At 35.8% G+C, this 72089-nt stretch overlaps 7 protein-coding genes across 7 annotated transcripts; 3 read left to right on the top strand and 4 right to left on the bottom strand.

Annotated features, from left to right (window-relative positions):
* The first annotated feature begins 5401 nt into the window (after positions 1–5401).
* On the top strand, positions 5402–6872 carry LOC111367018. The gene is made up of 5 exons (XM_022987695.1): positions 5402–5593; positions 5676–5714; positions 5953–6156; positions 6385–6627; positions 6711–6872. The coding sequence occupies exons 1-5, from the start codon at positions 5402–5404 to the stop codon at positions 6870–6872; spliced, it is 840 nt and encodes a 279-aa protein (XP_022843463.1).
* Positions 6873–25337: 18465 nt separating this feature from the next.
* LOC111367017 (B3 domain-containing protein Os03g0212300-like) lies at positions 25338–26068 on the bottom strand. Its single transcript, XM_022987694.1, has 4 exons — positions 26006–26068; positions 25609–25920; positions 25477–25515; positions 25338–25358 (listed from the first exon to the last, which is right to left on the bottom strand). The coding sequence occupies exons 1-4, from the start codon at positions 26066–26068 to the stop codon at positions 25338–25340; spliced, it is 435 nt and encodes a 144-aa protein (XP_022843462.1).
* A 5733-nt stretch (positions 26069–31801) lies between these two features.
* On the top strand, positions 31802–32512 carry LOC111367016. Its single transcript, XM_022987693.1, has 2 exons — positions 31802–32087; positions 32157–32512. The coding sequence occupies exons 1-2, from the start codon at positions 31802–31804 to the stop codon at positions 32510–32512; spliced, it is 642 nt and encodes a 213-aa protein (XP_022843461.1).
* A 10643-nt stretch (positions 32513–43155) lies between these two features.
* On the top strand, positions 43156–44316 carry LOC111366574. Its single transcript, XM_022987302.1, has 2 exons — positions 43156–43300; positions 43380–44316. The coding sequence occupies exons 1-2, from the start codon at positions 43232–43234 to the stop codon at positions 44289–44291; spliced, it is 981 nt and encodes a 326-aa protein (XP_022843070.1). The 5' UTR covers positions 43156–43231; the 3' UTR covers positions 44292–44316.
* Positions 44317–50811: 6495 nt separating this feature from the next.
* LOC111367015 lies at positions 50812–52512 on the bottom strand. The gene is made up of 3 exons (XM_022987692.1): positions 52504–52512; positions 51383–52461; positions 50812–50851 (listed from the first exon to the last, which is right to left on the bottom strand). The coding sequence occupies exons 1-3, from the start codon at positions 52510–52512 to the stop codon at positions 50812–50814; spliced, it is 1128 nt and encodes a 375-aa protein (XP_022843460.1).
* Positions 52513–56260: 3748 nt separating this feature from the next.
* LOC111368162 (subtilisin-like protease SBT1.9) lies at positions 56261–58910 on the bottom strand. Its single transcript, XM_022989402.1, has one exon. It carries the CDS (start codon positions 58768–58770, stop codon positions 56473–56475), a length of 2298 nt encoding a protein of 765 aa, XP_022845170.1. The 5' UTR covers positions 58771–58910; the 3' UTR covers positions 56261–56472.
* A 9080-nt stretch (positions 58911–67990) lies between these two features.
* LOC111368161 (transcription factor ALC-like) lies at positions 67991–71796 on the bottom strand. The gene is made up of 6 exons (XM_022989401.1): positions 71085–71796; positions 70510–70593; positions 70361–70426; positions 70180–70245; positions 68414–68719; positions 67991–68313 (listed from the first exon to the last, which is right to left on the bottom strand). The coding sequence occupies exons 1-6, from the start codon at positions 71334–71336 to the stop codon at positions 68227–68229; spliced, it is 861 nt and encodes a 286-aa protein (XP_022845169.1). The 5' UTR covers positions 71337–71796; the 3' UTR covers positions 67991–68226.
* Between the last annotated feature and the right edge of the window lie 293 nt (positions 71797–72089).

Genomic DNA, 72089 nt, shown 5'->3' with positions numbered 1-72089 from the left:
TGTCTTTCAAAACCTTCAAATTGAGTCAAACGGGGGCCAAAATACGAAGAGATCGAAAATTGCTGACAGTCAACCAGCCAGACTGACGATCGATCAAAATAATTTACGGTCTAAAATTTGACCATTTTGAGTAGGGCTGGACAAAACTCTCGAACCGAACCGACCGACCGAACCGAACAGAACCGAACCCGACGGTTCTTCTCAAGTTAAATACCCGAACGGATATTTGAATCAAGAACCGACAGGTATGGTTCGGTTCTCGGTTCTAGGCCAAGACCTGAAGAACCGAATCTCCGTAATTTTTTTAATTAATTTATTTTAAATAAGTAAAATTATTTTAATTTTTCTAAATAAATTTCTTAACTAGTTAATTTAGTTCAAACCACAAAATATGATTTTCCTATTTCTAATATTCAGTTCAAAATCGATTTAATCAAATTGACCTCAATTTTATCCAAATCTGTTATTCTACTGTAGTGTCGTTTCTACCAGAGAAAATCGAATTAAAGCTCTACATCTCTCTTAATTATTTTGAGCTCGCTGTCTTTCTCTTTCTGTGATTTTAATAATCAAATTTATGAAGAATTCAACAAAGAGAAACGTGAAATACATAAGATTGAACTACTTTATTTTGTAAGAGCTAATATTAAATATATCATTAATTAAATTAACGTAACTTTGTATATATAAAAAAATTTAATTATGATACGGAACCGAATGGAACCGAACCGGACCGAACCGAACCGAATGGAACCGAACCCGAACAGTTCCGTAATTAAATTTGGACCCGACGGTTCCACTTACTAAATACCCGAAAATTTTGGGTCGGTTCGATTCTCTTTAGAACCGAACAAAACCGGACCATGTCCAGCCCTAATTTTGAGTTCTGATATTATTGTACAAATGACTATATTGATCATCCCGACAAGAGGCGATCGACCTGATGAATCTTCCTCAAATACAAATTTTTTTGACGTTTTGAAACTCTATAAATACTCCCCAACTTCTTGCATTCATTTTAACACTTCCAAGAGCATCAAAGTGAGATATTGTTTGGTTTGGAAATTCTTTAAGTTTTGCTTTGCATTCATTTCATTTGTTTCTTCATATCAAAAATTTTAATTGATTCAAACTCCTTTTTCTATAACACTCATTTTTAACCATGCATTCTGCTGCATTCTACCACATTATTTTTTGTCTACCATTCTACTGCATTCCACCACATTATTTTTTTTATAATACTCATTTTCAATCATACATTCCTTATTAAAATAATATTACACGTAAATCAAAAACTTTTCTTCCTTTTTTAACCACACATTTTAATATCAATCACTATTCAATAATATATTACTCAAAAATAATGGAGCACCAACAAGCACTTAATCATCATCATCATCATCATCATCAAAGTTTTTCATCTTTTTTTATTTACCTTATTTCAATCATTCACAAAAGAGAGATATAATTAGAAGAAAAGTTTGGAACTTACATTGTATTATTTCTTCCACTACTATATATCAAAACTTTGATTTATTAAATCAAATTTGTAACTCATAATATTTACTAAAGTTCTACATCTCGCTTTTGATACTTAATTTATTATCATTATTCATTAAAAGAGGGATATTTTGATAAGATTTTGAACTAAAATTGCACTTATTTCTTCTTCATCTTCTCATTAAAAAATTTTGATTGATTGAATTAAACTTTGAAATCATCATATTCATCAATGTTTTTTTCATATAACAATTGAGCTATCATTTATTGCTATTCATTGAAGCTTTAGTCTCTCTTAATACGTAATTCATTTGTATCATTTATTAAGAGAGAAATTTCATTATAAAACCATTTCTCTAAATTGTGGATCATATTGAGGTCTCATAAAGTTCAATAGTGTGAGTCATGTTGAGGTCCCGTTATGTTCAATATTATATTAGGATCGGTGCTCATTGTTTGTAAGTCACCGAAAGATTGTAAAGGATTTGATTATACCATAAGTCAATCAACATAGTGAAAAGGCTTTGCTCATATCGGAGAGTTTGGTAACGGAGAACGTAGATCATTGCTTTGGATAGAATATCCACAATTATGTCGTTTGCGTCCTCTCTACCCTTTTACTTATCTTTATCTCATTTATGTTTATCATTTGATTGATCTACTTGCTTATATTTGCTTATGAATATTATTAATCAACATATCCTTTGCTTACTTGATTTAAGTTTTTTTTTTTTTTTGAAAAATTTTGAAAAAATCAATTCACTCCCTCTTGGTTAGTTATTATTGAGCTATCAAAGGGGTATCCAGCTAAATTAGAATATGTGATAGGAGCATCAAAACTTTAAGAATTTGTGATTTTTCTTATAAAATATTTTGTACCTTTTAAATTATACCTATGGTCCATCACGCACCTTAAAGGAAATAACATAGATAAATTTTCCCAATCTTTTCTAATGGAAATAATATTTCAATAAAATCGGGATCATTTCTATATTTATTGGAAGTTCTTGCAATAACAAAAAAGTCATTCAAGAACTTTAGCACTAGTGGGTAGTATACACTAGATAATATATTTGTAGAATTATAGAAACTTGTCAAAAATCTTTTAATTTTAAAAGCCAATTTCCGAACATTATATATCAAAATAGAGTCTTAACTCTTTCCTCTATTTTTTTTTCTTGGTATGCCTGGAATTATAAAATTTAGTAATTAATGCTTCATAATCTTTAGAAGATTTGAGTAATAAGTGGATCGAATTCCACCTATATCCTACATTGGTTACAAATTTTTTGGATTCCATACCAATTGAATACAATAGTTCTCAAATGCTTGTTTTTTACTTGATGAAATAGTAATATAATAATGTAGTTCTAATTCTACCAATTTGTTCACTAATACGTTTCATACTATCTCGGGTGTTCTTTTATTGGCGATGAACTTTACAATTGGAAACGAAAAACAACGTGCCTCCAAGGGGTGCAAGCACACGAGTTACAGAAAGAAAAGTGTTTAAGTCTAAAAGCTAAGGAAATGAAAATTACATATTCTCTGTTCGAGAGTTTTGGATTCGGTCCTTTGCTTCTGTGTCCTTTCTCCCTTTTATACCTCATAGACGATCTCTTTGTGATTAACTACTCTGAAAACTGCTTGATCGTCCTATAACTACCCACTTTCTTTGTAGTGGCCATTTTGTCATGAAACTGCCTCTTAACTACTGCCATTATCTTTCATCGTTCAACCGCTTTCGATTGAATTCCTTGAGTCGTGGAATGTGATAAGGTTACTTTAACAACTGCCTTGATAACTGCATTCCTTGATAACCACGATGCATTATGTTTGTTGATACCTTGGGCGACTTGAAGGTTTGGGCGAGAGTAGAATAACAGCTCTGGACGACCGTATGACACTCCATTCGTTCAGATTCTGGGCGACTTGCAAACTTGGGCGATGGCGTTACCGCATTCTTGGCCCCCTTATTTGGGCCTTCACCTTGACTTGTTCGATTGGATTTCGTTCTTTGGGCCATCCGATTTGGGGATTCTCCAATTGGGCTTTACTCCTTGGGCTGTTCGACTTGGGCTGAATTTTTATGTGTCAACAGGAATAGACACACATACAACTGCCGGCTGCTGGTGTATATTATATTCATACATAGGCTGCTGGAATTATTTATAAAACACACAACAATTGGGCTGAGAAATTGAAGAAGAACTGGATTTGTTTTGTGAGTCAATAGGGCGGTTATGAGCATCATGAAGACATAAAAGGCTGCTGAAATACATACATTTATACACGGCTGTTCATCAAGTATATATACACAAATTGAATTTTTATGTGTCAACAGGAATAGACACACATACAACTGCCGGCTGCTGGTGTATATTATATTCATACATAGGCTGCTGGAATTATTTATAAAACACACAACAATTGGGCTGAGAAATTGAAGAAGAACTGGATTTGTTTTGTGAGTCAATAGGGCGGTTATGAGCATCATGAAGACATAAAAGGCTGCTGAAATACATACATTTATACACGGCTGTTCATCAAGTATATATACACACAGAAATTGTGATACATTGGAGAAAAAAGTGGCCGTTGGAGCTGAAATTGAAAGGAAAATGCGGCGCAACATGAAATTGGAAAATAAATTCACTTTCCGTCAATTTCTCAGTGATGTCTTTCCAATTTTACATGTTTAATTTCAACAATATGTTAGGCTAATTTTTCTCATGTATTGGATTCGTAATCCAATACACTCTTCCCATATACATATTAAATGCACATTTTACACGTTTTCGTAGATTAAATTAGAATAATTAAAAATCACAAATATCACTTTTATTTATTTACTTTGAATCTAATTAAATACTAGTATACTTAATTAAATTGTATTCTTCGTGGGACGATACTCTTAACTCGCTAAATTTATTACTTGTCAACGATCCCGTACGCTTGCGGGTTTTATACGAACAAGTTTTTGGCGCCGTTGCCAAGGAAAAATTTATTTAATTTGAGTTTATTAGTTATTTTTAGATTTGAAGTTTTTATTCCTTTTGCTTTTTTCTTTACTTTATTTGTTTCCAGTTATTCATTGAACGATCTAAGTCTCTCATTTTACTCTTTTCAGGAAATCACAATTTATGCAAAATTATGACGAGATCGAGCTTCTTCCAATAGATCTCGAAATCGAAAGAACTTTCAGACAGCGAAGAAGAGATTAGAGACAAGCGAGAGCTATGACAAAAAACTAACATCAGAATCAAGTTCAGAACCCTTTGCCACTACCTCAGCCAATTCAGTCAGATCAGTCGAGGGCAGTAGCAAATCATGGAGAAGCTTTAGTGAAAGATTTTGTAAATCCAGTACCAGCACCGATTCAACCTCCGATCATTTATCCGCCCTTTGGACTCTAACTTCCACATTTGACCAGATGTCATAAACCTCTTTCAAAATCATCAAGACATCAGGTTCAGCGGGAAATCTACGAAAAATCCACATAAACACATTCAAGCTCTAACCATGCTGTGTGATGTAATTAGCCACAAGGGGATGTCACGGGATGCATTTCGAATGCGTCTATTTCCTCACACTTTGAAGGAAGGTGCGAAAATATGAATGATGTCACAATCTCCTGGGAGCATTATATCATGGAATGACATGATTCAAAAATTTACCATGAAGTTTTTTCCGCCAATTCGAGTTCATCAAATTCGGCGAAATCCATACCTTTAAGCAGAAAGACCTTGGGAGCTATCTAGAGGCATGGGAAAGGTATAAGAACTTATTAAAGAAGTGCCCCAATCTTGACATTCCTAAACAAGCACAAATATATATCTTTTACTATGGAATATGCCAAGAATTCAAGAATATGGTAGATGCTTCAGCGGGAGGGTAGATAATGGCTATAAATGTGGACGATGCTTATGAGCTGTATGAGAGGATAGCAGAAAATCAATCGATGTGGTCGAGTAACAAGGAAGTCCTGAGGAAAATAACTGTTATATATAATGTGGATGCAGTGATAGCGTTGACAGCACAGATGGAGACAATAACTAGAAAGCTTGACTCTTTGACCCAGACTGTGAATATGGTACAAACTCCAGCTTCTAAGTACACAAGTTGTGGGACAGATCACATTACTGCAAGTTGCCCTTAGGCTTCTCCTTATATAGGTCAGCCAGCAGAAGTCAGTTATGCGTAAACTATCAGAGGTAAAATGGACCTTACCCATACAACTACCATCCGAGTTTGAACAAGCATCCTAACTACGCGTGGGTTGATAATTCAGATCAAGTAAATCAAATGAGGGGCAATCCACCAGCGATTTAGCAACAAGAAGAAAAGAGGCAATCATTAGAGGATCTACTTATCAAGTACGTCACCAAGACTGAGACGGTGATACAGAATCAGCAAGCCTCTATACATAATTTAGAGAAACATGTGGGACAGATAGCAGCTGCATTAGCCAATAGAGCACAAGGTACTCTGTCGAGCGATACAGAAAAGAATCCAAAGGAACATGTATTAGCAGTTGAAGCTATGAATTATGCAACTATTGAGACACCATCAATCAAGCCTGCTACACCTATTCGAGCTTATATGCTGCCTATCCCATTTCCTCAAAGGCTTCAAAGACAACCAAAAAATGAACAAGTCTAGGCTATCACAATGAGAAGCGGAGTTTAGCTGCCAGAAATCACAGTGAAGAAGATGGGGACCGAGGAGAATTGAGTACCTACCTCGGAGAAGGAACAAGTGGGTCAGCCTGAAAAAAAAACATCAAATGTTAATCAAGAAGAATAGTCAGACAATCCATAGGTCAAGGCGACCGCTCTTAGCAATAAAAACACACCTTTAGTTCCATTCCCTCAACGGTTGCAGAACAATAAACTAGACAAACAATTCAAAAAATTCTTGAACACCCTCGGACAACTTCACTTCAACATTCCTTTTATTGACGCTATTCTACAAATTTCAAATTATGCTAAGTTTTTGAAGGAGATGCTGACTAAGAAGAGAAAGCTGCCAGAACATGAAACAATAGCACTATCTGAAGAGTGCATTGCGATCTCTAGCACAAGATCCCTCCCAAATTTAAAGATCCAGGGAGTTTCACTCTACCTTGTTCCATAGGAAATTTAAATAATATAAATTGTTTAATTGATTCAGGAGCGAGTATTAATTTCATTCCCTTACCTCTTTACAAGAAGCTAGGATTAGGAGATCCTAATGCGGCATCTATTATTCTTCAGCTAGCGGACCGATCATTGAAACACCCTTACGAAATAGTTGAAGACATTCTTATCAAGGCGGGGGAGTTTATTTTTCCAGTTGACTTTATCATCCTCGATGTTGAAGAGGCATTTTAGATGCCAATAATTCTGGGAAGGTCGTTATTGTCTACAAGCCGAGCCTTGCTAGATTTTGATGCTAATGAAATAATCTCGAGGGTGGAGGATAAGCAACAGAGCTTCACCATAGAGAATCCAATCAAGCAACCATCATACTTTGAGGATTGTCAACGAGTAGATCATTCGGAGAGCTACAAAAGCAGGCCAAATGAAGGTGAAATTGTTGGTAGGGACACCGATGGAAATTTAATTGTGTGGAGGGTGAAAGATGAAAGAAGGAAGTGCAATCAGTGCATAAAATGTAGAGTTGAAAATTCTCTCTTCAAGCCACCATGAATGGCCGAAGCAACAAATTCTAGCTAAAAACTATAAATTAAGAGCTTATTGGGAGGCAATCCAATTTCATTACCATTTATTTATTTTGCTTTCTACATCGCATTGCATATAGACTTGTTCTGATTATTAGTTTGCATTAGATTTAGGCACGTTTAAATTTAGAGAGTATCTTCATCCTATCATGTTTCCACTTAGACCTTTAAGCTTAATGTTGGTTATTTTGAGTGTTTGGGCTAAGTAACACATGTTCTAGGTTATTTGATTTTTAATGTTTGATTTGATTGTCATATGCAGAAACATGAACTCATAAAACACTCAAATCAATATAGACCAAGAGAAAAGCATGATGAGGAAGATTGTCTAGCCGTCATCCATAATCCCTTCCAAACTCACTGAAAAAATTCAAGGAGTACCTTAGTCCTTTTCTTTCCTGTCCCTTTACATTCTTAATTATGCTTTAAGATATTGAGGACAATGTCGGGTTTAAGTTTGGGGATGGGAAAAATTTTAAATTTATCGGTTTTCGTATTTTTTTTTTGTGCATTTGTTTTTGTGTGTTTATTTAAAAAGAAAAAAAAATTGTTCTTGTGTGCTAAATTAAAAAAAAATCGTCAAATTTATTTATTTATTCGTGGTTGTGTGTTTGTGTGGGTTAGACAGTTTGACTGACAATGATAATTAAAATTGAAATCTGGTGTTGATTTATGAACTGTGGATAGGATGCATGCTAGACTGATTGAAACTTAAACTTACAAAACTTGATATTATATGCACACTAGAACTGAGCTGACATTGTGATGAAATAAATTGATTCATGCATGTGATAGATTGATGTAACTGGACATAGATGCTTTACCCAAACCATACCAATTATCTATTCTTAGACCAAATTTAGCACAATTTGGGGGATCTTACTGTTATAGGAAGATACGGATGTGAATCTGGATTCCTTGTATGAAAAGTTCGTATGGATTGTCTGAGATTAACATGATAAAGTTGGGTGTGAAAGTCTTAAATTGGAGGTCAGTTTGCTTGAATAGGTGTGTGATAAAGTGCATTGCACTAATCAAAGCATATATTTTGAAATTTAAAATTTCTTTTCGGAGCTTTTATGACTCGAGCAACTAAACCTGCAAGGGTATCTTAAAACATGGTGCCCTAAAGTCATCTGAATTGAGAGTTCTCGGTCTAAAACTCGTTACAGAGGTCATATAAAAAGCAATCAAAGATGAAGTTGTCCAAAAAAATTATTTTCTTCGAAACCTTTTTGACTCGGGTTATTAAACCTGTAAGGGTATTTAAAAATCTGATGCCCTAAAGTCATCTGACTTGGAAATCATCGGCCTAAAGCCTGCTACATGGGTCATCTAGAAAGCTTAAGGGGGAGTGAAAAAAAAACTTTTAAAAATCAGAAAAAGCAAGTGCATGAAAAAAAGGAAAGCACTTATTGCCTTGTTAAATTCCAACACTTGATCGAGGGAGTTAACATTCAATGAAGGATAATAGCCTAAATGAGTCTTGACGATCGAAGCAATCAAATAATTTGAGAATCCTTATTCATTGATGTGTTGACTTGCAACGAGTGACGTCCACCTGAATTGGAGATGTGAGAATATTAATGAAAAATTCAATCTTAGATCACACCCTGGGAAAAGAGTGAAAAAAAATGAGTTTGGGGCTGTGTGAATCTTACGAGAGATGAAAGGATATATTTGACTATAGAGGGTCGGAAATTGAAACAATTTGTGAATTCATTAATGTCTACTTAGTTCTTCACACACACACGTCAGTTTTGCATTGAAAAAGTGGATATTAGTTTGATATTGTGACTTTGAAGCAGTTTTTAGATTTAATGCCATAATTTTAAATCCTGAGTTAAAAAGTTAAACAGTTTAACCAAGTAATTTTGCATGTCTATGTGTTTGTTCGAGAACGAAAAAAAGTTTAAGTTTGGGGTGTTTGATAAGTGCAATTTGTGCATTTATTTAGGCCACATTATTAAGTTTATATGTCGTCAATTTATTAATTTCTCTTTAACTTGGGTTAATTTTATTTTGATTTTAGTGACGAACCCATTTGAAGCAAGTGGAAAGGAAGAAGGACATAATCGATTAAAATTTATGATTTGGGATTAAATTTCACAAGTTGAAGTTAAGGAGGACATTGACCACACAAAGAAAATTGTATCAAGGATTAACTTGCATTGCATGGAAGAATTAAGGACCCCAAAGTAAATATCAATCTAATTGGGCCCTTTTTGACTTGTAGCGGGTAATTGGAATTTAATGGGAATAGGGATTCTTGGGAGCTACCGTTTGTGGTGTATCTATACATATGTATATTCTTACACATGCAGTAGAAGAAGAAGGGAAGAAAACCTACAGAAAAAACGGCAGGAGTCGGGGGCTGAATTTGCAAGATATATACACACAAAAAACACAAATAATTGAGGGAAGACAGATGCTCAATTTGGGGAAGCATATACGATTGTCGGCAGCTTGGAAAACAAGAGAGAAGAAGGGAATAGACACACATACAACTGTCGGCTGCTGGTGTATAATATACATTCATACATAGGCTGCTGGAATTATTTATAAAACACACAACAATTGGGCTGAGAAATTGAAGAAGAACTGGATTTGTTTTGTGAGTCAATAGGGCGGTTATGAGCATCATGAATACATAAAAGGCTGCTAAAATACATACATATATACACGGCTGTTCATCAAGTATATATAAACACAAAAACTGCAATAAATTGGAGAAAAAAGTGGCTGTTGGAGCCGAAATTGAAAGGAAAAGGCGGCGCAACACGAAATTGGAAAATAAATTCACTTTCCGTCAATTTCTCGGTGGTGTCTTTCCAAATTTATGTGTTTAATTCCAACAATATGTTAGGCTAATTTTTCTCATGTATTGGACACTCTTCCCATATACATATTAAATTCACATTTTACACGTTTTCATAGATTAAATTAGAATAATTAAAAATCACAAAAATCACTTTTATTCATTTACTTTGAATCTAATTAAATAATAGTATACTTAATTAAATTTTATTCTTCTTGGGACGATACTCTTAACTCACTAAATTTATTCATTGTCAATGATCCCGTACACTTGTGGGTTTCATACGAACATGCATGGAGATAAGGTAGATGGGAACCTAGGATGGAGGAGTTTAGTAAATTTGAGGTTGATAGTGGGATGGATGAAGATGCGATTGTGGATGCAGATTTTGGAAAGGGTCTATATAGAGGAGTTAGGTAAGAAATGAGAGGTAGGAATCTCAGTGGAGATGAGGTGGATGAAAATTTGAGTAACATTAAAATGATCATTCCTTCGTTCAAAGGTATGAGTGATTTGGAGGCCTATTTGGACTGGGAGAAGAAAATTGAGTTAATCTTTGATTACTACAATTACTTGAGAGAGAAGAAGGTAAAATTTGCAGTTTTTGAATTCATGGACTATGCAATGACTTGGTGGGATCAGGTGCTGACTTTGAGGTGGAAAAGTGGGGAGCGACCTATCAATACATGGGAAGAATTGAAAACTATAATCCGGAAGAGGTTTGTGCCTACTCACTACTACCGGGAGCTTCATCAAAGATTACAAAATTTATATCAAGGTTCCAGGAGTGTGGAAGATTACCATAAAGAGATGGAGACACTAATGATTAGGAAAATGTGGAGAAGGATAGTGAAGCTACCATGGCTCGATTTTTGCGTGGATTGAACAGGGACATTGTAAATACAGTGGAATTGTAGCACTATGTGGAAATTGAAGACATGTTACATGTGGCAATGAAGGTTGAGTGGCAGTTGAAATGAAAGGGAACAACAAGGTACTAATCGGGATCTTCGGGTTCTAATTTTTCTGGGAAATTGAAGTGGGACAATAACAAAGGAGAAAAAACTGTTGCAAGAGGAAGAACTAAGGTAGTGCTAGCAAGGTCGTTCCAAAGGGGGAGTCACAATCATCAAGAAACAGAGATATCAAATATTTTCGTTGCTTGGGAGTGGGGCACATTGCTTCTCAATGCCCAAATAAGATAACCATGATTCAATGGGACAGCGGGGAAGTGGAAACTGAAAGTGATTATGTAGATATGCCAAAATTGGAGAATGTTGATGAAGAAGACATAATGGAGTATGTAGTTAACAGTAAGTTGTTGGTTACGAGGCGAGCTCTTAGTGCTCAAATCAAAGCGGATGACTTGGAGCAACAGCGAGAAAACATATTCCACATGTGATGTCACGTCAATGACAAGGTATGTAGTTTGATAATAGATGACGATAGTTGTACTAATGTGGCTAGCACTAACATGGTGGAAAAATTGGGTTTGACACTGTTAAAACATCCTAGGCCTTATAAATTACAATGGCTAAATGAATGTGGGGAAGTTAAGGTGATAAAAAGGGTGTTGATTAAATTTTCCATTGGTAGATATCAGGATGAGGTAATGTGTGATATTGTACCTATGCACGCGAGGCATATCTTGTTGGGGAGACCATGGCAGTACGATAGGAAAGCGAGGCATGATGGGTATAAAAACAAGTATAGCTTTGTGAAAGATGGGAGGTCTATCAATCTTGCGCCATTAACACCCGCACAAGTATATGAGGACCAAATTCAATTGAAAAATGAAGAAGAAGTGAAAGTAAGAGAGTTAGGGAAAAGGAAAAAAATAGTGAGGTGGCCAATAAAGAGAAAAAGAAAGTGAAGCCACATGAGAGAAAAGAAAGAGAGTCTTCCGAGATGAGAGAAAAGTCGAAACAAAATTTCTTTGTGAGAGGGAGTGAATTGAATAACGCAATAGTTGAGAGGCAACAAATGACACTGTTGGTTTACAAGGAATCACTCCTCAACTTTGGGGAGCATAACACATCCTTCCCTAGTTTGGCTATTTCTTTGTTGCAGGAATTTGAAAACGTGTTTCCCGAGGATGCGCCTAGTGGGCTACCACCCATTAGAGAAATTGAGCACCAAATTGATTTCATACCTGGCGCTGTCATTCCAAATCGATTGGCTTATCGAAGTAATCCAGAGGAGACAAAGGAACTTTAGAGGCAAGTTGAGAAATTGATGAACAAATGATATATATGGGAAATCATGAGTCCATGTGCAGTACCTGTGTTGTTGGTGCCAAAGAAAGATGGAACTTGGAGAATGTGCGTAGATTGCAAAGCCATCAACAACATTACGGTAAAGTATCGTCACATCATTCCTAGGTTAGATGATATACTAGATGAGCTACATGATACATGTATTTTCAGTAAAATTGATCTTAAAAATGGGTATTATCAAATTCGCATGAGGGAGGGTGATGAATGGAAAACGACTTTTAAAACTAAGTATGAATTGTATGAATGGTTAGTCATGTTGTTTGGACTCACAAATGCACCAATCACTTTTATGCGGTTAATGAACTATGTTTTGCGTGCTTTCATTGGAAAATTTGTTGTAGTTTATTTTGATAATATTTTAATTTATAGCAAGAATCTTGATGAGCATGTAGAACATTTAAGATGTGTGCTAGTGGTTTTGAAAAAGGAACAATTTTATGCCAATTTTAAGAAGTGTACTTTTTGCATGGATTGAGTTGTGTTTCTAGGCTTTGTGATTAGTGCTAATGGTGTAGAGGTAGATGAAGAAAAAATAAAAGCTATTAAAGATTGGTCGATACCTAAAAACATAACCGAGGTCGAGAGTTTTCATGGATTGGCTAGTTTTTATAGGCATTTTGTCAGGGATTTTAGCACAATTACCACACCGCTAACTGAGATTGTCAAGAAAAATGTGGGGTTTCAATGAGGGATAGAACAAGAACATGCATTCAACATAATCAAAGATTGTTTGTGTAAATCACTGATTTTAGCACTTCCTAACTTTAACAAAACTTTCGAGATTGAGTGTAATGCATCAAGAATAAGTATTGGAGCAGTCTTAATGCAGGATAAGAGACCTATAGCCTTCTTAAGTGATAAGCTAAGTGGAGCAGCTCTCAACTATCCTACGTATAACGAGGAGCTCTATTCACTTGTTCGAGCCTTGAAGACATGGCAACATTACCTGTGGTCAAAAGAGTTTGTGATTCATTCTAATCATAAATCATTGGAGTATTTGAGGGGTCAAGGTAAGCTAAACAAGCGACATGCATGCTCGATGGAATTCATAGAAACTTTTTCATATGTCATTCGTTACAAACAAGGTAAGAAAAATATAGTAGCAGATGCATTCTCGTGAAGGAATGTGTTTTTAACTACTTTAAGTGCAAAATTGTTTGGTTTTGAATATATTAAGGACATGTATGCTAATGATTCTGAATTTTCCAACATTTACAATTCATGTCATAAGGGGGCTGTAGATAAGTTCTTTAAGTATGAGGGGTACTTGTTTCGAAAAAACAAATTATGTGTTCTTAATTGCTCTATGCATGAATTATTGGTTAGAGAAGCACATAGTGAGGATCTAATGGGTCACCTTAAGGGTAGCAAAGACTTTAGAAATATTAACTGAGCATTTTCATTGGCCTAAAATGAAAGTTGATGTGGAAGGAATGTGTAGTCGATGCATAACTTGTAAACAGGCTAAATCTAGGGTCTTACCTCATGGGCTTTATACACCTTTGCCAATACCTAGTGAACCTTAGGTAGACATCTCAATGGAATTGAACCATGAGATCGCATGGTTATTTTTAGACGCATTTTTTTTGTGATTTTCCTAGTTTTGCTAGGATTCTATATTTAATTTATTTCTTACCATATTTATGAGATTATGCATGAAATTACCTAGATTCTTAAAACTAGTATAAATACTCTTATTATTTTCATTGTAAAAAAGACTTTTGACATATTGATTAATTGAAAGGCTTAATTGCTTTCTCTTTGTTCTTCCAATTGAACAACTTTAGAACTTATCAAGATCTAATTCTTGTGGCGTTCAAATTAATTGGGTGAGATTCTATAATTTTACGTAATCTAGAGGTTCGCACATCGTCGGTGATTCGGGTTGCTTGGTTCCAGATTTATTGAATTCGAGTCCAAAACCTTGCTTTAGCTTTCTTGGGATGATTTTCATCTTGTTTGTGGGTTCCGTAGCGTTTGCCTATGCGGGTTCACATCACTGTAACTTGGATGACGACGATAAAAATTTGTCATTCTGAAGGGAACTAAGAAATGCCCAGATTCCGGGCCACTATGTGATGCCCAAGATACCAAAGTATGACGGGAGAGGCAACCCGGAGAAACACCTTAGTGCTTATAAAACTTATATGAGCCTCAGAGGCCCCATCCCAATCGTGAAGTGTAGAGCTTTTCATTTGACACTTAGTGGAGCGACTGAAATATGGTATATTCGACTGTTGCCTGCGAGCATAAGGAGTTGGCCGGAATTCAAGACCACTTTCCTAAAGAGGTTTGCAATGAGCAAGGAGGGAGAGGCCCCCATCTAGCGCCTTAAAGACATGAAGCAGGCACATGAGGAATCCCTAAAAATTTTTTTATCGCGTTTTACCGACGAAATGACGTATTGTGTGCAAGTCAACGATCTTGAGCTTTTTCAGCCATAAGAGGAGGTCTGAATATGAATACCCTATTTTGGAGGGACGTACAAAACCAAGATCCCACCACCTACGACGCCCTATTGGGAATGATTAGGCGGGAGATAATTAATGAAGAATTAATTGAGTACCTGAATCGAGTCAGCAGAGGCCTCCCACCTCAATAAAGACAGCGCGCCAGGGGACCAACATCCCACTTGATGGACTACCAGATGAACCCACCTGATAATGAAAATTCAGGGCAAGCACTTGCCACAACCACTTGAATGCAGTTCCAACTTTGGCATATGAAGATGTCAATCCAACTACCACCAATCCGCAAGCAAGAACTTCACAACAGGCCTCTCGTAGAGGAAGAGGCTGAGGGTACAGTTAAGGACTTAGGAATAGGCCCAATCAGAACCCCCTGATTATTGTACATACCACCATTCTTACGGTCATGACATGTCTGAGTATCGGGAGTACGCATATCGCAACCGACGAAAAAACCCCCAAGACAGGAGGAATGATTCACCACTGGCGAACAGGCCCTCGCCTAGGGACGACCAGTGACCTAGACGTGAGGAGGCCACTCCCCGCCAGCGAGATATATCCCCCTGTCGAAGGGAACATAGCACGGAGAGACCCAGGGAAGGACATAGGAATTGTGGAAATCGCCATGCTCAAGAGGAGGCCCCTATTCATGAGATAGACACCATATTTGGAGGCCCCTATGTGGGGGAGAGACTCAAAATGCATAACGAAACTATACCCGAGAGGCCAAAAACCTCCCACTGACAAGTTATATCATGGACAGTAGCTCCCGAAAAAACCAAGTACCACCCATCGTCTTCACCTGAGAGGACTCTGAAGAGGTCATTACCTCCATTGTGATGCACTTGTAGTAAGGGCTATGGTGGCCCGAAATGGGCTCAAGCGAATGCTAGTAGACAATGACAGCTCCGTTAACATTCTATTCAGATCCACCTTTGATAAGATGATCTTGGACCACGAGTTGACGCCCACCACCACTCCTCTATACGGATTTACCGGAGATAGCATCACTCTAAGAGGAAAAATAACATTGGCAGTAGGGATGGGAGAGTCCCCCAAGAGGAAATTTTTTATTGTAGACAGTCGGTCGGCTTATCATGGAATCTTGGGTAGGCCAGCCCTGAAGGAGCTAGGAGCCGTCACTTCTATCCACCACTTATGCATGAAACTCCCAATTGAGAATGACGTGATAACAATGAGAGGTGACCAAAGAAGATCCAGTGAATGCTACCTGAGCTCCATCAGGAAGGTTGAGCCCCGAGACGTACATGCCATCCTGATAGATGTGGCTATGGCAGACGTCCCAAGAGAGGCCCTTCTCGAACGAAAGGATGTTGACATGATCGAGCACCTCCCGAGTAGGAAGAACTCTCCATGATTGATGAAATTGATCCCCGCGTGATTAAGCACGAATCCTAAACAACCTCAATTGATGAACTAGAAAACTTCTCAATCGACCTCCATAACCCCGCGAAGGTATTGAAAGTGGGCGTAGGCCTGAGCAACGACATGAAAGAAAAATTAAAAGACTTTCTCTGCAAGAACCTTGATGTCTTTGCTTGGAAGCATGAGGACATGGCGGGCATAGACCCCAAGGTTAGCTGCCACCACCTAAAAATAGATCTTAAGGTTGCCCTGCACAGACAGAAAGAAGAGCTCTCAACCCAGAAAGATATGAGGCTTTGAAGGAAGAAGTGCAGAAGTTAATCGAGAATGGCTTCATGAGAGAGGTCATCTACCCGAAGTGGGTCTCCAACCCAGTGGTAGTCAAAAAGCACAATGGTAAGTGAAGGGTATGTATTGACTTTACCAATCTCAACAAGGCATGCCCCAAATACAGCTTCCCACTTTCGAGAATTGATCAATTGGTAGACTCCACTACCGGGTATGAGCTCTTGAGCTTCATGGATGCCTACTCTGGCTACAACCAAATACCCATGTACCCGTTCAATGAGGAGAACATCTCCTTTATCACAAATAGAGGCCTTTACTGCTACAAGATGATGCCCTACGGGTTGAAAAATGTCGGGGCCACCTACCAAAAGCTTTTCAACAAAATGTTTGTAGACCTCATCGGCAAGATAATAGAAGTCTACGTTGACGATATGCTTGTGAAAAGCCTAAAGACAGACGACCATGTGACTCACTTGGATAACACTTTTCTAATCCTCAGGAGGTACAGGATGAAGCTCAATCCCCTCAAGTGTGCTTTTGGCATTGCCTCTGGCAAGTTCATGGGGTACGTGGTCAACCAAAGAGAGATCGAAGCCAACCCTAAAAAGATCAATGCCTTACTCGAGATGAGATCATCCCAAAAATCGAAAGAAGTCCAAAGCCTAACGGGACGGGTGGCCGCCTTAGCCGCTTTGTCTCCAAGGCTATCAATAAATGCCTCTAGTTCTTTAAGGTATTGAAAGTCGGGAAGAAGTTCGAATGGAATGAGGAGTGTGAAGAGGCCTTTCAGGGCCTGAAAAAGGCACCTAGGTTAGGCCCCGCTCCTCTCCAAGCCTAAGCCCGGCGATATCCTCCAGTTGTACCTGGCCATTTCCAATGAGGCCATCAGTGCAGTCCTGATCCAAGAGAAATGAGCCACCTAACTCCTAGTGTACTATACCAGCAAGGCACTGCTATCTCCAGAAACTTGCTATCCAAACATGGAGGAGATAGCCTTATCCTCGATCACAGTATCTAGGAAGTTGAGGCCCTACTTTCAGGCACACACCATTCACATGCTAACCAACTTACCTTTGAGACAAGTGCTACAGAAGCCAGATGCCTCGGGAAGACTATTGAAATAGACAGTGGAGCTAAGTGAATTCGACATTATCTTTAAAACAAGGACAATCATCAAGGACCAAGCTTTAGCAGATTTTGTAGCAGAGTTCGCCAATGTACCCGAGGTGGAAGAAGTTATGGAACCTATTGAGCCCTTCACATGGAACTTGTTCGTGGATGATTCGGCTGGAGACACAAGTTCCAGAGCTGGAGTAGTCCTAGTCAGCACAAAAGGTCACAAATTGAACTCAGCTGTGAGGTTTGGATTTAAGGCCACCAACAATGTTGATGAATATGAGGCGCTCCTCATAGGCCTCAGATTAGCCAAAGAAATGCAAGTAAGGAGGCTATGTATCAACATGACTCCCAACTGGTGGTAAGCCAAGTGAATGATAGTTTTTCAACTAGGGATAAAACCATGGCCTCTTATTGGAAGATGGTGATGAACATTCTCCCATCTTTTGAAAGATTCGAAATAATACAGATCCCTCACCTCGAGAACGCACATGCAGATGCACTCTCTAAACTCGCGAGTAGCAAGGACTTCGAACTACTTGCAATAGTACTAATTGAGTACCTCTTCGCGCAGTTTACCGAGGCTCCTAAAGTGATGTGGGTTGGAGGCACCCTCACCTGGATACAACCAATCATAGCCTACCTAAAGGACCAGGTCCTACCCACTAACAAAGATGAGGCCTACAAACTGAGGAGGAAATCTACTCATTTTCTCTTCATTGATGATGTACTCCACAAAAGAAGCTTCTCGTCCCCACTTCTTCACTACGTAGGGGGAGACGAGGCCACTTACATCCTTAGGGAAATCCACGAAGGTGTTTGTGGCAATCATTTAGGAGGACTAGCCTTGGCACAAATAGTACTGATGCAAGGGTACTACTAGCCCACCTTGAAAAAGGATGTGCTTCAATTTGTGCACAAATGTGACAAGTGCCAACGGTTCTTTCCCATTCAGAGGCAACCCTCGCAAGAGCTAACTGTCGTCTCTGGCCGTGGCCCTTCTCCAAGTGAGGGTAGATCTGATAGGTACTATGCCTAAAGGTAGAGAAGGCGTGAGCTTTGCCATTGTGGCCATTGATTACTTCATGAAGTGGATTGAGGCCAAACCACTGGCAAAAATCACAGAAGCAAGCACGTCCAAATTCTTTTGGAAGAACATCATATGTCGGATTGGAATTTCCCACTCCATAGTTTTAGACAATAGAAGGCAGTTTGACAATAAGAAGGTCAGGAACCTATGCGAAGAACTTGGAATCAAGAAGCACTTCTCAATGACTCATCACCCTCAAGCCAATGGCCAAGTTGAGGCTGTAAACAAGACTATCAAACATGTACTCAAAAGGAAGCTGGATACCTCAAAAGGAGCTTGGGTTGATGAGTTGCCTCAAGTGCTTTGGGCAATTCGATCTACCACCAGAACTCCCAAGGGGGGCTCCTTTCCTTATGGCTTATGGAACCGAAGCCATGAGCCCCGTCGAGGTCGGCTTACCATCATCACGTCGCCTGTACTTCAGCGAAATAACTAATGACGAGCTACGGAGGTTCAACCTCGACTTCATTGATGAAAGAAGAGATGACTCCCAGCTAAAGCTCGCTACTTACCAAAGAAAGATGACTAAATATTTCAACTCCAAGGTAACGAAGAGGTCCTTCCGAATCAATGACCTTGTCCTTAGGAGAGTCCTCCTCTCCTCCAAAGCACTAGGCGCAGGTACCTTGGGTCCAAACTGGGAAGGTCCCTATAGAATCAAAGAAGAAGTCCGACCCGGCACCTACAGAATTGAAGACATGGATGGCAGGGCACAACCTCGTCCATGGAACATTGAACATCTCAAAATTTACTACCAATGATTGTACTGCATCGCTGGACGACCTTTCCTAGCTTATGTAATAGATTTTCATCTTCAATAAAATGTCATTTAAATTTAGATACTACTCTCAAAGAATGGGAGCCTCGAAGGAGAGGTCCTGATCCCCAACTCTAGGGTCACCTCACCTGAACTCTGAGGCTCACTCCACATGCCTTCCTTTGGCGAGGCTGAATGCCTAAGGAAGAAGCCTCTCCATGGCTGTGCCATCTACCATGAAGGAAAGCATGGGAGCCTCGGAGGAGAGGTCCTGATCCCCAACTCCGAGGTCACCTCGCCTAAACTCTGAGGCTCTTTCTATATGCCTTCCTTTGGCGAGGTTGAATGCCAAAGGAATAAGCCTCTCCATGGCTGTACCATCTACAATGAAGGGAAGTGTGGGAGCCTTGGAGGAGAGGTCCTGATCCCCAACTCTGGGGTTACCTCGTCTAAACCCCAATACTCACTCCACATGCCTTTCTTTGGCGAGGCTGAACGCCAAAAGAAGAAGCCTCTTCATGGCTACACCATCCACCATGTAGGGAAGCGTGGGAGCCTCGAAGGAGAGGTCCTGATCCCCAACTCTGGGGTCACCTCACCTGAACTCCGAGGCTCATTCCATATGCCTTCCTTTGGCGAGGTTGAACGCCAAAGGAAGAAGCCTCAATGTGTACATCTCACCCATCATCATTTTACCTCTCTAATTCGAATTCATGGAAATATCCAGTCAAATATCCCAAGTTCAATTTGGACGTCGTGGTTCATTTCAATTGATGAAACCTAAGTGCAACCAGTTAACTCATCATTTATATTGCTTGATTATTAACTCATCCTTAAGTTCGATTATTACAACTAATGGAAGTTAAGATGTCAAGTTCGGATCGCTAGCTCAGACTTATGTGTGGTCATTTACCGAGGTCCATGTGCTTTCATTGATTTTCATCGATGTTGAGTATTGAAAAGTCATGATGTTGCAAAACATTGATTTTCATTGACATTGAACATGATATTACAAGAGGGGGCCCTGAGGCCAGTATATCAAAATGAATTAAAGACAAACTATGCTACTTAGGCTAATGGTGGCGCTGCCTCGGCTGAAGGCACCTTTGTAGCTTGAGTTTCAGAAGTGTCTGCTTTCTTATCTTCTACCGCTTCATCACCGACCGCTTCCTTAGTAGGCATCTGAGGGACTTCATCAACAAACTCCGACCTCAGTTGTGATAGGTCGACATTTGGGAGAAATCCCTTAGCCCTATCCAACACCTCAGTATAGGTGAAGTTCCTCCAATACAACCCGAAGTCCTGATACTCCTCGGTGAGGTGGAAGTTGGCAATGTAATCCTTAACTGCCTCCTCCCTCACCATCTAGGCCTTCTCCATTACCTACTTCTACTCGTCAACGTGCCATTTTATTTGGCCTTCCAAACACTTGTATGCATCCTTGGCCCCAGTCAGCTTTAAATTGGCATGCTCCAGGGTCTCAGCTGTCATCTTCTGGTGATTATTAGAAATCTCCACCTTTTTAGTGAGGGAGGCAGCCTCACACTGGGATTCATACGCCTCTTTCTTCAAAACCTCAATTTGGGCCAAGGTGGATTCCAACATGGCCGCATCTTCAATCTTTTAGGCCTTCGTCTCATCCGTCTCAGCCCTTATTTTCTTCAGTTCCTCCTCAATAGAGGCCAACTTGTTCCTAAAGGACTTATTCCTCGTCTGAAAGTCAACGAGTGGTTCCTTGCACTCAAGTGTGAGGCCCAAGGTCTTCACACTTTGGCTCACCAAGGCCCTAGTGATGTCCACCGCATCGCAGCTTGAGGCATGCAGTTACCACCTGTCGATCCAGAGTCTGTAAAAACTCTCTGTAGCGCCTCAAACCTCGACTGGCAGCGCATCCAACAAAGCCGACCCAAGCACCTCATCACGACCCGCAAGAAAATTGGGAGACTTTTCCTGAGTCCTTGCTGGCCTCTATTTGGCCGCTTCCTCTTCTGCTATCCTGGCAGCCTCCTCCCTGGCCTCCTCAGGCTAAGCTTTTCTCACCATTTCTACTTTCACTACCTTCATAGCAAAGTCCAATAGTTTCGACTGAGAAGGGGCATTCTTGCTTGAATGGGACACCGATGTCCCTAATTTTCTCGAATAATTGGTGACATGAACCAGCCTCCTCTTCTTGTGGGAGTCCTCGAGGACCTTTTCTTTACCCCAAGGCTCCTTTACCTTCTCAGACTTATGGGGGGCCTCCTCTACGGACCCCCTTGAGCTGTCATCATTGGACAGCCTCTCCAATTGGACCCGGACCTCCTTCGCCGCACTGGAGCTCGATTTTAGAGGCCCTGCCCTCGCTCTAGAAGTTGCCCTCATAATCGAAGCCATGTCTGGGACGGGGTATTCCCTTCTCTTGAATTTATCTACAGACACAATAGGTCAGCATTGAATGTCAATTAAGTATAATTTTGATCAAGCGAACGCACTTCTTATCCTTGGAGGCCATTAGTTCAAAATCTACAAAGTATTAGCTTTGGTCAATGAGGTGGTCAAAGTGGTAAAGCTTCAAAGGTCGCTTATATATGTCCTCTATGACCTCGAACTCCTCCTTGCTGAGTTCAAACCTCATACTTGAATCTGCAAAATAAGTGACAACAGTTAGCAAAAAATTGAGAAACTATTTAGCAAAATTTAGTCTCAAGCTTGGACACTCATGAGCTTCGTAGTACTGGGTTGGTACTGTGCAAGCCATGGCCTTGTCCCCCTCAACGGCCTGCCACTTTCCCAGAACCACGACTCCTTCCATCCCTTGATGGAAGAAGGCAGCCTCACCACGAAGGGTGCCTGAGCTCCCCAGGGTGTGAGATAATACCACCCCCTCGACTCGTCTTTACCCAACACACGAGACTGAAAAAGGGTTTGAAAGACATGCAGAGGCATATCCTCCTCTAACGACACTTCTTTCCATAAAAAGTATGACCCCACTAGCTGGCTCCACCCATTTGGCATAACCTGGGTCGGTGATAACATAAAATTCCTAAACATAGCCCTAAAGAAGGGATGTAGAGGAAGACGCATACCTGCCTTGAACAGGTATTCACTTACAGCCACATATCCAGGCCTCGAAAAACATGCCCTTTCGTGTACCTTGGGGACTAATATCTCCACTTAATGGGGGACGCAATACTTCTCCCTAATTTTCTCCAACTTCTTCAGGGTCATGTTTGACGCTATCCTAGCAGCCTCCCATTCTTCCTCATAATCTATAGGCTCCTCGACCATGGCGTAATACTCCACCTCAGATTCCCCACCCAGAATAGCCCCCTCACCCAACCTAGCTATGGTCACCAATTCTCTACCCGAAGTGGACTCCATATCAAAAGTTTGGAAAATCACAAAAAGAAATGATTCTTGCCAAAAAATACCTACGAGAATAACTAACAAGCAACAAACTGCGAAACGATGGAGTTTGAAATCAGAGAACAACTTTGGACGTCGAAAACAATGAAAGGCAAAAAACACTGAAAGCAAACGGAGAAAAAGGGTTTAAAAATGGAAGTCTTTGGCCTTTTATAGGGAGCCAAGACGAACCCCAGCCCTTGGATGAAGGTCCCATGAATCTCAACCCTCTAATTCTGGGTTAAATCCGAAGCGTAGAATTCAAATCGTTTTGAAATCTACGCCTCAGATTCAAACGTGTTTCTCACGTACATCTTCAAATGCGTCTCCTTCTAGAAGATCCAGCTATAACCATTATTGCACATTCAATGCTGTAGTCGTACGTGCCTTAGAAGTCGAAACAGTTCATCTACCTCTTCTTGGTAACATGTGCAAAGCATCAAATCATTGGCACAAACATAAAAAACAATCATATCTTCACAAGCCTCGACAGGTTCGATCCACCCACCACCTCGATTTCTTCTTCTACCTCTTCGCAGTTCAGTCGCATCTTCACAAGCCTCGATAGGTTCGATCCACTCAACGCCTTGGCTTCTTCTTCTGCTTCTTCACAGATTCAGCCATCACAAGCCTCGCAGGTTCGATTTCTCAACCACCTCGGCTTCATCACAATTCAACCTTCACAAGCCTCGCAAGTTCGGTTTCTTAACTACCTCAGCCTCTTTATTACAATTCAGCTTTCACAAGCCTCGTGGATTCAATTTATTCAACCACCTCGGCTTCTTCATAATTTATCCACAACACCACATTTCTAACTCTAACCATGATATAAATATCTATACTTGGACTTGGGGGACTATTATTTAGGATTCAAAAATTCTTTCAATTTTTACCTAACTCACTGGTTTTACTTCATTAAAGTTCACGCATTACATAAATGAATATACTTGGACTTGGGGGACTATTGTTACATGTTGACACACTTGGCCAACCCACTAGGGCCTATGGCCCACTCATGCCGAACCACATGGCACTCCAGCCGAGGTGGTATGTATGGCCGAGGCCCATATACTGAGGCCCTTGTGAAGGTAGCCGAGGCCATGATGCGAGAACACTATGAAAAGGTAGTCGAAGCCCTAAAGCGAAAGTATTATGTGAGTGGCCGAAGCCCTGAAATCGAAACAGAAGCCTCCGAACCACAAAGGAACATCTTCCATGATTACTTCTCCCAAGAGATCTTCTACACAAGGATCTTGTTTGAATAAGTGATGGGACGTTTTTCAGAAGTGTAAATGTTAAGTCTTGTCATTAGGATGGGGGTTCTGCATAAGCAATAAATGTACAGCAAGCTAGCAAGTCAAAAATGATGCATAGGATTAGATGTTTGAGTTAAGGAGATAAGGTCACGTGCCTCCTTATCCAAGGGCCACCATTTCACATGTATTACTATAAATACTTCCCTAGTGTAAAATTAAAGGGCTAATGTAAGATTCAACCCAAGAACAAATACAACATTCTTTACATTTTACTCTCTTGCAACACACATGAATTCACACTCGAATTCTACAGACATCGATTGATAATTATTGTACAATCATTATGCAAACATCTCGCCGGATTATGAACATTCTCATCCCGTGCCTTTGAGTCACTCCCACGTCCCCTTTTGCTATTATATCTAGATCGTTCACGTGTTTTAGCGTGTTGGACCAAGCTTACGTGTATGCGGGTGTGTCCGGTATCTGTTGGCAACATATTTTGGAGTCAACAAGTTCCATTAAATGTGTGGTTAAAACAAATTATTGACTTTGGCTTAATTTTCGTCAACTTTTTTAGTTAAACCAAACAAGGGTTTAATTCACATGACCAGTTTTTTCTTCCTAGAAATTAACATATCACTACTATATAAAAAAGGCAATGTCTCGCTACTGTAGAAAGAACAGTAGATTCTTCCATTTTTACACATTATAGCAATTTTTTTTTGGTTTCTGGAGCAAAAACAACGCCGTCTGCTCTTCCATTTTCAGACAGTAGCAATTTTTTTATTTTTTCCATCTTTGGAGCCAAGACGAGGCCGTCTGCAAATAAAAAAAAAATATATATATATTGCTCAATCGTTGACGCATGTTCTTTTGGCCTTATTGCAGGGAGTGGTGGAGAATGTTTTTAACTTCTCTTTAGTTCGTGGTAGCAGTAATATCTAGAAGTTTTTCCTGTGATGATTAATGAGGGGGAAATCTACTTTCATATGATTTGATTTTTCATTTTTCTTGTATAGTGTTGAATTTCGATGTTGATGTTGATTTGTTATACACAAATTCTGGAGTAAACTGGTAAATAAGAGAGTAAATAGAATTGGGCGTGGAAATATTAGAATAGATTGACATGAAAATAAAACATTTTTCGTATATACAAATTCATTTAGAAGAAAGTAAAGAGGTCTTATAGACGTATCAAACTTCCACCAACATGGTCTTTTTTGTAGACGATGAACGTTGGGGTTCACTGTTCAAATGTTCGAAAACACATGTATCAACTATTTGTGTTCTTTTTCTGTAAAAAAAATCTGCCCAACTTATAGTCATACGTCTTATTAGACCATTTGGTCGCAAATTTGTGGCAAGCTTCCAATCGTGATGTAAAGAATCATGGATTTGAACACTTCGCAGACCTCTTGGTAGGTGATATCTAGAGAACTGCCTAGTATACACTGGAAAATCATGAATGAATAAATTATTGATCTTTGAATCAAATTTATGTGGAAGAGATGAATGTAGAATGAGATATTAAAGATGACACCTACAATTTCCCGATGGTTGTTGTGATGAGGTATTAGTGCTATTTCAAATTCAGGGTCATCTGTATGTGAAACGTTGTATTCTTCGGGAACATCGAAGTCATATGTGACCTCTAATCTAGAATGGTCAAATATGGTCATATTGAATGTGGAGTTTCCATTATATTCAAATACCAAAACATGAGCATCCTGTAAGTTATGATGATAAAAAAATTGTTCCCATCTATCGACAAAATATATTCTTCCATTATCTCTTTCCAATCGTATTGTGTCACCAAGCTGGTGTCTCCAATCGTTGACAAAGGATCTGGGAAGTATCTATACACATACATTAAAAAGTATAAGAGAGATATTAAAAATGCATCCATTCCAATGTGAGAGGAGAAACGGTTGTGTGATTAACCAGACAAGTATTATGGTTTTGTGGAAGAGTAATGATTCTGAAGAAACGATGTGGCACCTCCATTTTGTCTCGATATAGTACAATGAAAATTTTGTTTGAATAACTCTATTATTTACATTGTGGAGGCCCTAATATAGATTTTAAGGTAGATTTTGCAGTATAGGCGAGTTAGAAAGTTTGTTAATGGAAGTTCCATGTTTGTAAGATAAACTTTGTATGTGATTTAAAAAAAATATATTCTATATGTCGTTGTAAAAGAATATCATGAAGTTTGATAAGAAATTCATGATTTGTGTTCGATTTTTAATAGAAGAATTGAAGATTGACATTTAGTCCATCTCAATAAACAAGATGTAAGTTAAAACTTTAAAATTTAGTGTTGAAAAAATAGCTATGGTAATCAAGAAAGAGTAGATAGACACCTAATTTTCTTTTTGTTGAGCACCTGCAAGCAAAGATATGTAAATATTTTATGTGAGGAGTGATTTAAGGTAAATTTTGAAAACATGAGAAACTATTTAAATTAAAGGATATGTACTTCCTCTATTTTTTTCCTTTACTCCAAATTTGGCAAGAGGTTCACGTGTTGTAGAAATGGACAATATTTTACCGAAAAAGTCTGATCTTACTCTTCCCAAAAATAAAAGAGGAGAAAAAAATTATTGAAATATCACGTGAGTGACTATTTTATCTTAACACATTTCACACATTATTTGATTGCAATCAAAAGGTTATGATTGATGTATTTATTTTAGGAATCACATCTATTAAAAAAACTAAGTTGATTAAATGAAATTAAATTTTGATGTTGAGAGTCGGTAAGGGAAAAAGAAAGGGAAAAAAATGAAATTTATTACGGAGGCATTTTAATGCCTCCGTAATTACGGAGGCCTTGCCCTTTGAGCCTCCGTAATTATAGAGGCATTATTTTTTTTCCTCCTCTTTTTCTCTTAGCTGTTATTACAACAAATAGTTCAATATTATTTTTTTTTGTCGAACATAATTTTATATGAAGTTATATTTTAGTTTAAACATGAGTTTCTTATTTTTTATGAAATTTAATCAATAGTCGGACTTTCTTAACATTATTTTTAAAATTTTGCAATTTCTATATGATAATAAAAATTTATAATATATAATATAGAAATAGAAAAATGAATAAGCATATTTAGTTCTTTTTTTTATTCTTCCAACTATAGTACTCAGGTAAGTAAAATTTATTCATTTCTCTGTCTATGTCATTTTCATTTTACCTTTTGAACGAAAGCGTCGTTGTTTTCCTTTTGTTCGTGCAAGCAAATTATCTTTGTCCTTATTTTAATAATTTTCCATCCTCCCCATCCTTCTGTTTTCTCCCTGTCTTCAATTGCGTATATATTTTGTTCAGCGATAAACCGTTGTTGTTGGTGCGTTTCATTTTTTTCCGATATATTTCCTATTGTTCGGGTTATGGAAGCGTATGCATTTTTTTGGCTTCTTTTGTATGAGGATACTGTTTTCAATGTGCATACTCTTAATTATGTTTCCAATTTTATTGAGTTGATTTTTGTGATTTCTTTCTTTCAGCAATACAATGAGTAAGCAATATTGGACGCCTACATTTGCACAACTTCAAATTCTTGAATCTATATTTAATCAAGAGAATAAAACCCCAAACAAGTCAAGGATCATGCAGATAGTCTCCGAACTATCGTTGCATGGGCAAATCTCTTATATGAATGTTTATAATTGGTTTAAGAGTAGACGTGCTCGTTTAAGAAGATTGGACTTATCCACACGAGCATACGATTCTGAACTTGTAATTCAGCCAAGGGTACAAAAAGACAAATTGCGTAAGAGACATATAGGTATGATTTGTTGTTTAAATGTGATTTCTTGTTGGTTTAATATTTTTTATGTAATTTTAACATAAATATTTGATATTATAGAAGTATCTACAAGTTCTACACATATGTCAGGAAAAAGGAGGAGATGTTGTCCTAAATTCACAGCAGGTTTTGTAGATTGAATATATTTTTTTATAATTTTTTTTACATCTGGCTATTTATTTGGTCATGTTGTAGTACACTTTCTTTCATCTTGTGAAATTATTTTTTAATCCAATTTTTGCACTTCTGTTGTCTTTCAGCGATCTAATACTAATTTTATGATTGTAGATTCTATTGATCAGTATGTGGAATTACAGAAGGATCTTCATGTTGATGAAAACATTGGCGTGTAAAAGCAATTTGAAGATGACAATATGCAATCTCAATGTGGTTTACATGTTCCTATCATTTTAGATCGTTCTAAGAGAATTGTTGTATGAAATATTCCAGTTGAACCTTATATTCTTCTGTCTTGTACAATTTGTAAACATTATGGTGCAAAAAAGTTTTATAAAGAAAGTAAGGTGATATGATCCAGGAGTCGAGCCCGACGAAGGCAAGTGCGAGACGAGACCCGTTGATAGTTGATGGCGGACCAATGACGTGATCAAGAGCAAAGCAAGTGAAAGAAGCGATGGGATGCTCGTTCAAGAAACCATTGATGGAACCATGTTCGGGACTCAAAATGGAGCAACTTTCATATTCGGGTCGAAGGCCGAATCAACTTGGATCAATTTGTTATCAAGCGACGAAATCGGAAGTTGAAAACAAGTCTATGCGGCCGCACAGGCAAAACCCCATGCGGCCGCATAGTGGCATACCGAAACTTAAATTGAGATTTTTTTATTGAACCATGCGACCGCATGAAAATACACCATGCGGCCACACAGGCCAAAAATTTGGCGAATTTTTCAATTTTGGCAATTTTCCATATTTTGTTAGATTTTGATTCTTTTCCATATTTTAGAGATTATGCTCGACTTTTGCATGATTTTTACCTAATTTTTAGGTTTAGTATAAATAGGAGTTTTCATTCAATTGTTAAAAACCTTTGACATTATTGATATTGAATTAAAGTGGGGCGTATTGTCTTCTCTTCATCATTCTTCATTGAACAATTTCGAACTTATCAAGTGTTAACTTGTGACGTTTAAATAACCGGATTTAATTATTGGATTGCGGGATCAAGGGGTCTTTCAAGCGTCGTTCTTGTTGGGTTTTTTGGTTCGACTTTCTTTTGGGTTAATCCTAAACGCTTGGATTAATTTGGCTTTCTTGGGTTTGTCAATCTCGTTGTGGGTTTCGTAGTCAACGTTGCTACGGGGTTCGCATCATAAGGGCTTTTGTTGTTGTGATGGAAAAGTTAAATTATAGCTAAACAGTGTTTCCTCTGAATTGTATGAGCTATTTACTTCTACTTCATGTGAAACGATTGCTTTTAAAAAAGTTGCTCTTACTTACAACAACCATTTTGCATTCACTTCATTTGGTGTTAAATATGATAAAAAATTGTGCAAAAATAATAGAAGTGTATATACGTTCAAAGTTCAGGGACAGGTATACCATTTTATAAATCCACTTCTACCAATTGATGGAAATCCTACGTATTTGCAGTTATACTTTTACGATACTTATAATGAAATTAGTAATAGACTACAAATTTCAGATAAGTTGAGTGAATCAACTTTGAAAAAGTTAATAGATATCTTAAAGATAAATCTACATTGTCGTTTCTTTCGATCATTAAGTGAAGTTTCTGATTTTTGATTCATGTTGTATCGTGCTAAGGTTTGATCCGGGTCTCGACCAGAGAGTATATAACATGCCATCATGTGAACAGGTGGCTGCAGTGTGGGTTGATGATGATCCATCTGCAAGCATAAAGACTCGTGATATATTAATTTATGGACATTCCAATACTGCACATAGAGTAAATTACTTTATGGCTGTTATGATCCATTTCAATATCCATTAATATTTACCTACGGAGAACCTGGATGACATGAATGTATCGAAAAGATAAATTTGAATACTTCAATAGGACAGATTTCATACAAATCAATCACATTGATTCGGTCGAACAACTTATAAAGATGGAAGATTGTGGTAAGTTTTATTACCATTGAAGTTTTTTAATCTTTTTAGAGTGCATAAATGTATTGTTATTTCTAGATCTGTCTTTGTAACTTTAATTTTTTTTCCTTTCAGCTATGAAGAGAGGTAAGAAACGAATTACTGTGTCATGCCATGAATATTATTGCTACAAATTTCAAATTAGACTTTCAGATAAGTCTGTACTCCTTCATACAGGCAGACTTCTACAACAATATATAGTTGATATGTATGTTAAGATTGAAACTGCGATATTAGGTTGTTTTCGTAATAATCAAAAGACTATATGAGGTGAACCTTACCAAGGAATTTTAGATAGTATACAAAATGGTGAGAATAGATGCTATAAAATTGGCAAATTAATTGTGTTGCCTATAGGGTTTATTGGGGGTTCTAAAAATTTAACTAAAAGATATATGGATGCAATTTGTTTAGTTCAAAGATATAGAAACCCAATATATTTTTAACAATGACATGCAATCCAAATTGGCCTGAAATTAAACAAGAATTGAGGCACAATGATGGTATACAAAATAGGCCAGATTTGTTAGCCCGAATATTTCGAGCAAAACTTGAAGAAATAAAAACAGATTTAATAAAGAGAGAAATTCTATGGCCTATAGCTGCCTATGTGTATGTAACTGAATTTCAAAAAAGAGGTCTACCTCATGTTCATTTTCTCTTGATATTGAAAATGAATTTTAAGATTACTCATTCTACGCAAGTTAACGAAATTGTTTCTTGTGAAATACCAGGTCCAAAGAGAAATCCTCACCTGCATGCTACTGTGGTCAAACATATGATGCATGGTCTTTGTGGACAATTAAATCCTACAAATGTGTGCATGGAAAATAACCATACTTGTAAAAACAAGTATTTAAGAGAATACATTTTGCATACTTCATTAGGTAGCGATTCATATACACTTTATAGGCGTCGTGACGATGGTGTTATTGTTAAGGTCAGAGGGTCTGTACTAGACAACAGATGGGTTGTACTATATAATCCTTATATTTTAGCTAAGTATGATTGTCACATTAAAGTTGAAATATGGTCTTCTGTTAAAGCAGTCAAATAATTATACAAATATATATACAAAGAACATGATCGTGTTAATTTTACGGTGAATAAAGAAACTAATGAGCATTATGTTGATGAGATTTTGAATTATTAAACCGCTAGATGGATATCTGCACTGGAAGCTATATGGAGAATTTTTAGTTTTGATTTATTCGATATATCTCATTCTGTAGTTTCTTTGCAGTTACATATTGAAGATGCTAGTTGGTTACATATAATGAAACAGATGATTTATCAGAAGTTATAAATAAAGACTCCATCCAACGAACAATGTTAACTGAATTTTTTAGAATGAATATTTCAAATGAAAAGGCACAAACTTTACATTATAAGGATTTTCCTACATACTTTGTATGGAATACATATTTTCGATTTTGGAGTCCTAGAAAAAAGCAAAATGTTATTGGTAGAATAGTTGCTGCTAATCCATCTGAGGGCGAGAGATACTTTCTAAGAGTTTTATTGAATCATGTTAAATGACCTAAGTCTTTTCAAAATTTAAGAACAGCTAATAACATTGTTGTACCTACTTATCTGGAAGCTGCATTTTTACATGGTTTAGTAGGTAGGAATAATTATTATGAAATGTGTTTAAATGAGGTGATCACCTATGAAATGCCTATATCATTGCATCGCCTCTTTGCTAATGTGTTAATTTTTTTGTAGCCCTACAAATCTTAGGAATTTATGAGTTAAATTTAAAGTGTATATGATAAAAGATTTTTTACATGCAAGCATGACAGTATGTGATGCCGAGATTAGGGCTTTGAGATGCATAAATTCATTCTTGGAAGTTTTTGGTACAAACATAAATGATTTTGGTCTGGTAGATTTTGACGTAATTGTGAATGATGCTGATGTGTTAGCAAACATGATTTTAGAAGAGATTACAAATATTAATGTTCAGTGTGACATTCATTTTACAGAGAATTTAAATAAGGAACAACAATCTGCCGATGATGTTATTTTAGACTGTGTTGTAAATAATAAAAATGGAGTTTTTTTTATTGATGGTCCAGGAGGTATTGGAAAAACTTTTCTGTACAAGGCATTACTTGATGCAGTACGATCTTGACAACTTATGACATTAGCAACAGCGTCATCGGGAGTTGCTGCTTCTTTATTGCCAGCTGGGCGAACTGGTCATTCACGTTTTAAAATCCCACTTCAAGCAAGTTCTGATATGCGATATTCAGTAAGTAAACAATCATCACTTGGTCAACTTTTACAAATGGCAAAGCTAATTGTGTGGGATGAAGCACCGATGATTAATAGATGTGCTTTTGAAGCTTTGGATAAAATGTTAAAAGATATTACTGAATGTGAATTGTCATTTGGTGGAAAGGTTGTTGTGTTCGAAGGAGATTTCCAACAAGTGTTGCCAGTAGTACAAAGAGGAACAAAAGATGATATCATGAAGGCCAATTTAGTTTTTTCAGATTTATGACAATATTTTACACAACTACCATTGACTGAGAATATGAGAGCTAAATTAGATCCTTTGTTTTGTGAATATTTACTTAGAATTGGAAATGGAATAGAAAGAGAACATACATGTCACATGATTAAGCTTCCTTCAGATGTAATAATAGATTTTGAGAGTGAATTTGAATCATTGAAAAAACTAATTGCTATTGCGTTTCCTAATTTTCACACATATGATGACAATTTGAATACTATGATGAACAGAGTTATTTTGACTCCAAAAAATAAACATGTGGATGTAATAAATAATAAGTTAGTTAAATAAATTCCAGGAGAGATATTTACATATTTTAGTTTCGATGAAGTAATTGATAAAACAGAAGAATTTATTCATGAGGACTTTTTGAATAGTCTAACTGCAAATAGTATCCCTCCACATGAACTTGTACTAAAAAGAAACTGTCATGTTATGTTGTTTAGAAACATTAATCATTCAAAAGGTTTGTGTAATGGGACTAGACTTATTTGTCGAAAATTTAAACGAAATGTTATTTTAGCCTAAATTGGAATAGGTGAATATCGTGGAAAACAAGTATTTTTACCTAAAATTTCATTTATTCCACTTGAAGGAGATAAGTATCCGGTACCATTTAAGAGAACTCAATTTCTCATTCGTCCTTGTTTTGCAATGACCATTAACAAAGCTCAAGGTCAAACTTTAGATTTCGTTGGACTATCGTTGCTTGAACCTGTTTTCTCGCATGGTCAATTATATGTCACTTTATCTAGAGCAAGAACAAAAGAAAACATAAAAATTCTACTAAAGCCAATGGATGAAATAAAATCACACAATTGTTCCATAAAAAATGTAGTTTACCTTGAAATTTTGAATTTGATACATACTACTTAAGAAGTCTATAATTACAAGTTTCGCTTAATTGGACTGTCAATCTATTTTTAGCCTAAAAGAGAATATTTTCTTTGTTAATCCATCTTGTGTCAAGGAGAATAACATTTAGCTATACAAGGTTAGTTATTCTTACATGTTATTATGCATTTTAATTATACTTTACTTGTTAGTACGAAACACGGTGCATATAAAAGGGTCAGATCATTATCTTTAAACGTATCCTTCATAATATTTCATGTTCAACATATCTTTATTTATTTGGGTCAGTGACAAGATACGAAAAGAAAGGATAAAAAACACAAGTTTATTACATAATATTTCAATCAGTATATTCTGATTATCTACTACAATTAGGACTTACGGGGATGAAGAAAGTATTCGTTATTACAGATATCTACCGCAATCTTTCGTCTATATATGCTCATCCTATCCGACGAAACTGATTCAATTGGATATCCCAAAACAAAGCATTCTATATATTTGAGCACAAAAATTCCACAATTAGGCCTGTGGAAGAAATAGTTTAGTGTTAGAATAAATGACTAAGTTTAGGAAATTAAATATTCTGCTAAAAAACAAGTCACTTAAATGCTTACCCATTGTTTGCACAGTTTAGGTAAAGTATAATCTCCTGCTCCATTTGTTTATTCCTATGTTTTCTTATATCTCCTCTAGAAGATAAAGTTGTTTTCAATAATGCTTCTACCACAATCAATGAAGCTTTTGCATGTGCTTTTACTTGATCCGGTGTGTGGACGTTATTACCGCAATCATATATTTGAAATTTCCATTCAGGAATATTGACAAGGAAAAGGTACCAGCTATTGCCTGGATATGAGCACGGAATTATTATATACTTGCATCTCATCCAAGGACGACCAAATATAAGTGCTTTGCCATTCACATAACTTTGCAAAAGAGTTCCATCTGGTTCACCTCTGGTGGTTCCTATTCCTGTGTCAGTATGCCACATCATGTGACGAGCACATTCTGCTTCAAATTTGAAATCCATAATTGCATATTCTTTTGAAACAAGCGGACAACCATCATTCATGAGCCGCCTCAATAGTTTTAACTCTAGCTCAATGTTCTGATGAAATAAATAGATATAAATTAAATTATATTATCGACTATGAAATAAAATTTATTGTAATTCATAGACTTTACTTACAGCAATATTTATGTCCTGTGTTTGATCCATTAGAGTTTTCAACATATCTCTTCCAAAGACATTGTTACTTTCATCGTCCAAGTATGCACTCTATGACATAATTTTAATTAATTCCAAATAAATCAAAAAAGAACTTGAAGATTTGAGCTAATACAAGTAAAATTAGATTTATTACCCAGATTGATTCTCCGCTATAAAATTTATAGTTTTTATGTATCTTTGCATAAGATAGTCTTCCAGAGGACGATCTGAAAATGATGAAGACTGTATTTGTTTCCCCTTGTTTTTCTTCTCTTTTATCAAACTTTTAGAGCTCTCAATTTGTTCAGCTGTTGATATCTCATTTGGTTTATTGCAAGGAACAACACTTATATCGAGGGGGACATCTTGTTGCATGGAACCTATGATGGCTTCCATGTTTGATTTCAATTCAGATAATGTGTTCAGTGTTTCCTGATTTTGTTCATTGACATAGGATCTCATTGAACTTAAACTAGTATCAATATAAGATTGCATACCATGGTATCTATGTTCCTGCCACTTCTGTTGCTGTTCGAAAAATTGCATTTGGTTGTCAAGAATTATCTGATAATGATGTAGCGTGTAATCTTCTTGCCATTTTTTTGCTCCTCAAATGACTGTTTTTGGTTTTCAAGAATCGCATGGTGGTGAGCTCTTGATTCATCAGCAAATTCTACCTTCAAGTTGCTATATACACCAGACACGTCTGATGCTATGTGTTGGCTGTAGATACCCAACAATTCTTCCATTTTATCTTCACTTAAGGAGTTGGAGCCACTGGGAACAGAACTAAATCATTTCTTGCACATATATATTGTTTGGGATTTGTTCTACTACATTATCCAATACTCCATTTACAATCTCATCTAATCTGTTGTGTCCATTATCCACTAGTAATAAAAGAGCTTCGTGCCAAAGACTTTGTAATTCTTCTTTATTAGGCTGTAGCACAGCAATCACTTGAATCTTTAATCAAATTGAAATACCAAAATCATTATTTTAAGTTTAATTTTATTTTAAGATAATTGAATGTGAGAGTAATTATACATTTATAAAAACATACATTACGAGTAGACAAAAAAAGCTTTATCTCTTTTTCAGTTACAAATTGGTTGGGTTTCCACTTGTATATTCTTGGACACTGTGGTTTTTTATGTTTACGATGTCCAAATTTCTTTCCGATATTTGGAAATGCTTCACATATCCAATACTGCAAGATAATTAAAAATAAATATTATATGTATAAAAAAATTTTATGGGAATATATTGTACATAATAAGTCAATACAAGAATAGGGACTAATTACTTGGAATGCAAGTGGATACCCATGTAACGCATACTTGCATTCTATTTGTTCATTCCGTTGCATCCTTTGCACTCTTTCAGATCGTGATGCTTTCAATGAATATAACAAGATCAAATATGCTTTGCGACCCCATGGATATGCAAGGAACTCGTCCAGATGCTCAACCATACCAAGAGTTCTATAATCAATTTGTGTTGAAGTGGGTGTCAACACACATTCGACGAACATGACTAAACCAAGCTTCAATTTATCTTCTTCATGTTCGCACGCATGGAATGCTTCATAAAGCATCCTCATACTGATTCAACATGTACCATTAAAGTATTGATTTCTAAGACGATCATTAATGTCCATGGATGGTTCATGGCAAGGTAATCCAATAATAAGACAAAATTCTTGCATACCAAATCTAGCTATACAATCGTCGAACCTTACCCAAATTTCATCATTTTCCCCACAATTCACAAGTCTCAATATAAATTCATGCACCAACCTACTACTAAATTGTACATTTTTTCCTTTGTAGAAAACTCCATAAAGAAATCCATAAAAATTACTACACATCAAGGAAAATTGTTTATTCGAATCTAGAAATTGTACAAAGTCTCTAAAATATTCAAAATTTGGATACTGGACAATTGTAGCAGAAAACCATTGATCCGGAGGAATTATGTATTCTAGAGACATCTGCATAAATTATTCCAAAAATCACATCGTATTTATGAATGAATCTAAAAATTAAAAATAGAGAAACTTTTTTAAGAGTTTCAAATAAACATTATATCTTCATAACCTATACATGTATAAATATTTTAAAATCGATAATAAAATATCTTATGTTCGTGTCTAGACAATTCAGACAATTCATGACATAAAATTCGGGACATAAAATTATGCCTCGCATCTGTGATTATGGAGACTTGGCCTCCATAATCACGAAGGCCAAGCCTCTGGATTACAAAGGCTAGCAGCTTGGCCTTCGTATGATGGAGGCCTCCGTGATTACGGAGGCATGGAGGCCTCCGTAATTATGGAGACCCATTATGGAGGCTTGGGTTTCCATAATCACGGAGTTCTTATGGGTAAAATTGTTGCTCATACACAGATCTGTGTAGATATATGCAAGTTTCTTCGATAGTAAATTTTTAAGAAAAATTGTTACCTTTTCCGACCAATTTTAGAGCTTCTCCTGTTTAAATCTACGAGGAGTTTCTCTTGAAAATGTATAGATTTCTAGGACTAAAAATATAATAAATGAGCTTTATACCAACCACAAGATAAAAAGCTGTCACATATGAGCTGTATATTATTGTTGTTTTATGCATTTGGTCAACAATCAATGAATTATTTTTGATGTGTTATGAAATACAAACTATTCACACCTTTTATAGAATCCCAAATTTACGTCTTTGTTTGAATTCTTTAATTTCATACACAAAATCATACATCAACATATTCACGTGTATTTAGATATTTATTACAATTCAATTTATTTAAGCTAAATAAATAACTAAATCAAATTTTCCTTCCATTACAATGAAGGTTTGTAGCATGAATACTTTTTTCCTGGTGAATACAACTTAATATAATTCAGAGCCATTCTTATACCATGTTTAAATCTTTGTCAGCCCATGTCTATGTTCAGTCATTATGAATCAATAGAGTATGCGTATGATAAGATTTTACCGTGTAAATCTTAATCTTTTTCCTTTTTTAATCCAAATTTTGACGTCCTTTTATTATATTTATAATAGGGAGAACGAATAAAATATAGTTTTACATATTTTGTTCTAAGTGTAAATCCTTGAACTCGCGTTATTTCTGTACTATCAGTAAATGAATATTACAAGTAATCTCCATATCTCATGCAGACAACAAGTTATGACAGTATATGACTAATAATAAGATTTTACTTAGTACATACTTGTATTACTTTTTATAAAAAAATAAAATTAAGAATAGAAGATAAAGTACGGGAAACCAAATATAATATAATTTTACATGTCTTTATATATCTTCTTTTATTTGTCAATTGAATAACTCAAAATCATTTGTGATAGAAATCTTCCTTTTGTGTGTATTTTGCCTCTATTATTCTGTTACGAAATTGCCACGATGGAAGAACAGTACCAACTTCTACCAGAAATTATTTTCAACAATCAAAAGTGGAAAGTTAAAGTGATTATAGTTGAAAAACAATCACCAAAGTCTTCGAGACAAGGCAATGGAAGGTACCAGCATTTGATGTTAATAGATACTCAAGTAACTCTTCTTCACACATTGTTTCTTCATTTCTTTTAGTTTTTTGTTTTTTTTTTTTAATCTAAGATCACGTATATTACAGTTATTTATATGGTTCCTCATCATTTTTCAGGATAATACTATTCAGGCTAGCTTATATGATTCCGATATCACTGCTTTTGAGAATCAACTTGTTCTGGAAAAAGTTTATACTATTTCGAAAGCTTACGTGAAGAACAATACGACAAACTACAGATATTCGACTGGCTCTCTACAATGGACAATATCTGGAGAAACTCGTATTAAAGAATTGAATGAAGATAATCTAGAGTTTGTATTCTCAACATATCAACTGACACAATTTCATGAACTCGAACAATACATGGATACAGATGCTGATTTAAGTAAGACAAAATTTCATAGATATTAAATAGTCATATATTGATTCTACAGAAATATAGTTTCCTTCAAATTTGTACTGCTTATGTTCAGAAAAAAGAAAATTTGATGGCTCATTTCAAATTTGCATATATACTTGCAGTTGTAGTTGATATGACACCCAAACGATTGATTCAATCCAAAGATGGCAACCAAACTTGGTTGCAAGATATCATACTTCTAGACATGAATTGCAAAACAATGGTGCTTACATTTTAGGATTCATTTGTTGACAGCGAATGCTTACTGATAGCAGACATTATTGACAAAAAGTCAGTCATCTTTGCAACCGTCTAAAGGTTACATCATTCTTTGGTATGTTTTATTGTATTATTTAAACTCCTCTTAAGGCATATATTACATCCTTTACACATTCTCCATATTGATATTATATAGGTTTAAAATTGTCCATGAAAGCCCGTTCCACTTTCTTCATAAATACACCTTTCAACGCAGTAAAACAAATGACAGAATGGTATGTACAAAGTGTTATATTTTATTATTCTTTTTTTTTTCTCCCTCTCAATTATTTTTCCACACATTACTATTGGAGTTACTAATTATCTTCATATCTTTTGATTATGGTAAGAACAAAATTCCATTAAAATAGATGATTTTGTATTGAAAAAATCATAGATGGACAAAAGCCCCACAAATCTTTCTCTACTTGTCGAAGTAAATTTACTCCTATTCAAAATCTTCAGGGACGCCTTCTAGCGGTAATATTAAGGTTACATATGCTATTCAATATGTATTTATTTCCTAATATAAAGATATATATTACAAGATATACTCAATCATATTATTTATTTTTCTTTGTAATTTCTCTAAGTATATCCATACCGGTAATAGCGAAAGTTTTATTGGGTAAATGGCACAGCAACAACAGACAAAATTGATAGCAAATCTCGGTACATGGCCTGCAACAACTGTTTTAGACGGTCGAATATTGATTTTGGAGAAACATATTTTTGTATTTTTTGCAAGAATCTCAATTCCAAAGCTATTTCTCGGTAAAATACACTAACAATTAATTACTTTTCATTTTTTACTTCATTTGGTGAAGGTAAAATATTTACTTATGCATGACCTTTCTACTTCTCTTTATTACTCTTGCATCTATTAATACTAATTTCTTTTTCACTTTAGGGCTAGAGCATATGTGCACTTTTAGATGTCACGGGATCAATCAGTGCAAATGCAATTGGTGAACCAGTTGAGAAACTATTATTTACAATTTCACAGTTTTTGATAGAGGAAACCAAATTTGCAAGAAATCCAACTTATCTCAAACATTGTCATTCAGTACATATTTTAGTAGAATAATATTAATACAATTTAAAATTAACACAAGGTTCAAAGACAAATTTTGAAGCAACCATTAAAAAAATGTAGGATATTGAATGAGCTTTCTACTTAATAGCATCGCAAAATGAACCTAATTCATCAAGTTATAGATTTGATATCATCTCTACAACAGACTTAGACCATCCAAGTCCAAAACAAAAAATTTAAGCAAATATTGATCATGCAAGTCTTGAACCAAAAATCCAAACAAACGTTGACAGTCAGGTTGTGGTTACAGCAGTTGGGAAAAACGTTAGTACAGACTATCAAGAAGATTGGTCACCTCCAGCGAAAAAGGCCCTTTTCAAATCTTCCAATGAGAGTTCCAGCTCAAAAGTGGCTTGTGATGAAAACATAAGTTCAGACACAAATCCATTTGCTCACAAAGAAAAACTGGAGTAAATGGTAGTCGAAACATTTTCTATAAAACCAATCTTTTAACAAGAGTGCTGTGTGGTTTTGTGAATTTTTTGCTATTTCGTTTTATGAAATTTGTCTTCATTGTAAATTTGATCTTGAAATTCTATTTTGTTAAGTATGTATAATTTCCTGATCAAAAGCTGCCAAACAAAAGAAGTAATGACAAATGATGTATATGTAATCCCTACATCATCCATCTCGAAAACCAGTCATTATTTATTTTATCTTGGCTATACTCTGTAATTAACGATAGTAATGAAGTTAATTTTTATTCTCTCTTATCTATCATTGACTTTAATACAAACACATGATTAACTACGACGAATTTACAAATCACAATCAAACACATCAATATGTATACTATTATCTCAATTATTTGCTGGTTAGTTCCTTGCCAATAATTTCATCTTCATATATATTTTTTCAAACATATTCAATACATACGCTAACCAAATCATAATTCATGCACAGCTCGTGCATCGCACGTAACATAGATTAGTTACAATAAAAAGACAAGTGCATCTTATGAACTACTAGAGGAAATTTCACGTAATGTCCATTTTCAACGAATCATTTGCCAAAATGTCCACAATTTTGTCAATGTCCATTTTCAAATTATGTAGACGAAAATACCCCTCTTAGAAATATTATTTTCACACAAGAATTCAAAATTTTCCACATCACTATTCATGTCAATCAACGTAGAAATGTCAATCAGCATTAAATGCCTGGGTTGGATAGGTGTGGGTCGGGTTATGGGTCAAGTAGGTGCGGATCGAGTTGGATCGAGTTATGGGTAAAAAATGGAAAACCTGATATAACTCGACCCGAATACAAAAAAAAAAAAAAAAAAAAAAAAAGAAATGAAGGCGGGGGAATGAAAAAATAAAAGAAGCCCTAAACTAAGTCCTCTTAACTCTCACTCTCAGTCTCTCAATCTTCACTCTGACCCAACTCGCCGACAACGAGCCTGTCCATTTCTCTCTTATTTTCCCAGTTGTCGTTTGCCAACCACACTTCAGAATCCAGTGCTATAGAGTAAGTTTATTTCGTTATTTTTTTTTTTATTTCGTTATTTTTTTCACTTCCCCAAGTCTCCCCTCTTCCTAAATCCTAAGATTTGGCTAGTTTAACATAAATTGATGTCAAGGTCACTGAGTGTCTCTATTCTATTGGGCGAGCAAATACTAACCGTTGATACAATTTGAGATAAAAAGTGGTACATGTGAGATACTGTCAAAAAGGTTGAAGAGGTAAAGTGTTTAAAGAAATCAGGAAAATGATTGTACTTTCTGTTGTCCCTATTATTGTATTTTTGCTTTTGAGATATAATCTATATGTGAACTAAATTTGATGCTGCTGGATGATAAATAACACTAGTACGAAGTGAAAAATACTCCATTTGAGGCATATTTCGCATCTGAGTTAGGCAATAAACATGATGAAATGACACAGATTGTGTTGCTATTATACACTCTTAAGACTGTTTGAATGCTCATCAGCAACTAAATGGCTTCATTTTCGCATCAAATTTGTTCTGCATCTTGTTGAGGGTTGCATTTGTATATTGATGGTTATGGAGGAAAACTGTGATAGGTTGATAACAGATAGAAAACTTTGTCAAATCTTACGTCATGTATACTTGATTTTGCGTATGGTCTGTTGTAGTTGGCTCTAAATTTATTTAATACAAGGCTATGTTGTTGTTATTTATTTTGTTAAAGAATATTGTATTTTCGACTTATTTGCATATCTAAATTAGGCAATCAACTTAATGAAATTGTAGAAGATTGTGTATATACTTTTGAACTATTTGAATGGTGATCAACTATAAAATGGTTACATGATAGCTTCAGATCAGAAGTCAGGTTTGTTTTAATTTCAACAATTAAACAACTTAGTTTAGATATGATATTTTATCAAACCATTGTATTGTAAAAATTATTTTTCTTGCACTGCATTTTAACAAGAATGTTATATTTGATTTCATTTGTACGTTCTCATAGCATTTGTTAAAGTATTGTTTTCATTTGTAGATGAGTATGACACACCGATATAATATTTCGGAGGAAGAACGTGTTCCGGCCCATGTGTCGCAAGTGAGCAATACAAAATATATATCAATTGTCCTCAACAAATTGGATCCACAGCAAAAGCGTCAGTTGGAGGACAGTTGTATAGGACATGTTGCAAGGTTACCGGAGCTGAAACTATCTGCTCAATTAATTCATGAAATGGTAAACAAATCGGTTTGAGGCTTGGTTCAAGGTGAACCAAAGGTTTGCACGATTTGGACTACCGGAGTTCACACTAATTACTGGCTTGAAGTGTAGTCCAGTGCCTAAAGGTGCCGAAGTTGACAAAATCCTAGAGAAAACCCGTCTACAAGATAAAATGTTTGCTAATATGGACCGGATAACGTGTAGCGACCTGGAGAAAGCTTTTTTGAAATGTGCCAACCGTAAATATCGTTACAAGCTTGGGTTGGCACTAATTATTGAAGGGGTATTTAATTCAAGAGATCGAAATGTAGGAATAAATTCGACAACTCTTTCCATCGTTGACGACTTGGATTTTTTCAATGCCTACCCATGGGGGACAGTATGTTTTCAACTTCTCATCAAATCACTACTACGTGGATGGGGAAGAAAGGCGGCATGGTAAAAGTGAATGATTATGATAGGATGACTTACACATTGTACGGATTCCTTCTTGCTGTCCAGGTATACATCTATTTTGGTTCATTTCAGTTCTTCTCATCGCTCATTGTTATTTATCTCCAAATATGGTTATTACTGTTACAAATGTCATGCAAATTTGGACGTACGAGGCAATTCCGGAGTTGGGAGCTCGATTCTCGAGTAAGACTTGTGACGATGTCCCGAGGATGTTGCGGTGGTCTGGCATGAAACAACCTCATTCCCGAACATATTCAGATTTTTTTGAGAAGACAAATGTAGGCGATTTACATACTTAATTGCCTTACACTCCGCAATATATATTTTTTCATTTTGCCTATTTTTCTTCTCCTGTAGGTGCACTTGTGGGCTACGCTGCGAGCAACTGCTGCAGAAGAATTACAGCCGTACTTCGTCGATCTAGTTCCGTTGGAAGACGCAGCCGACCCCGTTTTAGATGATCTTGTTGCTCAATCAATAGAAATACAAGCTTGTCCAGTTGACGATGATGTCATACGGAATGATGACAACAACCATCGACCAAATAAATCCCAGAGAGGCAACAAAGGTGGACCTCGTCATCGAGGTTTGCATCTGGTTGAAGGCAGAGAAGAAGAGTATGGGGATCCCATCGTTGAAAGACATGTGTCTTTAAATGAGATAAGAGTTATCTTGAATGAGCAACATGAGGCATTTGAGAGCAAGATGGGGGATTTGAGGAAAGAAATAAACACAAGATTCGCTAGTCTCCAAAATGATCTGGGAGGTCATGTGTGTGGTTTGAGAAATCATGTCACTGATGAGATGAATGTTCTTCGACGAAGGTTTGATGAAGTTGCTACAAAAATTGGACAACACAATGTTGGTGCTGAGAATGGTGGATTTGGTCATGACAATCGTAGTGGAGACGAGCCCCGACATGATGTTTTCACTCCCAATATTTTTGCAGACAGACAGGATGTCGGAGAGGCAACCGAACCAGTTGTTTGCAATATCCCTGATGTGTCCATAACGTCAGGAGGTGGGGTTGGAGTACTTGGGTCAGTATATGTTGCTTGTGATATTGTGAAAGAGGCACTAGCCGTTGTACCTACAGTTGGTGTGACCATTGATGATCAACTAGTTCATGATAGCATCGTTTCTGGACCTTCGATGGCAGCTGATCCACCTACACGTAGACCTCGATCGTTGAGGCTGAAGAAGGCTAGTGTAAACACAAAGACGCCATACACACGATCTGGTCGCAAGAGGGGTAAGAGGGATGCATAGAATTTAGAAGTTTACCTATTTTGATTTATATGGTGGTTTTTCAATATGTATTTTGGTTTATGTCGTGGTACGAAAAATGTATTTTGGTTTAGACAGTGGTTTGCATATTTTTGTTTGTAAGGTGGTATGTAATATTTTGTGGATGTAAACCAGTGGTTGAAAATAGTTTATAACTTTATTATCTCATATAGTGGAGTAGGAGATGTCAGTGTTCTAATGAAATGTGGAGAAATCCTATACTTTAGTTGAAATGTCGTTCTATACAAATGTACTGTCAAGTGTCCAGATTAGCAGACATTTAATGTCGAGAACTACACGTCAAATGTCAAGAAATTAGTGAAATGTCAAGAAATATATTGCTTCAATATAAATGTTAACATCCCTTATATTTTTGTTTTCAATAATATGTGAACATATATGTCATTTTATGTGATCATGTATGTGGAAATAAAATAAACTTCGTGCTACTTAGCAGTTAGTGAGGAAAAATTGATTAACTCGATCAGTTTTAATAAATTAAAGAAATTTATCAAACATTTTTTTTTCAATATAAAATTTGAATTGTACAAAACCTTAATATATTTTTTTTGTGAATATAAAATTTTAATGGAACAAAATGAATTAAAAAGAAATTTATAATTTGTCAAATTACAACACAAGAAAGTTTAAAGAAACCACTGATATATATATATATATATATATATAGGGAAAGATAGTGAAGGAGGGTCCCCAAAACAAAGTGAGAACTAGAACAGGGAAATTTGCTTATGATCAATTATTGTAACACAACAAACTCTCCCATCCACACATTTACCTACAATTATTTGTCACATTCACTCACTCTTCACACGTTTTAATTAATTTTAGCTACTTCTCATTCGCTCCCCCATCCACACATTTAGCTACAATTATTTGTCACATTCACTCACTCTCCTTCACTCACTTTTTTCACATTTTAATTCAAGTTTCATTCTCACATTCATTTAGCCGGAAACATTTTCCACATTCACTCAAAAAAGACGCTAATTTGATCAGAAAAGGTAAGTAATTCAAAATTTGTATTTAATATTTGTGCTATTTAGCAGTTAGTTGAATATCTTGAAAGAAAAATATTTTTCAACTACAATTTACTCGAAAAAACTTGATCTCCGTGTCACGGAGATCGCTTCTCAGTGACACGGAGAGAGCTGCTCTCCGTGTCACGGAGACGCTGTCTCTGTGACACTTCGAGAGTGTCACGGAGCAACTCTCTAGCAGAATTTTTTTTTTTTTTGTAATATGAGAGTGTCACGGAGCAGCTTGCTCCGTGACACTCTCTAGCAGAAATTTATTTTTTTCTTTTTTTTTTTTTGTTGTAATATGAGAGTGCCACGGAGCAGCTTGCTCCGTGACACCCTCTAGCAGAAATTTATTATTATTATTATTTTTTTTTTTGTAATATGAGAGTGCCACGGAGCAGCTTGCTCCGTGACACTCTCTAGCAGAATTTTTTTTTTTAAGTAATATGAGAGTGTCAGGGAGCAGCTTGCTCCGTGACACTCTCTAGCAAATATTTTTTTTTTTATATAGTAATATGAGAGTGTCACGTGACACTCTCTAGCAGAATTTTTTCTTTTAAGTAATATGAGTGTCACGCTTGCTCCGTGACACTCTCTGGCGAAAATTTATTATTTTTTTATTTTTTTTTAGTAATATGAGAGTGTCACGAAGCAGCTTGCTCCATGACACTCTCTAGCGAAATTATTTATTTATTTATTTATAGTTTTAGTAATATGAGAGTGTTATGGAGCAGCTTGCTCCGTGACACTCTCTAGCGAAATTTTATTTTTTTATTATTTTTTTTTAGTAATATGAAGCTCCGTGACACTCTCTAGCGAGATTTTTTTATTTTTTTTTATTATTTTTTTTTAGTAATATGAGAGTGTCACGGAGCAGCTTGCTCCGTGACACTCTCTAGCAAAATTTTATTTATTTATTTATTTTTTTTGGTAATATGTTTTATAACCAAAAATATCACATTTTGTTTAAAATATTAATTTTTGATTTTAATTTTGTTTAGTATAAAGACGTGAAAAAAATTATATTTGTTTGGAAATATTAATTCTTAAATAATTAATTGTACAATTAACAGTAATTTGTTTTACTATAATAGATGTGTACAATCAAATGAAAATATAAATTCTTGAAAAAATTATTACAGTTCCTTAAAAATATTAATTCTTGTATAATTGATGCAGGTGTCTTTAGAATACGTTCTCTCTTCGAAACAATGATTTTCTGCTACCATCCTTCAGTATCCAAATCGTCAATACGTTCAAGATTTTATAAATTTCATAGATGCAAATCAACAATGTTATTTGATGTGTAGTAATTTTTATGGATTTATATATGAAGCTGTTTTCAAAGGAGATGAAGAACAATTTACTAGCAAGTTGGTACATGAATTTATAATGAGACTTGTGCATTGTGGCAAAAACAATGAAGTTTGGGTACGGTTAGATGACCATCTTGTTAGGTTTGGCTTGCAAGAATTTTGCCTCATTACTGGACTACCTTGCCATGAACCATTCGTAGAAATTGATTATAATAACCATCGTCTTAGAAATCAATACATCAATGGCACAAAAAAAATTAGCAATATGATGCTTTTTGAAACTTTCCACATGTGTGAAAATACAGAAGATAAATTTAAGTTGGGATTAGATATGTTGGTTGAGTGTGTGTTGAAACCGACTTCACGACAAGTTGATTATAGAACTCTGGGCATGGTTGAACATCTGGATGAGTTCCTTACATATCCGTGGGGCCGAATAGCATATTTCGTTTTGTTAAATTCTTTGAAAGAGTTACAATTGGAAAGAATAATAAGGATGCAATAGAATGGACAGACAGAATGTAAGTATGCATTACAAGGTTATCCACTCGCATTTCAGGTATTATGTTCCTATTCTAATTACTTACGTATTATGTATAATTTCTTTGTACAAAGAATAAAATTTATACATCACATTTCTCTTTTTTTACGTTGCAGTATTGGATATATGAAGCGTTTCCACAAATTGAATAAAAGTTTGGTCGCCGTAAATACAGAACGGTGTAGATTCCACGAATCTATAATTGGAGGCCTAATACTATACTGAAGGAATCGGTTGTTAAGCAATTTTTGGATACTCAAGATGTATGAATTTTTTATTTTCAACGTACAATGACATTCGCATTTTATTATTAATAAGTTCAATTAAACAAATGGATTCTGATTTTTTGCTATGATTACAGATCGAAGTCATTGCAGTGTTGCAGCCTACAGAGGAAGAATTACAAACACCTTGGTACACAAATCTTTCTCTGCCGGCTGACGATGAACATAATATATTAGATGTCATTGTCACTGGAGATGTAGATAATGTAGTACCACAAATACCGGATAACATTCATGTGCAAGAAACGACCAGTCGTGGCACATCGAGAACTTCAACTGGAGTTGGGCCTAGTTCTGCTTCTGGTGCCTCCAGATATGTAACTGAAGATCGAATGGAAGAAATGTTGGGTATGTACAGGCAACATACGATATCAGATGTGTCCAGTCCGTGTGGCAACTTGAAGGCAGAATTTGTTGAAGAATCTAGAGCCCTGAACCAGGATATCCTTGAAAGCCAAAAGCAACTGTTCGAACAACATAACAAATCGATGCAAGATTACATGCTATGTGGTATGCAGTCATACATGGATAATTCTCTATCAAATATGTTTAGCACTCATATGGCCCAGGAATCGCAACAACAAGAAGCCCATTATCAGGTGATTCTTCGAAAACAAGAAGAATTATTCCAGCAGCAACAGGAGCACATACAGTCTTATATTGATACAAGTTTATGTTCTGTCAGATCTTACATTGACGAAAAGAATGAGAATATGCTAAACAGATTATCTAACTGGGAATCCAACATGGAAGCCATTATAGGTTCCATGCAGCAGGATGTTCCTCTCTATGCAAGTCCAACTCCTACTGTTCAACTGCATGAGACATCAACGTCTCAACCAGCAGAAAGTGTTGACATGCGGAGAAGAGAAAGGGAAAAGAAGATGAAATACACACATGCTTCATCATCCACAGGTCGTCCCTTAGAAGACTACGACATGAACAAGTACAAAGACATTAGGAATTGGATATCGAGAATTAAATCTGGGTAACAAATGTAACTCATTCTGAATAGTCCGAATACTACACATTATTATATCTATGTGAAAAATTATTTGTTGAATTATTTGACAGTAATTTAAATTATGTTATACAGTGCATATTTGGACGATGGCCGTGGCAATGTCTATGAAAGAGACATGCTAAAAAGTTTAATGGATCCGACGAAGGATCTGAATATTGCGGTGAGTGAAGGTTTGCAATCACAATAAATTTAATTTCGTAGTTAATATGTATAATATATGTTACATATATTTATTGTATTAGCATATTGAGCTGGAGCTGAAGTTATTGAGGCAGCGTATGAATGAAGATTGTATTCTCGTCAATAAAAAATATGTAATTTTGGATTTTTAATTTGAAGAGGAGTGTTGTCAGCAAATGAGGTGGCACATGGAATATAACAAGACAGGTGAATCAGATGGAACTCGCCTACAAGGTTATGTCAACGGTACATTGCCTGTAGTTGGTCGTTCGTGGATGGGATGCAAGTATTTATTAATTCCAAGTGCATATCCAAGCGATGAATGTTATCTGTTTCTGGTCAATATTCGTGAATGAAAATTCTACATATACGACTGCAGCAATAATGTTCACACACTTGATGCAATCAAGGCTCACGCAGAAGCAACATGCACAGTCGTTCAAACATTATTGCAGTGTGAACCCCTGTCCACCAGACGAGATATAAAGAAACATATAAATGATCCAATGAAGATGGAGATTATACCTTATCTACCATGTGCGAACAATGGGTGAGCATTTCAACTCTTGTTATTTACTACCGTAGTTAATCTATTGTATATACTAATTTCGACTAACGAAAAATCATTTATTGTACAGGCCAAATTGTATAATTTTTGTACTCAAGTATATAGAATGCTTCATTCTTGGGCATCCAATAGAATCAGTTTCAGCAGAGAGAATTTCAATATACAGAAGAAAGATTGCGGTCGATTTTTTGAATAACGAATACTTTCTTTATCCCCGATAGTGAAACAGTTGTCGTGGCTTAGCTGTACTTTGCTTGTGTAACTGTTGATGATCAGCCGGTTCATGATACCGCCTTTTGCAATATGTATTTTGCTTTATGTGGTGGTACATAACATGAATTTTGGTTTTATGTGGTGGCACGTAAAATGTATTTTGGTTTACACAGTGGTTTGCATATTTCGATTTATATGGTGGTATGTAATATGTTCTCGAAGTGTCATTCTAGACAAATGAAATATCAAGTGTCGAGATTCACAACTATGTAATGTCGAGAACGACGTATCAAACGTCCTAAAATCGAAGAAATGTAGAGAAATATCGTATTTTGGTCCAAGTGTCGTTCTAGACATCCGTAATGTCAAGTGTCGAGATTAACAGCTATTTAATGTCGATAACGACATTACAAATGTCGAGAAGGCATCAAATGTCAACATAAATATGATCCAACCAAATTTAACTAAGAGTGAAGGCAACCAAATGGTGTATTAACTGCGAAAACTGTAGCAAGCAGCTTTATAATTACTATAGCAGTTAAAGTTGGTATGCCAAGCACAAGTACGTTCTCAACCATATTGATGTGAAAAAAAGTTGTAAAATAATCACCATCAATGACTTCAACCATATTGATTGGTGAGATATCTTATCGTGCATTCAACGGATAAGTGTTTCTCCAGTATAAAATGTTGAACTTTACTTAAATATGTACATACGAGAATTTAACAAAGTCATAGCACTAGTTAGTTTTTCCATTGATTATGTCTTCATCAACTCAACATACTCCTGTTCTTGATGTTACTATCACTTTCGACCCCCCTGGGTCGTCCGCGGACAACCCGATCATCATTGACTCGGACTCGGATGATGAAAGCAATATTTTTGTTCCATATGTTCGTCAACCTTCGAACCGCCATCGTAGGGTTTGCCTTCAACCAATCCCTTTTTCGAATCTAATCGACGAAATTGAACCAATTCAAGTTCATCGTGAGATCGTCCCAGTACCGGTCCAACCGGAAGCACATCATGTGTTGTTGGATGAAAATGTTGGAGCAGTTCTCATCGAAAATGAAGATGTGATCATCATAAGCTTCGACGAGGAGTACGACAGTGATATGTCCTTTTTGTCCGTCGTAGAGGATATGTAGAAGATGCAGTCATCGTAAGTGAAATGTTTACGTGCATATAGTAGTGCTATAAAATCCATATAGGTGATGGATAATTTTTTGGGTGATCACCATTTTGTATAATAGTTGTCTACGATATGTATTGGAGTTATGGCTTCCTTTTGTTGTGATTACCATTTTGTCTGGTCCAATGACTTAGGAGAACGAGTCATTCATAGGTTGCTTTTGTATCCATTACCACATTGTGTCTACAATGATTAAGAAAATCTCAGTGATGAAATAGATATGTACTTATTCACTTATATGATGAACAAAATGATATCGTAGTGAAATGTTCATAAGAATATATGTAAACACCATTTCCCTTGTTGGTAGTTATACCGCAAACCTGACCTCTCTTGTTTGTATCCAGTATGACATTCAAAAATGAAGCGTTGTTTGTATTTAGTGAATGCCCATACGAATTTTCTTGTTTGTGCGCTATAAAATTTTGAACGACTGGAATAATATAAGAGAAAAATCACAAAAAATGGGAGAAATCCGTATAAAGGATTCAAAATATATTACAAACTTAATTTTACAATAAGCAATTGCAAATAAATGATATCAAGAGAGAACGAAGAAAGAAACAGAAAGAAATAAAAGTCAAAAATATATTCAACAACATTTAAAATAAGAGGTAGAAAGCAAGTAATACAAAAGAAAAAAATTCAAAACATTGATAATTCATGTTATCAGGACATTTGACGATCAGAATACACAATGTCATTCAAGTATACGTGTCACTTAAAGATGTCGAATTCTGACATGTTTGTCTGTTATGTCCAGAACCCCCACATCGGCCGCATTTTCGTCTCAACGTGGACCTTTCAGTTCTTGACCGTTGACGTTGGGTAGGAGGTCGACCTGGTGCTCTACGTATATTCGGGGGCAAAACTTCGACGGAACGAATAGACTGAGGAACAACCCAATCTGACTCTCGGCCAACGGAGTGAAGAACTTCATTGTACGCAGCTCGCCAATATTCTGTGGTGTAGTAAGAGGAGCACAAATCATACAATGATTTTTCTTTTGCACAAGCAGCTCGGGATGCATGTGAACATGGGATTTGTCGCATTTGAAACTCTCGACATGAACATGTGTTACCTATAAGGTCGACAATACAAAGTTCGGTAGCTATACCTACCTCAAAAACGAGTTCGTCCAAATTTCGTACTGGTAAAGTTGCACCGACGTCAAATGATTTTCTCAATTCATCATCAATTTTTGGTGTCACAGTCGTACTACATTTCGTGGATGCACTTTTTCTCTCGTAGAACCATCGTTGCATCAATGACATAATATTTTCGATTAACGAGGTTATAGGGAAACTTCTTTGTCGCCTTAGGACTGAATTCAGTGACTCCGCAATGTTATTCGTCATAACGTTGTACCGATTACCAACAAAATGTGCCCGTGACCAGGTGGATATACCGGCACGTTCCAAGTAAGATGCCATTGACAGTCGAATGGTTCTTATCTGTGTCATAAACTGATCAAATTCCGATACGCGGTATGCTAGCGTTGCCCGCTTGAATAAGAAGATGACATTGCTACTGCTATACCTTGAAATAAGATTTTTCTCGATATGCCAGATGAAGGCACCGTGGTGAAAAAGTGGGAACAACCTCGTAATTGCCTGCTTAATACTCTTCTTCCTGTCCAACACAAACACTAGCTGGTTTGAATCATCAATGACATCTTTCAACTTTGCAAAGAACCAATACCACGATGCATTTGTTTCCCCATCGACAACACTCCACGCAAGAGGATATATTTGTAGGTTAGCATCTTGCGCTGCAGCTACTAGTAGTGTTCCCTTATATTAGCCCTTCAAATGACTTCCATCAACACAAATTACTGGCCTCATGTGTTCTCGAAAACCACGTACACTAGGCCCAACGCTAAGAAGAAGTACAAGAACCTATTATTCGAGTCGAGTTCAATGTGTGCAATAGTTCCTGGATTTTTCTCGGTGAACATGTGACAATATGATGGCAATTTCTGGAAACTTTCTTCGGGTGTACCACGAAGAAATCGAAGTCCCTTCTCTTTAGCCCTCCACGCTTTGTTGTAGGTAATCTGTACACCAAACTCACGTTCCATATCCCCAATAATACCCGCAGGAACGTATGATTGGTTTGCATCGTCCAACCTTCGCATTATGTGATGCCCAATTATTGCACTCGTTGCGTAAATTTGTGCATTTTGTCGAACGTCTAGAGAACATGTGTGCTCAGGTATGTACTCTCGAATCGTAAAGATTTCTGAAGTTTTTATCTTAGAAGCTCGTACTAGCCAATAGCATGTAGTATCGACACAACACACAGTAAGAGATCTAGGATTCGACTTTTTAACCTTGAAATGAAACTTCTTTTTCAAAGCCTTAAGTTGAAGCCTTGTGTGTAACTGTCGTTTGCTAAAGAATATCTTATTCTCCACAATGTCCTCTTCATCAATCGACTCAATTGCATTTCGAATAAACAAATTGCCTTCACCTAAACTTTCATCCATATTATCAATCGTTTGTGGCTCTTGTAGTTCGCACATACCGACTTCATCGCGTTCACACAATGCATCTTCTATTGGTGACAAATGCTCAACTCCGACATGCAGTTCGTGCTCTCTAGCATTATATTCATCTGCAATTACACACAACGCCGCTTCTGTGTGAACAGACATAAACCATTGCAAATCCTCATCGTCGACTACATCAGCTGGGGGTATATTTATGTTTGGAACTGTAAATTTCAATTGAATTCGGAACTTCATTCTATCAACATTCAGCTTCTCAAATAATTTATGTACAAGCTCTTCATATGTAATATCATGTCGAACAACAATTGATGTTGTTCGGTTCCCTAACCACTTCCACCCGTCGTCTATGTTGACGAGTCTACCACCATACGAGACAACAAATCTCTTAACATCTCCCATAGCTGCATGTCATAAACAACAATACTGTTAACCACTAATGAAAATCGAAAACGAAAATGCTACCTGCATGCAATATGTGAATCACTCTACACGAAAATTTACCAACTTACTCAAATTTTTAATGTTATTGTCAACATTTAACAGTGTCGAGAATGATAGTATAAATATCATTCTCGACGTTTATAATCATTATTGACATTTATAAAATGTCGAGAATGAAATGACGGGATTTCATGCATTTATCATCTTCTTCAACTTCAACCACCATTTTTGCAAGAATTTATTCCACCATAAATAATATTCTAAATATAGAAGTATATTATCTAACTAAGTTATTTAAGATGAATGGTACGAAAAATATATACTCAGGATAATTTCGTCCAAGGGAAAAAATACTTTATCAAAAAATTGAGATTTGAACATATACAACAACTACTACTAAATAAAACTTATCAAAAAAAATGAGAGTTCGAAAAAATAGAGTTCAAAGAAATATACCTTCTACCGATAAATGATGAAAGCCTAATCATCTTCAAATTTCTACCACAGTAAATTTCTTAAAATAATTTCTTTGAAGTTGGAATCATATACTTCTTCGTATATGGTAATGGAATTTTTGCTTCTTCTTCATTTGTTCTAAAATAATTGATTAAAATATAATTAAAAATATAAGCAAGTGGACTTACCTAGGTAATAGCATCATTATTGTGCCTTCTAGTAGAAGTTATTTGCTCTTCTTAAAAATTGTGCCAAAGCGATATAAAATTGATTAATCTTTTCATGAGGGTAAAATAGACATTTTGATATGAAAATTGGACATTTTTGCAAAGATTATAAAAAAAGTACACTTTTCAATTCCAACCCTTATAATTGGACATTCTTGAAAATGCCTCTATGAACTATTGTCCTGTTCTTCTCCAACCCTTATAATTGGACATTCTTGAAAATGCCTCTATGAACTATTGTCCTGTTCTTCGCCTATGTCGGCAAGGTCTACATTTCATAAAAACCTGTTCAGCCTCCTAACAATTATTATTATTATTATTTTTTTTTTTTTGGGTAAAATTTTGGGTGGTCTAATCATGATTTATCTACATTTTTAACCATATTAGAAGTTTAACTCATTAGAGAAGATATTTTTGACTTAAAACTTCCATGTACAGACCAGATTCAATTTTTTTCAATCGAAAGCATGGCAAACACATAATTCATGAACAGATGGTACTAGACTTGAACTCAAAACACTTTTCTGCTCTAACACCATGTTGAAGATTAATAACAACCAGTAGAAACAGCAAGTAAATAGAATTGAGTTACTCCAACTGGAAGCTTAATCCTTTAGAGAGGACACATTATGTTTAAATTTAAATTTGAAAAGTACATATATCTAGAAAGATGTTTGTTGTGTTGTTACTACCATAAAATTTCAGCTGTCGTGACTGTCATGAAAATTTAAATTTTAAAAAATATGGCTCATCTAAGAATAAATATTTCTACAACACTTAGAAAATAGTCGTCAATGAAGTTAATCGTTGTGAAAATAGTAACAAGATTTCAAATACTTAACGGAATTTTAATAGAGTATATATTGATTATTTCTTGACACGATAAGTATCCAAATGTCTTTATCTACATAGTTTTCAGTAATTAGTTCTAATGAAGTTAGGCTAATGAAGAACAACAATTATTTTAATATTTGTTACAATACTCCAATTATTGGATAAGAGAGAGATTAATATACACATGACAACATTTATTGCAAGAATAAATTAGGGGGACCAAAATCTTATAAAATGACTTTAAGAAGTGGACAATTAGGCTAAAGAATGGAAATACACTAGATATTGTCCTAACCTCTCTCTATCTTTAATTGACAATGCTAAGTGGTGTAAAGAGTCTCTTTCTTGGTGCTCTTTGCTCCTTTTTTTATGTCTATTTGTAGGGCTTTCTTTGAATTTCTTTATCGGAAAGCTCATTTTAATTAATCTCGACCATATGGAGTGATTTAAGTAGTTCGACTTACAGGTGAGATGATGGATTGAATGAAGTTTAGGGGAAGAGAAAAACTACTAAGATGACGATTAGTTACAAGCCCTTATAGCATAGTTAAGTCAATCAACAAGCCAACTGCACCGCGCTCTACAAGCTTACTTATTAAGGGCCAAAAAATTAGTATATCCAACTTGTATTTTTGAATGTTTTGAGAATGAGTTCATGTGCTTTCTCCAGCTAAATAGATTCCTTAGTTCCTATAAAAAAACGTCCACAATGCACAGTTGCCTCTATTTTATAGACTGCATTTCAAGTTTAAAATGGCCTCCAATGCATTCTATTTATTACTATCCAGCTGTCTCGAATGCTTTCTATGGATCGTTTATCGGAGCTTCTTCATCTAGACCAAGCTCTGCACATTGTCTATTTAATTCTTTGATGGTGTCCTTGTCCACTTGCTCTATCTATTTTGCATATTTAACAAGTGTATAAGCAATCCACGATTGCATTGGAGATGCTCTTACTTTTCATTTCTAGCCACTAGCTTCGGTCAAACCCTCTTAAGATGATCTCACGTGTCTACAAATAGTGCCCGCTTGTTTTATAATAGGGCAAAAACACTGGATTATTTTGGAAGCAGTAATCGCTAATGTGGGATTAGATAATTGTCTTTTCAGCATAGTTACATCTCTTTCCAAAAAACAGTGATGCCTTCCACTTCTACTTACAAGTATCTTCTTTTCATATTTGATCCATTTTTCTTTGCAACTAATCATACAAGTGATCAATCACAGATCATGCTTCTTATTAATTGAAAAGTTCAATGGACAATACATAGAATACTCGATTATAAGAGCCAGATTTTTAGAAAAATACCTACAAAAATAAAAATAAAAAAAAGTCAAGAGGGTTGGGCTGGAGACACCACAATGGGACTTCTTACTGTGTGCTTGCCAGCCTCTTCAGTCCATACGATTGAACCATGATTAATCACATATTCTGTGTAAGTCTTGTAACGTATTGTCAAAGAATAACTCTGCTTCTCGTTTTTGTTTTGGAAGACTAATGTTTTCGGGGATATTGTGACAACAGAACCCTTTGGTGTTATCACCTTCACTTTATATGTGGCTGCACCTTTGCCTACATTTGTCACAGTCCTCCGAAATTTCTGCGTTAAGGTAGACGTTTCTGGTTGTGGATCGTATAGAGCTATAAATGATGGGTAATTAAGATCAAGCGACGGATTGGAGCAATTGTAATTTGATCTTATGATGGTCTGAGTTTGTTCACGTGTGAAATTCAATGCGCAAATGAGATTTACGTAGTCTTGGGGTGTGGCATCGTAAATTAGGCCTGGATCAAGCGCACGATTCGGATCAACTTGTCCTGCTCCCATGTCAAGAGGTGTAGCAACATCATAATCATGCCCCATGTCCTTGATTGGTTTTCGAGTATTATCAAATGTACTCGCAGTGGTCATCATGGCAGATCGAATGGCTGCCGGACTCCAATCAGGATGTGCGGCTTTCAAGAGCGCAGCAATGCCGGATATATGAGGACAGGCCATTGATGTACCTGATTCCATAATATAATCACTAGACAAGGCTATATTGGAACCAATAGTCGCCACAGAATTATAAGGATTGTAGGCTGCTAAGATTAATACCCCTGGTGCCATTAAATCGGGCTTCAAAATTCCCGGATAGGCACGTGCTGGACCTCTTGAAGATGATGCAGATACAGCAGGAGCAGGCCTGGGCTCTGTCCCCAGGATTGTCTGCTGGAACTGGATGCTCGCGGTAGGTTCTGAGCTAGTTGAGGCATACCTGATCACCTTGTCTGCATCTTTGGGAGAGATTACGACTCCCGGATGAGGAAAGTCAGTGAAGCGTAGAATACTAGTATCTTCAGAAATTATGATAGCTGCGGGGACGTTGGACTCAGAAATGTAACTCATTTGGTCATTGAATTCTGCAGTTTGATCGGATTGGACGCATACGATAATACTACTCGGAGCGTCTGCTAATAACTCGGTTGAATTGCAAGCCGAAAAGGTCTTATTGTACGCGAGAGGCAAGTTCCTGACGGTGGCTCTTGCTGGAAACGTGCTCCAACCCTGGATGGTTAAGCCGTTTCCCAGAGCTGACGTCCCAGCAAACCAACGATCAACAGTTCCTGATGCGACAATCACTGCCCACGGGATACCCTCAAGTAAAGTTGCGAAATTTGGACCCCGATTTCCAGCCGAGACAGAAACAAGTATACCCTTTTCCATGGCACCAAAAGCAGCAATTGCAATCGGATTCTCGTACAAATCAATTGTCAAATAACTCAAAGAAATTGAGAGGATGTCTACACCATCAGCCACAGCCTGGTCAATGCCTGCAAGAGCATCAGAAGCATAGCTTCCTTCATCCCAAAGAACTTTATAAGCAGCGAGCCGAGCACGAGGAGCAACGCCCCTTGCTGTTCCTGGAGCGTAGCCAAAGAATGAAACGTTTTCAACATAATTTCCCGCTGCAATGGACGACACATGTGTGCCATGACCAAAAATATCCCTCGTGGAATTCATACTTATTTTAATGTCAGGAGACGCAGCAACAACTCCCTGGTTAAAATATCTAGCTCCAATGAGTTTCTTGTTACACAATGATGAATTGAAATCTTGGCCTGATTGACAAGTCCCCTTCCATCGTGCTGGAATTTCTGTCATTCCATCATCTCTAAAGCTTGGACTTTCTGGCCACACACCAGAGTCAACTACACCAATGATAACATCTTTCCCGTATTCAGATGCTGGCCATAATCCGCTGGCAGTATTGAGGGAAAGAAACTTGTAGGTATGTGTAGTATCAGGTATGATTTCCCCATCAACATAAGCCGAAAGGAACCCCGGTGACTTCTTCAGTGCTTTCAGCTCCTCTTTTGACAAAGTTGCACTGAAACCATGGAAGGCGTTCTGATAGGTATACACCAGATTCGGCCCAAGATTACGCCCCTCTGACGATTCAGGGCTGACTGATTTGATGGATGTTAAGGTAGAAGCATACCAATGACGGTGACTAGGAAAGGCCATAGGCATCAAGGAGTTGTCCATATGGATAATGTATGTCGACCTTTCTTCTGAAGCCTCAGAAGAATGATAAGACCAAACAAACAATGAGATCAGGAGAACAGACACTGCTTGACCAATTCCCATTTCTTTCTAAATGCAGTGCTCTAGTGATTCTAAAGTGCCTGGGATCTGATTTTATATGCTACAAACAGTGAGAAGTGGCCTTTTGCCATTGCAAAATGTCGTAAAAATATTAAAAAAATTCTACAACTATTAAAGAACGACCAATCAAAGTATATAAGTCTACTATGGCTATTTCTCTAGCCATCATAGATTCGTATAAGAATGTGAATATCATTTTAATGACATTTTGTTTTTTCTCTTACCGGGTCTTTCTCTTCTTGTCTACTCGTGTTCAATTCCTTATTTTTTTCCAAGTGGCTGGTTGTCTATCATTATTTTATAGAATCCTATAGCTGTAAAGAATTAAACATCGTGACACGATTTCTTCGATCATAATGGAAAAGGGGGGAGGCATTAAAACTGACAGAAGGAAAGATTATATAAAATTAAGTGTACACAGAAACTTTGTGCAAGTTTAACTCATAACAGAATCTTTTAACCTAGTTTATAATTAACTGTATAAAAAGAAGCAGCCAGACAGGGACAGAAAAGAAAATACAAGCAAATTTCCTTGTTGATCATTTAGAAATTTCATAAAATGGGCTTTCTAAAGATTTCCAAACCAATTTTGAAATTTTCTTGCTCATTTTTTAAAGTCTTAAACGGATCAAATTGTTTGTCGGAATTTAATAGGCTCTAGTACTATATTAAAATTTGGAATGGGAAAATTACATGGGAGCAGGTCTTTAAAGACCACTTTTAAAGAACCAGGTACAAAGTTTAATTAAGCATATATCAGGTTTTAATTATATATTTTAATATTAATAATAATCTTATAATTAACCCACCCCAGCCCTAAATTCGTTTCCCCCTTTCTGGATCTCTCTCATTTCACGTCTCTCTGCAAGAGTTTCTCGTCTTCGGTGACATGACACCTTAGGCGTTGAGGCACGGCATCGGAGGTGCAGCCGCCATTTCGCACAACTCCATTGCCGACGTTGTTGCACGATCGTGGTTTCACTGCTTCTTCTCTGCTAACGATGTTGACGGCAAGGGAGTGTGAGCGTCGCTTCTTCTCTGTTCAGATTTGCCGGTCGACATTGCTGCGAACAGCAGAATGGCGACAATGTGACGTAGCGACGTTGGTGTGGTGGAGGTATGGTGTATTGTGGTGGTGAGTCTTGTGCGGTGGATCTAAGTAGCGATGTTGGGAGTCTGGTATGGTGCATTTTATGTTTTGGGTGGTGTTGGTGACTTTGTGAGGGTGATGGTGGTGTGATGAATCTTGGTAGGAATGCAGTGGTGGTGATGATAGCAACGGTGCTCCAGTTGGCAGTGGGTATCTGGTTGGTGGTGGTGATTTGGTTGGTGTTGGTGAAGTTGGGAATGGTGTATTGTTGGTTGTGTTTGGTGGTGGTGCTTGATGTGGTGGTCGTCCTAGTGGCTATGGTGGTTTTTGGAGGTGGAGACGGTGGTGAGGTTGTGGGTTTGTTATCGTTGGTGTTGGCGGTGATTGTAATGTTGTTGTGGTCAGGGTAGTGTTTGTGACCAAGTACTATGGTGGATCGAGATTGGGTGTTTGATGTTTGTGACCAATTATTTGGTCTCTCCGTGACTGATTATTAATCCGTGACTTAAAATTCAATCATTTTGTGACTAAAAAGTAATCTGTGACCATCAAATTTGAAAATATGTGACCCGTGACCTATAATTTTTTGGATTTGTGACGAATAACATAAACTGTGACCTATAAAATTGATGGATAAATTGTGATCCGTGACCACGAAATAATTTGTGACCTATCAATGTTTTGATTCGTGATCTCGAAATAATTTGTGACCAATTAATTTGATAATATGTGATCAATGAATAAATCTGTGACCTATAATTGTGTGCATATGACCATTAATTATATAATTGTGATTTTATTATATTTAATATAATAAATATTTTTAACTAATTAGATAAAAACCTGATTTTTGAATTAGTTAAACTTGAAATATGGTTTTTGAATTGTGCATAGTTAATACATGGTTTATGAATTTTTCCCATTTGGAATTTCATGTGTTAAGAGAAGTAAACCAATTCCTCATAAGTTGGTTTAATCTTTATTCGATATGAAATTTTATCCCTTAACAAAATACATTGAATAAAACTTTAGATTTTTCAGTATTCTTTAATACTTCCGTCTGAAAAAGCAACCACTTATTACCACAACACTACTATAAGGTTAAAAATAAATTCATAGACTTGCAGAGGAAGGCAAAAGTCACAGAATAAATGTCCTGAAAATAATAATGGATATTCGCATCATGGCATTTGTTAACTAAACCATATTTTAATTGCAATGAAAGTCTCTAATCTTTGCTCATTTTTGAACTAGGGTCCCCACTTTTTCATCATATTCTTATTTTCAACCTTCCATTAGTTTACGTATCTTGTTTCTGTTGACGATTTCTGTCCAAAAAAGGCTTAGGACTAAAAAGATTTAGCTCCTGTTTGGCCCCTATTATTTGAGATTATAATTTTTGGAATGTTATTTATTTTTATTTTTTTAAGGATGAGTGGTTGAAAAGGAGAAAAATTTGATTTACGCATAATATTAGTTTATTGGAGAACGGTTAAAATGAAGAAATAGAAAAATGTATTAAAATTTTAATGAGTGCCAAATAGAAATTTATTTGTCTCTGGGATTTTTAAATAATCAAAATATACAACAAATAAAAAAGTTTGACAAAATATTCATTTTGATGCACTAGCAGAATATTTGGACAAAAATCCTCGTATGGATAAAATATGCTACTTAATTGTAGGATAAGGTTAAAAATGCAACAAGAAAATGAAGGCATAAGCACAAAAATGACTAAATATTGAGGATCTTATTTACAATTAAAATGTGGTGTGAAATATATAATTATTCCAATAGAAAAGTTGGCTTCAATACTTTTCTTTTTCTTGTGGATGGCGGTGATATCTATGAACTTTGGTATGCATAATGTTGTCGATTTTATCCCGTAAGTGAACGGATCGTAATAAGTAGTAAAATGGACATTTTGAGTCCGGATTATCGTTCCCACGAGAACTGTACTTTTAATGCCCAATTTATTATTTCTAACTTCTATTTAACGAAAATAAACAAAAACAATGATTAAATGTGATTTTTATTCTAAAGACTTAAAAATGCGATTGGATTCAACGAAAAGTGATTGAGAATTCAAACAATAAATGGACGTTAGGACGGAACAATTTCATCTATTGGTCACCTTTACTTCATAAATCAAGATTCATAAAACCTAAGGTAGTTTTCGGTTGAATTCTTCTATTGTATTCAACTTACCCCTCTCGAGTTCTTATTGAGCCTATTTAATTAGTTTAATTCTATATCTCTATGCAAATTAAATTTAATTAAACAAAACATTGGTTTTAAGAATTCACACACGACCACAGCAATCAATATATGTATCTCTACACGTTATATCAATTTACCGAATTTTAACATGTGGTCTAAACAAATAATCTGCATCTCTACGCAATTATTGTTCACAAATCATCTAATTAGTGATCAAATAATTAAATGTATTAAGAACAATATTAAAATCAACACATAAAATATAAAAGTACTAGAATCTCAATTGCATGAAATAAAGGATTCCAAAAGATTACATTATTCGCCCTAAAATCAAATTTAACTACTCATAATAATGGAAGAAAAATAGAAAATTGTCTTAGAATACATCACCGAATTTGTAATAAATATGTAGAAGAAAAAGTAGAATTATTGCACCAAGATCTCCTTCCCCTTCCAATGAATGCTTCTAATCTTCAATTGCTTGGTGTTAATCTTCTTGAATTTCTCTTTTCAATCTCCCTTCTTGTTATCTTCTCTCCAATATATCAAGAACGCGTGGCTTGATCCCACAGATTTTTATGTGTGGCTCCCCTCTAATTTAGGTCTTCAATTCTATGTTTATAATGTCTTGGAGTTTAGGGAAAGATTTGGAGATGAGTTGGGTCGAAAAAGAATGGTAAAAACCTAAAAAAACTACTCTCGCACGGCGGCGCTTGGGCACTGCAATTTGGGCGCCTAGGCGCTGACTTTCTGTCAAAATTTCAGCATCATGGCGCCTGGGCGCTGAGGGATAGCGCTTAGGCGCTGAGGACTACTTCGGTTGCACTAGACAGTTTTCAATATTTTTGTCATAACTTTTTCGTTCGATATCCGATTGAAGTGATTCAAGATGCATTGGAAAGATAATTCAAAGGAATATAATTTTACTTCAGGAATCATTCTCCAATTCGATCGTTTTCTATGTCAAAATGAGTCAAAATGTGAGACCAAAACTCCGGCGCAAAACTTTTTGGTTGGAAAATGATTTATGATCATATTTTGACTAAATTTGATCCCTTTAACACCTTCCTTCATCCAATTGTCTTCTAGAACTCTCGGATCTTCATTTCAAATTTCGACACGACTTTTGATTAATTGCATTTTAATTCTCGAACTTTGGATCTCTTACGTTTTGGTCATTTCATCCAATTTCACTAGCTTTTGCCTATTTCCTTCCTTTGACCTTTTTTAGCTCTTGTTTTCTCCACTTCCATCAATCTACAAAACAACACCAAAATCACTTGTTAGCACTTCTAAAATACTTTCTAAGATAGCAAAATCATGAAATTAATGGCATAATATAATGAGTGTAAATCACTCATCACATACCCTTGATGAGAGTATTGATACCTATCTCGTTTCAGTACGAACACGATATGTGTACCATTTATTCGCTTTATGTTGCATTGGTTTGTCATAAGAGCATGGACGTTGCTTTGTGTACAGAAAATTTACACACAGAACAGATATTAAACAGAGACAACAGTACAGTGGGTGGAGTTTTTGCATTATTTTATTCGTTGGAACCCTCCTCAATGTGAGATTTCTGTAGGTTTTATGTGGAAACATTTATTTTCTGTACACATGGAAAAATTCTAAGAGCATAGTGATATTTCTTAAAAAGGTCGTCTAGGTGACAAGTCAATGTTGGTAATGCAATAGGAAGATTAGTGTCAAAATGCAAAATAAAAAGATCTTGTAGAAAGTAAAAGTGCAGAAAATATAGATTGAACACGAGATTTCTTTTGACCTAAGCCCGAAGGTTCGAGGACCAACTTTGATGTCTACATCCGATGTTGAGCATCGGATAAAGTGAATTTTGCTCGATTGCACTAAGTAGTCCTGAATGGCAACAAAGGTTACAAAAGTTTAATCAATACACGGAGATAGCACAGAATCACTTATCTCTTCTGGTACAACTGAAGATTTTCGAAGAATCACCAAGAAAACTTCACATAACTCTCTGAAAATGACTACTCAAATGAACACGCTCATTCTAACAAATATCCACTCAGAATACCACATATCAAAGGCTAACTATTACAGACCTTGGTTCTCAAATCTGAACTTTAAGATATGAAGAATTGAAAGATGAAACCCTAGCATTAGAGAGAGTTTCTCTTAGAAAACCAAAAGGTCGGAGAAAAGTTTCAACTGAGTTGCCAAGTGAAATGGCAAACCAAGATAAGCCCATAGATCATTCCAGAAATCAGCAATCCACAGCCAATATGGAGCCAAGTGTCGCACATCCAAGTAAGGCACTCCAACTAATAAAGTCGCGTTTTTACAAAATGCGCTTTTAATACAAGTTATGGGCACAATCCAATTAGTCCAAGGTTCGAATCCAACGTGCAGCATTGTAAATCGCATTTCAAGGTTGGTAACTTGGTATCACGAAGTTTCACTTCAAGATAAGTTTCTAATTGGGTGTGTAGAGGAGATCCTCGACTTTAAGGATACCCCCAATTGCAAGAAAACTTCATTTGTGGCCACAAGATTTAGAGGATGAGCAAAGTCTTGGTGGCAACGAACTAGGGAAACTTCATCTCAATCATCATATGCTAGAAAATTGTCTAATTTCAACTCCGAGGAAATAGTGCAGCCATTCAAGATCCTTGATGATGAACTCTTGACCAAGTTGAGCAATCAAATTATGACAAATTTATCATTGTTGCTAGCAACGAAGATGTTGTCGACATGGAGGAAAAAAAAAAAGTATCATTTCGTGTGAAAACCACAAATGAATACGAGTGGGCCTTACTCATAATCTTTGAGACAATTTGACAGTAGACTTAAAAAACCTACTAAACTCATGAAATAGAAAGCCTTGTAGGCAGACCTAGACCTCTTATGTTGTGGGGTCAAAAATTAAAGTATAATTTCTTGTAAAAAAAAATAATATTAATATTAATAAAAATAAGTTAATACGCATTTTGATATTTTAAAAACATCTTACAATTATATCATTATCAATATTGTTAAATTAATTTTGCTAATTGTGTAATTTTGTTTACCGTTTTGTTGATAGATGTTGAGCTGATGGTGAGTAAATCAAATTGAAAGTAAGAAGTAAATGAATTGAAATAACATTCATATTTAATCTAGGAAGTAAATGAAATTTAAATTTAACATGAAAATAATTCGAAAGTAATTCAAATCACATTTAATCCATAACGATCCTAAAAATTTTTACTTCATATTTCATGCAAAATTTTCTATTAAAATTATGTAAATTATATTGACAAATATATCGTCCAAAAATAAGAAATGTTAATGAAATAATTGAATTTTTAAAAAAAAAAAAAGAGAGAACGGAGATAAACGTCTCTTTTAAGACATATGTTTGACACATATTTAACTATATACATATCCATTTGGATCATTTAATACGACTACCATGTAGTTCTCGAAACAAACTTTTAGACAATGTGGATAGTTTATGGATTCAGATAGTATACGATCATCAGAGGCGGACCCACGTGGGGTCATGTGGGGTCAAATGAACCCACAAAATTTTGTTTTGCTTTTTTTTTTTTCATCAAAATATGGTTGTTTTAACCCGTTTTCAACACACTTTAATACATACCAAATGAAATCGAAATATTGAATTCTTAATATCATTTCTAAACGTTTATGGCCTAGTTTTTTACTTCTTAATAGTGTGCGAAATAATTGACCATAGCAAAAGATACGATGTATTAAAGTAGGCCGTTCCAAATTAGTATTTTGAAAATTTTGATAATATGCTAACTTTTAAAATTTGTCAATGATCATATACTATCCACATCTATAAATCGATTGCATCATCTAAAAGTTCGTTATGAAAACTACATTGTAGTTATATCGAATGGTCCAAACAGATATCGAAAATAGTTAAATATGCGTCAAACGTACGTATTAAAAGAGACATTTAACTCGTCTTTTTAAATAAAAAATTATTTCATTAATGTTTATTATTTTTTCACGATAAATTTTCCAATATAATTTACATCATTTTATTAGGAAATTTTACATTAAATATGATGTCCAAAATTCTAAAATCGTTATGGATTAAATGTAATTTGAATTACTTTCAAATTGTTTTTTTGTTAAACTTAAATTTCATTTACTTCTTACATCCAATTTGATTTACTTGTCGTTAGCTCAATATCCATAAATGACATGATAAACAAAATTATACATGTAGCAAAATTCATTTAACAATATTGGTAATGCTAGGATTATAAGACACTTTCAAGATGTCAAAATACGTATTAACTTATTTTTATAAATATTATATTGTTTTAAAAAATTACACATTAATTTTTGGAGCGAAGCACAACCCACGAGGATGAACTCGCAAGTGACCGTGCCCTCACATGCCCAGCAGGGTCCCCATGAATAAAATAATCCCTACCTCATGTGTGTGTGTTGTGTCAACCCTGCGGTCATTCGTGTGGACACTGTAACACGACTCTAATTTTTGACCTCACAACACAAAACAGCTGGGTCCACCACTGACAATCATCGATGAATTTGGTAAGTTGGCATATTATCGAAATTTTTGAAATACTAATTTAGAATTATCTACTTTGATGCATCGTAACTTTTGCTACAATTGATCATTTGGAACGCTATTAACAATCAAAAAATTAGGTAATGAGCACTTCAAAATAGTATTAAGAATGTAATGTTTTCAACTTCATTTGAAATTCCGTATGAATGCGTCAAAATATGTCATAAATGGGTTAAAACAACTACTTTCTTTATAAAAAAAAAAAAAAAAAATTCAAAAATTTTACGGCCTTGCTTGTAGCATGAGAACTACTAATCGCTTAACAATAAGTTGGTTGTGTGTTCAATAAATCCATTTCATAAAAGTTTGGAACGCAAAAACCGAGGCTTATGAAGTCAGGTCCAACGATAGGTGAAGAAGATACCATTCTCCATCCATCTGTTCTTAGTAATTAACATGGCGCTTGTTAGGAATTGAAGATTAGGGACCTGTTTGTGCCCTTTAATTTCAAAATTTGTATTATGAAATAGTAATTGATATTGAAATACGTGGTTAAAAAGAAGAAAAAGTTTTTTACTTATGTGTAATATTATTTTAATAAAAAATGTGGTTGAAAATGAATACTATAGAAAAAATAATGTGATAAAATGTGATAAAATAGTTGACAAACGAAGGCTAGTTCATATGGATAATATGAAATAGCAATCACAAGACAAGAAGAACACAAGAAATTTGATAGAGAAATAAAGAATTTATCATAAGGAAAAAATAATACAAAATATTGTGTTTATAAAATTGTCTAATTCAATATACAAAGTCATATGATTCGTGTAGTATATATAGGACACAAAAGAATATGAGAAAAAAAAAAAAAACCAAAAAAATGGAAACAAAACTTTTCCAAATAAGGCTGCCACCTCTCTCCAAGTCAGGGACGCGCGATACTCGAGCGTTATCCTGGCTCCAAGTGAGTGGCAACCCGACTCTGCCAATGGTGCTTAGGCGCGGAGTTTCGGACTTTCGGTCCCAAAATCCGTTTCTTGATGCCCAGGCACCCCGTTTGAGTGCCCAAGCACCCAATTGCTGCTCCAAACGTCAACTTCGATTCCTCTTTAACTTATTTTTTAACCGAAATACGAACCAACGTCGGAATTTGGGTCACATATTCAACAGCGCTCTAAAATGGGATCTAATTCGTGGAGAAGAATGTGAAACCTCACATAACTAGAGGTGCCAAAGTGAACCAGCACCCCAAGCCTGGACGAGTAACGCTATTGAAAGAACTAGACTAAAACCAATTTATAAAGGTACATTACGGTATTTGTAGCACAGTTCATTAAAGCTTTGCAACTGAAAGTGACTCTGAACATTAAAATATTCTAAAAATGTTACAGTAATTTAAAAAGAGGTCAATAATTACATGAAAGTTCATGCTTCTCTAGAGCCTTATTGACACAGTTTATCTTAAAAGGTCAGTATGCTTGGAACTTTCCAGGCTAATTTGCAATTTCTAAGATGTCCAAACAATGGTAAATTTCACATTTCAGATGGTTACCAGCAGTCTAATACATCATTCACATCGTTTACTCATTCTCTATGAAGACACGCCTGGTGATGGATTGTTACCTAAGAAACTTGTATCCAACTGGAAGCGTGACAGTGTACCATCCCAACAAATATCCTGCAAATTGTGGGGAGCATGATGTCAATTGCCAAATGCACAATAGATCGAAATCTATTATCGGAGATCAGGGTTTACTTCAAAACTAGAACAGTATTACCTTGAAAGATGCCAGATTATTGCGAAGTCCGTAATTATTTCGAGCAGGCAGTGTGAAGCCAGCTGGAATTTGTGAATTGGAATTTGTTATCATGGAGTCTATGACAATTTGCTGGGTCGAGGAAGCATGATGGGAAGTATCAAATGCTGTTTGTCTAAACATTTCTTGTTCCTGAGAAAGTGTTTCTGCCTGTCTGCTTGTATTAGGCAATATGTTCCCTTCATCGAAGGCAACAACAGATTGGGGCACTAACGACCCTGGTGAGTAGCCTGGATGCGAGATCAATCCATTTCTCAATGTCAACATCTGCAAAAGGGATTTCTATGACAAACAAGTTCAAATGAAGGATAAACGAGTTCACAGATCGAGTCTCGTTGTGAGAATACTACATTCATATGCAATTAGTGCGGGTAGATATTTAACTCCTTAGGACCATTATTGTAACTACAATGTTCGCTCGCACTTGTGTTCCTGAATCCCGTGTCCTGCATCAACATATCACCAACTTCCTTGACCTTTTAGTACAGGGTCGATCTCAGGCTTCATATATGGTTGGAGTCTTCGCAGGATTTGTATTTTAGTAAACAGTAAACCAGGCCTGTTCAAGACTAAAACTCAACTCGTAGACTCCCTTATCGAAAAGTTTTGGGGCTGTTTCTGATAAACAAGAGATTCTCACTACTTCATTGCTACAATCAAATTTTAATGCTTGTCACAGAGGGTGAAATAAAAGTTGAAGTTTGACTATCAAAAAAGGCAAATAATGAAGATATGGATAGAATTAGATAGGATTTTAAAAGTGGAGCTTGATTCAAAATTTTGTTTGTTTAGATTACATTACATTATTTTTAATAATTTGATAAAATTCTAGTTTACTAGATATTCTTTTGATTTTAGTTTCTTTGCTCTATATAAAGAGGGTTTATTCATTGTAATAGGTGCCATCAAACATATGAAATAAATTGACATTCTTTTGCCTTAAAATCTTCTGTTTCCCCTTTTTCTTTCTCATTCCCTTTCTTCTTTAATCGTTTGCTGTCAAATTGTTACGTTTTTTACATCATTAAAGTTATGACACAGTAAGCTATAGGCCAAGGTAAGGTCTCCGCTAACATATCATACAAATTTAATATAGCAGAGGAACGACTTGTATGTCGCATATAAGATTGATAAATATACAACATTCTAATGTGTTAGTGTGGGGTTATTTGGTAGGTTTCAGATAAAGCCATAGTTTGTTTGAATCATCCCACCAAGGCAAAGAATGAACATGGGAGAAACCAGAACTAACATGGTGCCTGTAAATCTCGTACACTAGTAAGCAAGATCTAACGAGAACAGCATGACCAAGATTGATATAAAATGACATAATTGAAACTAGCATCATATCAAATGATAAAAAGAGCTTCATGAATCTTCATCCAAGCAGTTCAAATATGGCAGTCGTATGAATGGACTATAAAACCAAAATTACAAAAAAAAAAAAAAAAAAAAAAAATGTAACTTGAAGTACGGTACCAGTATTTACAATCTTTACTTCTCTATTATATTGTTCAATACGTTCACGGATAATATTACTAATTTCGTCGGCTCGAATGGTTACCATGAGTATTTCTTAATTATTTTTTATTTAAAAAAGAAAAAAAAAAAAAAAAAAAAAAAAAAAAAAAAAAAAAAAAAAAAAAAAAAAAAAACATGTAATATTTTAAAGCATATCACATAGAGATCTTGGAATTTGAAACAGAAGTGTGAACCGAAACTCAAACCTGTACTTGTAGCTGAAGTTGTTTCAGATATTCGATAGCTTCATCCAACATTGATGCCTTGTCAGTCTAAGAAACGAACATCAAAATCATTTCAATCAGCTGAATGAAGACTACACTAAGTGAAATGATAACCCACGAAAGATTAAAGCTGGAGAATGAAGATAAGGTATGCAATAATTACTTTACTAGAATTCGGAACTAAGTTTTGAAGTGCCTTGAGTTTTTCATTTATCTGACTTCTCCTCCTCTGTACACAAAAATCATTTAGTTGTATGAAAGCTCAGGTCGAAATCTTCACAGATAAAAACTCAGATTCAGATTAAGGCAAACCTTTTCCGATAAATTATGAATCTCAGCTGCTCTACTCCTCTTTGAGGAACGTGGCTTAACTCGAATATCCGAAGCTTCAGCTCCCTTCTTATTTGAAAATTTCATTTAAACATAAAAACCACAGATTTATCAAAGATATAATACACATTAGTTTTATGCTAACTCTACAACAAATTTCATAATATACAAAGATGAATATTGTCGCTAAACAGATAAAAATGCTGCTAATAGAGCTGCATGTTAATATTGATTAATCTAACACAAAGATCACATATGAACCTAACTGAAAATCACTCCTTAAAAAGCCCTGAATTCATTCAAATTTACTGAAGTATTATCAACTAAAATTAAAGTGAAATTTAAAAAAAAAAATCTAACACAAAGATCACATATGAACCAAACTGAAAATCACTCCTTAAAAAGCCCTGAATTCATTCAAATTTACTGAAGTATTATCAACTAAAATTAAAGTCAAATTTAAAAAACAAAGAGTTCACATAAAAAATCTCATAAACCCCAAAACTGAACACCAATAAAAAATTTCAATACACCTAAAAAGGCTCGAATTAATCTACCTCGAAGGAAGAACCAACATTTCCAAGTTTCGCAGAAGAACCGATCCAATCAAATACTTTGGCAAAGAAATTGCTGGGATCTGCGAAATTGATGGCAGACGAACACTCCGCAACTGGAGCCGAGGCTCCGATGCCGCAGAACAGACCATCAGCTGGGGAAGAAGTAGTAACAGCCGATGATGAATTTTGAAGAAGAAATTGAAGAAAAGAAGACATGTCTTCTGATTCATTGGTTCCATACAGATCGGCCATTTTAATATTTCAACACTATAATATTATCATCACGAATTCATCCCAAAAAAATCCTAGAATTTGTATTCGAAACTTTTCTGGTATTTGTCAATATTATCTTCAAAAGCGCACCTCTACAAACTAAAAAATATGACAATTAAATGGATATATGTACTCAATTTTATCTCATGAACTAACTCATTTGGCAGAGTCCCAAAAACACAAAATTTATGGGCAATAAATTTCAAACTTTGATATGTAATTATGTTCTACTATATTTGGAAAAAACACACACACACACACACACTCTTTAAAAGTTAAGGATACACAAAGTTCTACTCAAGTGCTGCTTGATTTTGCTATTTCTTTGAAACCCAATTCAAGATTTTTTTTCTCGCCAAGATTTTGAGAGTTTGAAAGTTGGGTCTTTTTCGGAGAAGTGTGTGTTTTCTGTACCTCTCCTCCTTCGGAAAATGTTTTTTTATGTAAGAATGGATCTTTAGTAATCCTGTTTAAGTTGATTGATCTCCCGCCTTAACTCTGATATTTTCATAGAGAGGTGTATGAACTTTTGGCTTTTAGGCATTTCACTTCGTCGTGAATTCCATAAATTTGTCTTGAATATTATTATTTCGTAACTAATTGTAATTTATTATTTCGAATAAAAGTCTCAAACAGTTGCAACCGAAAGAGAAAGTCAAACCCCTTCATTTCATGAGTTGAAATCTATTGTCTAATTTGCTATCCACCAATGAATGATTGACGCATTATTTT

This window comes from Olea europaea, chromosome 18 (genome assembly GCF_002742605.1).
Source record: "Olea europaea var. sylvestris chromosome 18, O_europaea_v1, whole genome shotgun sequence".
NCBI classification, from domain to species: Eukaryota; Viridiplantae; Streptophyta; class Magnoliopsida; order Lamiales; family Oleaceae; genus Olea; species Olea europaea.
The sequence above is the reverse complement of the archived record's forward strand: the minus strand, read 5'-3'. Positions and strand labels throughout refer to the sequence as shown.

What these genes read in the sequence shown, in the direction of transcription:
- LOC111367016 (XM_022987693.1), top strand. Translation starts at nt 31,802, where the DNA reads ATGACAGTATGTGATGCCGAGATTAGGGCTTTGAGATGCATAAATTCA. An exon ending in TTTTATTGATGGTCCAGGAG is followed by an intron (nt 32,088 to 32,156) that starts GTATTGGAAAAA and finishes TTATGACATTAG; the next exon opens with CAACAGCGTCATCGGGAGTT.
- LOC111368161 (XM_022989401.1), bottom strand. Translation starts at nt 71,336, where the DNA reads ATGGCCGATCTGTATGGAACCAATGAATCAGAAGACATGTCTTCTTTT. An exon ending in AACTTCAGCTACAAGTACAG is followed by an intron (nt 68,720 to 70,179) that starts GTTTGAGTTTCG and finishes TCCCTTTTGCAG; the next exon opens with ATGTTGACATTGAGAAATGG. An exon ending in ATAATCTGGCATCTTTCAAG is followed by an intron (nt 68,314 to 68,413) that starts GTAATACTGTTC and finishes CACAATTTGCAG; the next exon opens with GATATTTGTTGGGATGGTAC.
- LOC111367015 (XM_022987692.1), bottom strand. An exon ending in TCGACATCTTTAAGTGACAC is followed by an intron (nt 50,852 to 51,382) that starts GTATACTTGAAT and finishes TAATCATTGTAG; the next exon opens with ACACAATGTGGTAATGGATA.
- LOC111367017 (XM_022987694.1), bottom strand. Translation starts at nt 26,068, where the DNA reads ATGGAGGTGCCACATCGTTTCTTCAGAATCATTACTCTTCCACAAAAC. An exon ending in AAAACCATAATACTTGTCTG is followed by an intron (nt 25,921 to 26,005) that starts GTTAATCACACA and finishes GTATGTGTATAG; the next exon opens with ATACTTCCCAGATCCTTTGT. An exon ending in TAGATATCACCTACCAAGAG is followed by an intron (nt 25,359 to 25,476) that starts GTCTGCGAAGTG and finishes TTTTTTTTACAG; the next exon opens with AAAAAGAACACAAATAGTTG.
- LOC111367018 (XM_022987695.1), top strand. Translation starts at nt 5,402, where the DNA reads ATGGCTATAAATGTGGACGATGCTTATGAGCTGTATGAGAGGATAGCA. An exon ending in GACAACCAAAAAATGAACAA is followed by an intron (nt 6,157 to 6,384) that starts GTCTAGGCTATC and finishes CAACGGTTGCAG; the next exon opens with AACAATAAACTAGACAAACA. An exon ending in AGGGAGTTTCACTCTACCTT is followed by an intron (nt 6,628 to 6,710) that starts GTTCCATAGGAA and finishes CCTCTTTACAAG; the next exon opens with AAGCTAGGATTAGGAGATCC.
- LOC111366574 (XM_022987302.1), top strand. Translation starts at nt 43,232, where the DNA reads ATGTTGCGGTGGTCTGGCATGAAACAACCTCATTCCCGAACATATTCA. An exon ending in ATTTTTTTGAGAAGACAAAT is followed by an intron (nt 43,301 to 43,379) that starts GTAGGCGATTTA and finishes CTTCTCCTGTAG; the next exon opens with GTGCACTTGTGGGCTACGCT.
- LOC111368162 (XM_022989402.1), bottom strand. Translation starts at nt 58,770, where the DNA reads ATGGGAATTGGTCAAGCAGTGTCTGTTCTCCTGATCTCATTGTTTGTT.